This window comes from Carassius auratus, chromosome 10, assembly GCF_003368295.1.
Source record: "Carassius auratus strain Wakin chromosome 10, ASM336829v1, whole genome shotgun sequence".
NCBI classification, from domain to species: Eukaryota; Metazoa; Chordata; class Actinopteri; order Cypriniformes; family Cyprinidae; genus Carassius; species Carassius auratus.
Genome location: NC_039252.1, coordinates 739,188 through 811,276, shown reverse-complemented (window position 1 = coordinate 811,276; position 72,089 = coordinate 739,188). Strand labels below are relative to the sequence as shown.

Here is a 72,089-nt window from a genome sequence, read left to right as displayed (position 1 = left end):
CCACGTAAAGGGGAATAGCACTACCTAGAGAGTAGGCAAGGTGGATTTGCATAGGATCAGTGGGTGTCATTTTCATCATTTTGCACCAGGCTTAGGGGTATCAGGTATGGTGGAATTCTTCCCATGGCTAGACTGTCGATGGAAGAACTCACTTCCCGTAGCATGTCAGTCATTAATGCTGTGACCAGCTGCATTTGGGCAAAGTCATTCTGGAACACAGTGAACAGCTGTTTGATGGAGTTCATGGTCTGGTTCAAAAGCACGCTGTGTGTGTTGAGAATGACCACCGTTCCTTTCAAAGTCTTTCCAATGGTTTGCAAGGATGCACTCTGTGTAGTGAGTTGCTCTTTTAGCTGTGGAAGTTCAGTCTGAATTTCAGCCACATGCCGTCTCACAGTGGCTATATTTACTGCATTGACACTGGACATACCAATGTTGAACAGAGTTCCAACAGCAGCGGCGGCTCCGAGCAGTGCTCCCAGGAAACGTTTGGGGCGGCGGTTGTGTCCACCTAGTTCCGCCTGGGTAACAGTCATCTTCTCAAGTTGGTTGAGCATGTGCTTGACATCGGCCTCGGCGTGCTGGAGGGAGTCCTCTGTCCACCGGGCACCGGCCCAGCTGTACTGGGCTACTGCGCAGGGGTAGTGTGCTCTGTAGACGTTGCGGGGGTCGAGTCGAACGTATACTTTCTGGGTGTACGTCCGACAATTCGTGATCAGGAGTCCTGGTTGCTCTCTCAATACAATGCCCGAGGCAGGACCCGGTGTGATGATGTCTGATGACGGCTGGCCTCTGGTTGACTGGAGGCACAGGATGAGAATCCACAGCAGCATCCTCTTACAGGCCAGAGAGAGAGAGAGAGATGGGGAGGAAAAGGGAAAAGAGAGAGAGGGAACAGGTCAGTAAGGTTTGTCCCAGGTTGGATGGGACAGTCTTTTCGCTTCGATGGCGGCGGTTGGTGTTTAGCTTGCATTGGCCCCTCCCTGTCTTTTTCTGCTAGTGGCCACATGTCTCTTAATCTGGTTACGATTGACCCATTTGAGAACTGGTTCTCTCGATCCCTGGCTTAGCTGGATTTGGTACGCAACTGGGGAGAGTTTGTTCATAATCTCATGAGGTCCCGTCCAGTGTGGCAGGAATTTGTTTGACAGCCGCTGGGGGCCTGTCTGAGTTGGCGGGGTGAAGCGGTAATACAAGACCCTGTTGTCCACATTCAGTTCCTGGTGTGACGCTTTCCGGTCATAGTATGCTTTCTGGCCTTCAGCGCTTTTTTGCAGGTGTTGCTGGGCAAAAGCAAACGTTGTTTTCAAGTGTCTATGGAGCTCGTCAAGGTACTGGAATGTGGTGTAAGCGGTGACAAGGTTGGAGTCTCCTGGTTGATACAGCAAGTGTAGTGGCAGGGTCATCTGCCGCCCAGTCATGAGTTCAAAAGGGGACACCCGTGTTGATTCCTGTGGGGTGGCTCTGATGGCCATCAACACAAGGGGTAGTTTCACATCCCAGTCTTTCTGATTAGCAGACACATACTTTTTCAGCATGGCGACCACCGCTCGGTTCGATCTCTCTACCTGGCCGGATGCAATTGGATGGTGGCTGATGTGTAGTTTAGCTTGTACCCCTAGGCATTTCCAGATCTGTTGCATGATCTCGGCCGTGAAGTGGGTACCTCTGTCTGAGTTGACTCTCAGTGGCAATCCGAACCGGGAGAAGATATGGTTCATCAGGAGGTATGCAGTGGTTTGGGCAGTGTCATTGGGTGCTGGCAGACACTCTACCCAATTGGTAAACTGGCACACCACCGTGAGGAAGTACTTGTTGCCTCTTGTTGATCTGGGCAGGGACCCTACCCAGTCGATTTGGAGGTCTGACCACGGGAACGTGATCCCTCTGCGTTGCAGTGGGGCTCTGTGGTTTGGGTTTGCTGGTGTGAACTGGCAGCACACAAGTCATTCTCTGACGTACTCTGCCACATCTTGTTGCATGCTGGGCCAAAATGCCACCTGTCTCAGTGTGTCATACATGGCTCTGGCACCATGGTGTCCAGCACATGGTGTGTCGTGGGCGTACATTAGCATTACACCCTTTTGGCATCGTGGCAACACGAGCCGTGGCGATGTGCTGTCATCAGGTGCAAACCACAGAATGTCGCCCTGTACACGTAGCATGTGTCTGGTGTTATACAGGTGTCGGAGGCACGAGTCATCATTGAGCTCAGCTTCAGTGATAGGGTGGTTGGAGGGGTCAGAGAGGTGGTTAAGAATTGTCTTTATGGCAGTGTCAGAGGCTTGCATATCCGCAATGTCGTTGTTGGAAATCTGCGGAGTTAGCGATAGCGACTGTGAGGCGGGCACTGCCACAGGTGAAGGTCATTTGCTGCGGGTTAACACTGCAACATCGGGGCTGGGTGTGGGTTCTGAGGGTGACCACACCTCCCCGTGTAGTGTGCCTGTTTTGGCGAGGGCGTCGGTTTTATCATTTAAGTTTTTGTCCAGCCCTGGTAGCTTAGAGCAGGGGTTCTCAACCTTTTGCAACTCATGGCCCACCAATGACTGTTTAAAACCTGCCGAGGACCACCTTTGCAAATATGATGATGAACACAGAATAACAGAAAATTCAAAAAGTACCATGATGTACTATGCTGTTATTTATGCCACTGTAGCATCCTAGGCCAAGTCAGCTATATAGACTATTAAAACTGTCCTTGTGTAAAAAAGACTTGACATGTTTACTCAGTTATCATTTATTCCTGTAACAATGACAGGGCAAGTCAGACCAGTTACTGGGTCAGACACACAAGGGGAACATTCTCTCAAAGCATTAGCATAAATGTTCAACAAGGTTCATTCACTGCAATTTACATACTGTAAGTGTAATTTATCAAATACAATTGGCAACATGAATGTGTTTAAAACAATCTTGCATACTAAACAAACTTGAAGCATTACGTAAATGTTACATGTATTATATGTGTGTGTGTGTGTGTGTGTGTATATATACTTTTTTTTTTACAATTAATCTGGAGAAAAAATGGACAATTTACTTATACTCCTAACCCAAAAATGAGGAAGTCTAACAGGTGTGTCACATGTCAATAACAGTTTTCATCAACAATCACTCTAGGTCTAGGACCATTTATAAATCACAACACATTAACATACAGTATTTACATGAGTGGGTTTTTGGAGTAGTTCACATGAGAAAAACCATATATACTTAGATACCTTGCTACAAAATGCATATTCTGCATACTGTCAGTGAGACACTTGGACTTGCTTCTGGGAGATAATAAGATCAAGTCTTGGTGAAATGGGTGAGAGACTGACACAGAGAGTAGCATTCAAAGTAGCTTTCAGTTTGCTCCTTGCTTTTGATTTTGTGATAGTCACAGTTGAGAACCCTGACTCACATAAGTATGTGGTGGTGAAAGGCAATAGAAATTTGATTGCCCGCTTTGACAGAGAAGGATATTCACTTGCAGCCAGTAACCAAAATGAAGCAAGGTCAACCTGAGTGAGTTTGAGTTTTAGGCTACTGTCAGCTGATAGCTCCATTAGTTCATTTTCCAACACAGTGGAGAGAGCCATGTCTTCTGAAGCAGGATCCACAGAGAATGGGTCCAAAATCCAAAGGTTTCCATGTCGAGGGTCCTCTGGGAAGTAGTCAGCAAACTTTTGAGACAATTGAGACAAGTGCTGGTTTATAACACTTGAAATGTGCACATGAGAAGAGGCTTCCAAAGTTTCACTCAGATGTGGAAACATGTCAAATCGTCCCTCCTTGACTCTTCTATTCCAAAGAATGAGTTTTTTCTTGAATCCCTCAATTTTGTCTGAAACCAAAAACACTGTGCTGTTTCTGCCTTGCATTGATACATTCAGCTGATTTAACTGATCAAATATATCAGATAAGTAAGCCAGTTTTGCACAGGATTGATCATCAGTGTAATGCTCAGCAAGAGGGGAGCGTTGCTCTTCCAGAAATGTGTGCACTTCTTTTCTCAGTTCAAAAAGACGATTAAGCACACACCCTCTTGAAAGCCACCCTATTTCACTGTGGTACAAGAGCTGCAAATGATCAGCATCAAGTCGTTCACACAGAGCTGCAAAACACCTCGAGTTGAGTGCATTTTTCTTAATATAGTTTACAGTTTTCACAGCAATGTTCATGACCTCATGCAGTTCTGGTAACGTGCTTTGTTGCAAGACTTTCCCGGTGCAAGAAACAGTGCGTCCACTTTGCTTCTGGTGCTCGCTCTTGGATTTGTTTAACAACACCGTGATGTTTTCCGGTCATAGCTGCCGCGCCGTCTGTACAAATACCTGCGCAGTATTTCCAATCAAGACTTTTTTCAGTGAAGTACTCATTAACACAGTGCATGACATTATCTGCCGCTGTTCTCGTTGGAAGTTCTTTGCAAAATAGCAGATCTTCACAAAGATTACTGTCCATGCAGTATCGGACAAAAACTAACAGTAACACTGAGTTGCTTATGTCCGTCGACTCATCCAGCTGTATGATCGTGACTCGTTCCACGAGTTTGCGCTCAATGTCATCGCTCATATCAACAATTCGCCTAGCCACGGTGTCATCGGAAAGTGTTATTGACTGAATTTTGGTTGCAGCTGCATCACCCAGTAACTCTCGACACATATCCACAGCACTTGGCAAAATAATATCCTCAGCGATAGTAAAGGCTTTCTTACTACGAGCAACACGAGCGGCAACCATATAGCTAGCTTTCAATGTGACTTTTGATTGAGTTGATAACGATGTTATGACTTTTTGTTGAGCCTGAAGCCCATCTTTTTTCCTTAAAAAATATTCTTTTGGCTTCTCAACACAGCCCGGGTGTTTTGAGTTCAAATGTCTCTGCAGCTTTGATGGTTTTAGCGCCTCATTTGACAAAATTTCTCCACATTCAACACACTGCGCCTTCGGATTACTCTCAGTACCTGCCCTTATAAAACCAAATTTAATGTATTCAGCGTCGTACTTTCTCACCACACACTTCAAAGCCTTTGCTTGCACAGGTCTGTCTCCCACATCTGCTTTTCTTTTCAGAAAACGATCCATATTACAGTAACGTAACGTTACTCCATCTGATTGAAGGAACGTTCAATCTGGCGTTGTGACGTGATTGGTGTTGCAACATTTAAACATAAATTAGCTTTTAGATAATGCATCTTGACTTGACTCGTTTTTTTGATTAAATAAATTTATAAGAACAATTAGATAATTAGAAAATAACACGATTTGTTAATTTAAAAAAAAAATATATATATATATATATATATATATATATATATATATATATATATATATATATTTGTGGGTAGTCTACCACTGCCTACGCGGCCCACCAGATGGCGCCGGGCCGCGGCCCACCGCTTGAGAATCACTGGCTTAGAGTGTCCTTTTACCTTCTTCCAGTACACAGTCATATTGTGCATTTCGGTGATGTTATCACATTCTTGGAACAGGTGTTGGTGTTTGACTGGCTTGTTGTTTGCCGTTTTGAAACCATTCTGTTTCCAGTCTGGCATAGTTATAGTCTGTACAGATGAGGATTTCTCTGATGTCATGGGCTGATGCGATCTGCAGAGTTATGAGAATGGCTGCTATTTCTGCATATTGTGATGACTGGGGACCTAACTTGAAGTGTTGTGGGGAACACGGCTGGTCGTTGACCCACACCCTTACGAAAATTAACCATGGTTTTACTGCAAATAAAACCAAAAAACCATGGTTTCTGTAGTTAAACCATGGTAACCACAAATTAACCATGGTTTTGCTATATTAACCATAGTTTAACCATGGTATTTGTAGTAAATCTGTGGTTTTACAAATGCCAGTCAATACGCCAAAAAACCATGGGTTACTAAATAAACCATGGTTATTTTTCGTAAGGACAGCACTCCTGCACCTGCCTTAAGGATGCCATCGTGGTTGTAGGAGCATCCATCGACGTAGGCTGTGAGCATGCCCTGACACGCATTCTCTTCAAAGTACCTGTGACAGGTCGGTTGTTGCTGTTGGGGTTCTTGCACACCCATTTCTTCTGCAGATGTGTTATCAGAACAGTTTTGGCATGCGGCCAGGCCATTGCCCAGTGCAGACTTGTGATTCTGTGCATACCGTGCCTCAACATTGCGTCCTTGGAGAGCCATTAACCATGTGGCTATGCGTGAATTGGTTACCATGCCATCTCGGATTCGCTGGCTGTTGAGGAACATTACTGGCTGGTGGCAAGTCTCTATGATAACTTTCTGTGCCCCAATGTAATTGGAGAATCGCTGAATGGCCCATACAGTGCAGAGCAGTGCTTTTTCACAGTCTGAGAACTTACACTCTGGTGGAAGCAGTGTCTTGCTGGCATAGGCAACTACTTTCTTGTCTTGGTCATGCTGTTGGTACAGGCCAGCACTGAGACATTGGTTGGAAAACCCAGCCTCCAGGTAGAATTCCTTTTGTGGATCGGGGTAAGCAAGACACGGAGCTGTGCATAAATGTCTTTTTAGTTCTTTCATGGCGTGTTCTTGAGCCTCTGACCAGACGAAAGGGCAGTCCTTTTTTAGCAGAGCTGTCAGAGGTCTGGCAATGTCTGAGTAGTTTTCGATGAACTGTCGAGAGTAATTGCATACCCCTAGAAAACTCCGGTTTGACTGAGGCTCAATGCCTTGGGATCCGATGAGCAGGCCCACGTAGTTAACCTTACTACCTTATTACTTAACCGGCACCACTGTCCTTTGTGGAGGGCGATCTTGACTCCGGCAGTGGATAATTGGTTCAAAACATAGTCTATTTCTTTCAGGTGGTCGGCCACCGTTGTGCTCTTCATGAGAACATCGTCTACATAGATCAGGTTGCCTCTCATTCTAGCGTCTGGGCAGGCTTTGTTCAGAAAGATGTTGAATTCAGCTGGTGAGTTGGCGTAGCCGAACGGACACCTGTTGAAGGTGAACTGTCTGTTGCCAAATGTGAATGCCAACTTGTGTTGGTCTTACGGATGCACCGGACAGGTCCAGAATCCAGAGGAAAGGGAACTTTCCCAATGAGAAATGAATAATTGTTCATTGATGAGACATAAATAGGATGTACTAGACTCATAGGACCAATCGTTAGGTGGATGGGTGCTACGTTTCTGAGCTGGATGTCATTTTGGCTGTATGACTGCACATTCAGCTTGCAAGTGTGAAAATTTAGAGTTCGATTCTGTCTCTGAGCTTCAAATTTGAGCTTATCAAATAGTTGAGCTGAAATCAACGTGAGGTCTGAGCCTGTGTCCACAAGGGCTTCGAGTCTCATTTCCTTTTCTAAAGTGATGGTTAGGTAGAGTTTCCGAGCCACTCCCTTCTCGATCAGGTTCCCCAGAAGTTTTGGTGTTGGGGCTTGTGTGTTGATCGAAAAGCAGTTAGGGTATGTTTTGTGTGTTTCGTTGTGGGTACAGATAACCAAAACAGCACTTTCTGGCACCACAGTGTGTGGGATGATGCTTTCTTGGTCAGGAGGCGCAGACGTCAGCTGGACTGAGTGGGTGTTGCTATCGTTTGTTGATGCAATAGGTAGTTCAATAGTTCGTGGTTGAAAAACAGTGTTCTGTGTGCTTGGTTCAGTTGTGGAGACGTCGGGAGTGGTGCTGGTTTCAGGCATAAGGTTTAGTCATGCGGTGTCTGGTTTATCCTTCTTGTCCTCCTTGTGAGGTTTCTTTTGAAGGAACTCTCTTAGTATTCTCAGAAGTTCTGCAGCTTCAGATGTGGCTGCACTTTCCTTGTTAGATGTGGGCTCAGCCTTGAGTTTCCAAGCATCACGTCGAGAGTGTTCCCCCTCCCGCCTCCCTGGGCTTGGTGTTCTGGAGGCTGGAGGTTGGCCATTTCTGGGTCTCCGGCCGGCTTCCCAGGTGGCCCCCCCTTTTGGTTATGGGAGGGGCGAGGCCGGTCCCAGGATATTCCAGAGCGGTCGTTCTGGTGCTTCGGACGGGCACCACCACCGTGACCGCGCTGCCCTCTGCTGGCTTGGAACGGTCTTGACTCTCGGTTGCTGGGTGTATAACTGGGGTGCTGTTGGGCGCCCTCTAGGGTCAACTCTGAATAGGACTCAGAGACAGGACAAATAGTTGGGTGTTTTACAGTCTTTTCTGACACAGACTTTTGTTTGGTGTAGGCCTTATGTGCTAAATCACTTAACTGTTGTGTTGACATGCTACGCGGGCACGCTAACACTCCCAAATGGTGGCTGACAGTAGGATGGCGTCTTCCTCCATGCCTGGTTCATTCCTTGCTCTGAGTAGGCACGTCGCAATCAGTTGTAGAAATTTGGTGGGGTTTCAAGTCGACCTTGCTTGAGGTCCATTGCGGTTATTAGGCCTTGGTCTGATTCTGGATCAAAGAATTCACGCACCAAAGCTTTTCGCAGTTGCTGGTAGTCCGTTTTGACAGTCTCTGGTTGACGGTCTAAGAAACTGCGTACCTCACGACTGGACGTAATTCTGAGCAGGTACAATTTGTCCCAAGTGGTTACGTTGGTGACAGTTTGCAAGTGAAAGTCTATATCTTGTAAATAAGCATGAATGTCATGGCCTCCGGCAGGATCTGGGTTGAACGTAGGGATGTTTCTAGCCAGCTTGTCCAGTTCTTTTGGAGTTATGTGTCCGTGGCTGGTGACCCGGACTTTCTGGAAGGGTTTTCCTTCCCCCACTGCTGACAGGGGTTCGTGGAGGCTGGCTGGTGACATTTTGAAAAGCAGGCTTTCACCCCCTTTTTCAGCTCGAAGTTCTTGGCTGAAAGGCTGGGGTTCACTGGCCAGGGGAAACTCTGTGGAGTGTGTTTCCTCTTTCTGTTCACGTTGCAGGCTATAAGAATGTTTCAGTTCTCTGTGAACCATGTCAAGTTCATCTATTAGAAAGTCTTTACGCTGTGTAAGGTCGTGGATTTCAGCTCGGGCCATTTTCAGGTGATTTTCATAGGCCTTAACTTTAGCATCTCTTTCTTTCAGTTCGATTTCAACCCTTTCAAGGAGAGCGTCACCTTGTCGGAGCTTTGCCTCGAGTCTCTCTCGGGTTTCTCTCTCCAAATGTTCTCTTTGGTCTGTGTCCAGAAGAAGATTCTCCAGGGCATTTTGAAGTCTTTCCACTTCTTTCTGTAGCTCTGGATCTGTAGCGTTCTCTTTCTCGTGCTGGTCTTGGGTCTCGAGAAGTAGCTTATCTAGACGACTCTCGGTGTGGGCCTGATGCTGTAGGGCTTCCTCCACTCGAAGTCTCAGAGCTGCGGCATCCTGCTCCAAGTCGTGGTTGCTCTTTTCGCTGATCCGTGCCTGGGCGATGAGGAGGTGAGCTACGGTCCCTGTGATCCTGGCGAGTTCTTTATGCGGATCTTTATAACTCTCGGTCGGATCGTTTGCCATCAGCTGGTCCATCTCAGTGTCCAGTTGTCTCTGGCTGAAGTGCTGCAGGTCACTGGTGTCCTTTGGCAGGAAGGAGGTCGTCATCGTTTCCAGCCATGTCGCCAGCTGATCCCGAGGGACTGGATGCACGCGACATCCTGGCTCACTGCGGACGAGAGAAGCACAACACACACACAAAGAGGCCAATGCAAGTTTGACTCTTTGACACATTCTACACTCAAAGACCAGAATGTGAGTTAAAGAAAAAACAAGGACCTTCGTTTTACAACCCTCTTACAACATAACTCACCACCCTGGGCGCCGCCATGATGGCAACGTCCTGGCGTGGATGAGAGTTAAAACGCCTTGGAGACTATCCAGAGATGCGATATCGAACTTCAAAAGGGAAGACAAACACCCCCCCTTTTTGATCACACATTCCAGCGAAACAGACGCACCCACACTCAAAAGACACACACACATTCAAAAACAGGCACAAGCATTTTTGGCTAGCCCATGGACCTTTTTACTAAAACTACCTCTAAATGTATTTTAATGTCTCCCTTTTTGTGCTCAAATATATGTATGCGGCATAGTGGAATATATGAATGTTACTGTGTGTTTAATGCAAACTTTATATGCATTTAGTTAAGAATAACTCTGTATCTCTGTATACTTGGTTGGTAAAATCATAGTTCTTGGTGTCTGTATAATCGTAAAAACACGACTGTAGCGAATCTTGATAGCAAATTACAAAAAGATGCATTGTTTCAGAGGAACGATCTTGCTTAAGAAAAATGTTTAATTTTGTCATCGCCATAAATTAGACCAGTGGGCGGAGATCAGCAAACAAAGAAGATTTTTCCCGCCTCAATTTGTTTACACTTCATTGGCTCATACTGAAAAATAGGTGTAAACCTAGTGTGACGTGTGTCCTGAGCACTCGTCAGCATCGCCCTGGCAACACAGTGGAATCACCGGCACTAGCTCGTCACGGGCTGAGCGGCCGCACCTGCAGCTCGTTAAGCGGCGTCTACTTAAGCCGGGGAGGAAAGCAGTATGGAGAGGAATGTCTCCCGACGCAGACACAAACTCTTTCCTCTTCTGTTATAGAGAGCAGCGTGTGACCGTCAGCCCCAACCAGGAGAGCACAGCACGGGATCCACCACTCAAGGCACAGAGAGCACGAGGGAGTTGGAGCACTACGGAGAGCACCGTCTTCACTCAGAGCACAAAGTTTTTCAATAAATCCAACCTTCGGGGATTTTCTCTGTCTATCGGTTGTCGTGTAGTTCCTCACCGCGCCACACTGGTGGAGAATGCGGGCAGAAGTGTGAGGTGGACACCGACAACCGACCCCTGAGGAGATCGTTAAAGTCACCGTCACCCATTTTTTTTTTTTTATTTATTGGTTTGTTCTTTTCCCTCTGCTCTGTTTCCACAGGCGGCCGCTCCTCCCCCGGCATGGAAGAGCTGCTTAAACACCTCACCGAGGTGAGCATCCGCCAGCAGCAAATAATGGAGCACATGGCCTCACGTCAAGGAGACGCCGAACGCGAGCTCGCCGCCCTCCGCACCGACGCCCACCGCACGCTGCTGCCTGACCCCCGTGTCCAAGCCGTACAGCTGATGCCGCGAATTACGGCGCACGACGATGTGGAGATGTATATTCAAATGTTTGAGGCCACCGCGATCCGGGAGGCGTGGCCAGAGGACGAGTGGGCCAGACTTCTCGCGCCGCTGCTGACCGGGGAAGCGCAGCGGGCGTATTTCACCATGACGGCTGAGAGAAGCCGGGACTGGTGTTTTTGATGTCTTTGGTGCCTGTTGGTGTCGCTGTTGGACAGTGTTTTCTCTACTTCCTGTTGGCCTTCTGTAGCTAATCATAGCTCCGTGTAGCTGTTTTTATTTTATATTTTTTCTCTATAATCTTTCTTACTATCACTGTCTGTTTGTTTGTTTTTTAAATTGTAAAATATAACTTAATTCACACCATATTTCTGATATTACCGATCAATCTTATCAGGTTAACTTTGACCTTCACTCTTCCGTGACTGCAGTACACCTGCAAAGCGTTAGCACTCGTTAGTTTGTCATTAGCGTTTTCTTTTCTCCTCTCCTCTCCTCTCTCACGCTGCAGTTTTCCACAAGTTCATCAAACAACCGCAGTAAGAATATTTCATCAAGCACGGTGAGTAATGGCTTCTCCTACAATTGTTATTTGCACCTCTTGCCACATGTACAGTTTATCTATCTCTGTCGCTGATGAGGGATTCACATGTGATAAATGCAGGGAAATAGTTAGGCTGACAGAGAAGATTTCAGAATTAGAGACACGCATCCAAACTTTAATTGAGGACAGTAAGAAAGTTAGGGCTCTAGATATGGCTTTGGATGCGTCTAGCTCAGGGACTCCTGTACATTGTCCGGTTCCAGCAACAGAGCCCCTGCAGCAGGGCAACTGGGTGACGGTGAGGCAGCGTAGTCGTGGGTCAAAACACCGCTCTTCTGTTCCGATCAAAACATTAAACAGGTTCTCCCCACTCAGTGATGCACCCACTGAGAAACCTGATGAAAGTGCTCTAGTTATTGGCGATTCTATTGTACGGAACATGAATATAGAGACACCAGCCACCATAGTCAAATGTTTACCGGGAGCCAGAGCGCCTGACATCTTGGCAAATTTAAAAGTGCTGGCTAATGCTAAACGTAAATACAGTAAGATTGTTATTCATGCCGGCGCTAATGCTGTTCGACTTCGCCAGTCGGAGATCACTAAAAATAACTTTAAAGAGGTGTGTGAACTTGCAAGCACGATGTCAGACACTGTAATATGCTCTGGTCCCCTCCCTGCTTACCGTGGTGACGAGATGCATAGCAGATTGTCATCACTCAATGGCTGGATGTCTAAGTGGTGCCCACAGAATAACATAGGTTTCATAGACAATTGGACGAGCTTTTGGGGCAGACCTGACCTGTTTAAAAGAGATGGTCTTCATCCCTCCTGGGGTGGTGCCGCTCTTCTGTCTAGAAATATGGCACATAGTCTTAGTGTTTATACTTGACTAACTGGGGCCCAGGTCAGGAAGCAGACAGACTGGCTAAACCGACCGTCTGCTAGCTGCCTCCCGTCACAGAGGTCAGTTAATTCTCAGCACATAGAGACTCTTTCACCTAGATATCACACTATAGAGACTGTGTCTGTTCCCCGAACTAGAAAATACAAAAAACGTCCAAACCAAGTTAAGGTTAACAATTTAATTGAGGTTCAACAAATAAAAAACAAATGCAATATGGATAAACAAATGATAAAGATTGGCTTATTGAATATCAGATCCATTTCTACGAAAACACTCTTCGTAAATAATATGATAACTGATCATAATATAGATGTACTCTGTTTGACAGAAACTTGGCTAAAACCTGATGATTACATTATTTTAAATGAGTCCACCCCCCAAGATTATTGTTATAAACACGAGCCGCGTCTAAAAGGCAAAGGGGGAGGAGTTGCTTCAATTTATAACAACGTTTTCAGGATTTCTCAGAGGGCAGGCTTCAAGTATAACTCGTTTGAAGTAATGGTGCTTCATATAACATTATCCAGAGAAACCAATGTTAATGATAAATCCCCTGTTATGTTTGTACTGGCTACTGTATACAGGCCACCAGGGAACCATACAGACTTTATTAAAGAGTTCGGTGATTTTACATCCGAGTTAGTTCTGGCTGCAGATAAAGTCTTAATAGTTGGTGATTTTAATATTCATGTCGATAATGAAAAAGATGCATTGGGATCAGCATTTATAGACATTCTGAACTCTATTGGTGTTAGACAACATGTTTCAGGACCTACTCATTGTCGAAATCATACTCTAGATTTAATACTGTCACATGGAATTGATGTTGATAGTGTTGAAATTATTCAGCCAAGTGATGATATTTCAGATCATTATTTAGTTCTGTGTAAACTTCATATAGCCAAAATTGTAAATTCTACTTCTTGTTACAAGTATCGAAGAACCATCACTTCTACCACAAAAGACTGCTTTTTAAGTTATCTTCCTGATGTATCCGAATTCCTTAGCATATCCAAAACCTCAGAACAACTTGATGATGTAACAGAAACTATGGACTCTCTCTTTTCTAGCACTTTAAATACAGTTGCTCCTTTACGCTTAAGGAAGGTTAAGGAAAACAGTTTGACACCATGGTATAATGAGCATACTCGCACCCTAAAGAGAGCAGCCCGAAAAATGGAGCGCAGCTGGAGGAAAACAAAACTAGAGGTATTTCGTATTGCTTGGCGGGAAAGTAGCATATCCTATAGAAAAGCATTAAAAACTGCTAGATCTGATTACTTTTCTTCTCTTTTAGAAGAAAACAAACATAACCCCAGGTATTTATTCAATACAGTGGCTAAATTAACGAAAAATAAAGCCTCAACAAGTGTTGACATTTCCCAACACCACAACAGTAATGACTTTAATTATAATAATAATAATGTTTACTGCACTATAGACCCCCTGAGGAACAGTTCCACTCATTCTCTACTATAGGAGAGGAAGAATTGTATAAACTTGTTAAATCATCTAAACCAACAACATGTATGTTAGACCCTATACCATCTAAGCTCCTAAAAGAGGTGCTTCCAGAAGTCATAGATCCTCTTCTGACTATTATTAATTCCTCATTGTCATTAGGATATGTCCCCAAAACCTTCAAACTGGCTGTTATTAAGCCTCTCATAAAAAAGCCACAACTTGACCCCAGAGAACTAGTTAATTATAGACCAATCTCGAATCTCCCTTTTCTGTCCAAGATACTAGAAAAGGTGGTATCCTCACAATTATATTCCTTCTTAGAGAATAATGGTATATGTGAGGATTTCCAGTCAGGATTTAGACCGTATCATAGTACTGAGACTGATCTCCTTAGAGTTACAAATGATCTGCTCTTATCATCTGATCGTGGGTGTATCTCTCTATTAGTTTTATTGGATCTTAGTGCTGCGTTTGACACAATTGACCACAACATTCTTTTGCATAGACTTGAACACTTTGTTGGCATCAGTGGAAGTGCATTAGCATGGTTTAAATCGTACTTATATGACCGCCATCAGTTCGTAGCAGTGAATGAAGATGTATCATATCGATCACAAGTGCAGTATGGAGTACCTCAAGGCTCAGTACTAGGGCCGCTACTCTTCACGCTTTATATGTTACCCTTGGGAGATATCATCAGGAAATATGGTGTTAGCTTTCACTGTTATGCTGATGATACGCAGCTCTATATTTCCTCGCAGCCTGGTGAAACACACCAATTTGAAAAACTAATGGAATGCATAGTCAATATAAAAAATTGGATGACGAGTAATTTCTTACTGCTAAATTCAGAAAAAACAGAGGTGTTAATCATAGGGCCTAAAAACTCTGCTTGTAATAACCTAGAACACTGTCTAAGACTTGATGGTTGCTCTGTCAATTCTTCGTCATCAGTCAGGAACCTAGGTGTGCTACTTGATCGCAATCTTTCCTTAGAAAGCCACGTTTCTAGCATTTGTAAAACTGCATTTTTCCATCTCAAAAATATATCTAAATTACGGCCTATGCTCTCAATGTCTAATGCAGAAATGTTAATCCATGCATTTATGACTTCAAGGTTAGACTATTGTAATGCTTTATTGGGTGGTTGTTCTGCACGCTTGGTAAACAAACTACAGCTAGTCCAAAATGCAGCAGCAAGAGTTCTTACTAGAACCAGGAAGTATGACCATATGAGCCCGGTCCTGTCCACACTGCACTGGCTCCCTATCAAACATCGTATAGATTTTAAAATATTGCTTATTACTTATAAAGCCCTGAATGGTTTAGCACCTCAGTATTTGAATGAGCTCCTTTTACATTATACTCCTCTACGTCCGCTACGTTCTCAAAACTCAGGCAATTTGATAATACCTAGAATATCAAAATCAACTGCGGGCGGCAGATCCTTTTCCTATTTGGCGCCTAAACTCTGGAATAACCTACCTAACATTGTTCGGGAGGCAGACACACTCTTGCAGTTTAAATCTAGATTAAAGACCCATCTCTTTAACCTGGCATACACATAACATACTAATATGCTTTTAATATCCAAATCCGTTAAAGGATTTTTAGGCTGCATTAATTAGGTAAACCGGAACCGGAAACACTTCACATAACACCGTACTTTCTACATCATTAGAAGAATGGCATCTACGCTAATATTTGTCTGTTTCTCTCTTGTTCCGAGGTCACCGTGGCCACGAGATCCAGTCTGTGTCCAGATCAGAGGGTCACTGCAGTCACCCGGATCCAGTACGTATCCAGACCAGATGGTGGATCAACACCTAAAAAGGACCTCTACTGCCCTGAAAGACAGCGGAGACCAGGACAACTAGAGCCCCAGATACAGATCCCCTGTAAAGACCTTGTCTCAGAGGAGCACCAGGACAAGACCACAGGAAACAGATGATTCTTCTGCACAATCTGACTTTGCTGCAGCCTGGAATTGAACTACTGGTTTCGTCAGGTCAGAGGAGAACTGACCCCCAACTGAGCCTGGTTTCTCCCAAGGTTTTTTTCTCCATTCTGTCACCGATGGAGTTTCGGTTCCTTGCCGCTGTCGCCTCTGGCTTGCTTAGTTGGGGTCACTTCATCTACAGCGATATCATTGACTTGATTGCAAATAAAAACAGACACTATTTCAACTGAACAGAGATGACATCACTGAATTCAATGATGAACTGCCTTTAACTATCATTTTGCATTATTGAGACACTGTTTTCCAAATGAATGTTGTTCAGTGCTTTGACGCAATGTATTTTGTTTAAAGCACTATATGAAAAAAAAGAAAAAAAAAAGAAAAAAAGTCTATGGAGAGGTGAAAAAGGAAATCCTGAGCCGAGTAGGCCTCTCCCCAATCTGTGCGGCGCAGCAGTTCCATGACTGGGAATATCGAGCTCGACAGCCCGCTCGCGCCCAAGCGGCAGAACTAACCTGGTTGGCCCAACATTGGCTGTTGACAGGGGGTCCCTCCGCACACAAGGTAGCTGAGCGTGTGGTGATCGACCGACTCCTCCGCGCCTTCCCCCGCGCTTCCCGGCTCCCAGGATGAGCCGATGCCCACCGAGGCGCCGCGCTCCCCAGGACGGACGTGGCTAGCAGGCTGTTCAGTTTACGATCCGCCGCCGGAGGCACCGCAAGCCGAGGTGCACATCAATGGCCGGCCGTTCATCGCCCTCCTCGACTCGGGCAGCGGGGTAAGCCTGATACAACCAACTGTCCTTCCACCCCGAACAGGTTCCAGAGCCCGGCTGATGATAACGTGCGTGCACGGGGATACCAGACATGTACCGGCACGGCGAGTGACCATCACCGCGACACCTGGTTCCTGGCCCGTCGAAGTGGGAATCTTAAAGGGCCTACCAGTACACGTTCTCCTCGGCCGGGATTGGCCGGGGTTCGATCAGCTCCTCACCTCCAGCACACAGCCTGCTAGCCTGGCCGGGAACCGCCGACGCCGGAGATCAGCAAGGTGCCCTCGACGACGCCCCGCGCTGCTGACGTCGGACAGCCCTCGAGGAGGTGAGTCCCCCTCCCAAAACTCTAACCTGTTCTTTGATGTCTTCCAGCAGATAGCGGGAGGGGGAACGCTCACCAAAGAGCAGCGTGGGGACGAACGCCTCAAGCATTGCTGGTCTCAAGTGCGGGTGGCGGAAGGAGAGGATCTACAACCGGCTCCCCACCCCACCCCCCATTTCGTCATCCAAAACGGCCTGCTTTACTGTGTCGCGCAGCGAAGGGGGGAGGAAAAGACGTTGCTGGTGGTACCGCGAATAAAAATCCAGACGGTGTTGGAACTCGCCCATGCCCACCCATGGCTGGCCACCTTGGCGCTCAAAACACCGCGCAACGGATCCGGGATCGCTTCCACTGGCCAGGACTGGAGGCGGATGTCAAGCGGTACTGCCAAGCTTGCCCGACGTGCCAACGGACATCGCCACATACTCCTCCCCCCAGCCCGCTGATCCCGCTGCCTATCATAGAGGTGCCCTTCGAGCGCATCGGGATGGACCTGGTGGGGCCGCTGCCGAAGTCCGCCCGGGGGCATGAACACATCCTAGTTATCGTGGATTATGCCACCCGCTACCCAGAGGCCATTCCCCTCCGCAAGGCCACCGCAAAGAACATCGCACAGGAGCTCTTCCTACTGAGTAGTCGGGTTGGCCTACCAGCGGAGATCTTGACCGACCAGGGCACCCCTTTCATGTCCCGGATCATGGCTGACCTCTGAAAGCTCCTCAAAGTCCGGCAGATCCGAACCAGCGTGTACCATCCACAAACTGATGGGCTCGTGGAACGTTTTAACAAGACCCTTAAGCAGATGCTGTGACGAGTCGTGGCCGAGGACCAATGCGACTGGGACCAAATGATCCCGTATGTGCTGTTCGGGATCTGGGAGGTGCCCCAGGCTTCCACCGGCTTCTCGCCCTTCGAGCTCCTCTTCGGCCGCCAACCCCGAGGGCTTCTAGATGTCGCCCGGGAGGCCTGGGAGCAACAGCCTGCGGTATGTCGGACCACCCTCGAGCACATCAAGGCCATGAGAGAGCGGATCGACAGGGTCATGCCATTGGTCCGGGAGCACCTTTCCAAGGCCAGCAGCGCCTCTTCAATCGGGCCGCCCAACCACGGGAGTTCCAGCCGGGAGACTACGTCATGGTTCTGGTCCCCACCTCCGCCTGTAAATTCCTGGCACGCTGGCAGGGCCCATACACGGTCACCGAACGGGTAGGACCCGTCACCTATAAAGTGCGCCAACCAGGTCGCCGAAAAGAGGAGCAGCTCTATCATATAAATCTGTTGAAGCGCTGGGTGGGGATCGGACCCCAGCTCTCGGACCTCGCCACCACCTCTCCCGTAGTTGTAGACATGGATCCCAATCTCTCCGCGGCCCAGAAGACGGAACTGCAGCACCTGGTCGGTCAGTTCTTGGATGTGTTCTCCCCCCTGCCAGGGCGGACGACCGTCATCCAGCACAAGGTCTGAACACCACCAGGAATTATCGTCCGGCAGCGGCCCTATCGTGTCCCGGAGGCTCGGCGACACGCAATCGAGACAGAGGTACAGGAGATGTTGAAGTTGGGGGTAATTGAGCCCTCGCGGAGTCCCTGGTCCAGCCCCATCGTAATGGTCCTGAAGCCCGACGGCACTCTCCGGTTCTGCAATGACTTCCGCCGCCTAAATGAGGTCTCTGAATTCGATGGCTACCCCATGCCCCGGGTCGATGAGCTCCTGGATCGACTGGGAAGGGCCCGGTTCATATCGACTCTCGACCTCACCAAAGGTTATTGGCAAGTCCCTCTGTCTAAGGATGCCAAGCCCAAGACAGCCTTCTCAACCCCCAGTGGCCACTGGCAGTACCGGGTCCTTCCCTTCGGCCTGCACGGGGCCCCTGCCACCTTCCAGAGGCTCATGGATGTCCTGCTGAGGCCCCATATGGCCTACGCCGCGGCCTACATTGACGACGTGGTCATCCATTCCGAGACCTGGGGGGAGCATTTAGAGCGGCTCCGGAGGGTGCTGCTGGAACTCCGCCGGGCGGGGCTCACCGCCAACCCCCGGAAATGTCACCTGGCTCTCTCCGAAGCCAAGTACCTGGGCTTCTGCGTGGGTCGCGGCCTCATCCGCCACCAGGAAGAGAAGGTGACAGCTATCCTATCGGCACCGCTGCCCACTACCAAGACCCAGGTACGAGCCTTTTTGGGGTTGGCGGGATACTACCGTTGTTTTATCCCTAACTTCTCCTCCTTAGCCTCTTCCCTGACAGATCTGACCAGGAAGGGGCAACCCGAGAAGGTAGCCTGGAGTCCAGAAGCGGAAGAGGCATTCCAGCAGGTGAAGTCAGCCCTCACCACGGAGCCAGTCCTGCGAGCCCCCGATTTCAACTGCCCCTTCCTGGTGCAAACCGACGCCTCAGACACCGGGTTGGGAGCCGTTCTCTCCCAGGTCCAGGACGGCGAGGAACACCCGGTGATCTATATTAGCCAGAAGCTGACCCCGACCGAACAACGGTATGCCGCCGTGGAGAAGGAAGCGTTGGCTGTCAAGTGGGCAGTCCTGGAGCTTTGCTATTACCTCCTCGGCCGCCGGTTCACCCTGCTGACAGATCATGCGCCACTGCAGTGGATGGCCCGCGCAAAGGACACCAATCCCAGGGTGACCCGGTGGTTCCTTGCGCTCCAGGACTTCCACTTCACCGTACAACACCGGGCGGGGACAGCCAACGCCAACGCGGACGGCCTCTCCAGGATAGGGGCAGCTTTCGCAGGTCTGTCAGGCTCCACTCCCCACCCTCCCCATATCTCCCCATTGTTCCGCAGGTCGACGCTTGGGGGGGGGGGGTGACGTGTGTCCCGAGCATTCGTCAGCGTCGCCCTGGCAACACAGTGGAATCACCGGCACTAGCTCGTCACGGGCTGAGCGGCCGCACCTGCAGCTCGTTAAGCGGCGTCTACTTAAGCCGGGGAGGAAAGCAGTATGGAGAGGAATGTCTCCCGACGCAGACACTAACTCTTTCCTCCTCTGTTATAGAGAGCAGCGTGTGACCGTCAGCCCCAACCAGGAGAGCACAGCACGGGATCCACCACTCAAGGCACAGAGAGCACGAGGGAGTTGGAGCACTACGGAGAGCACCGTCTTCACTCAGAGCACAAAGTTTTTCAATAAATCCACCCTTCGGGGATTTTCTCTGTCTATCGGTTGTCGTGTAGTTCCTCACCTCGCCACACTAGGTTTACGTAAAAGCTCAGGGAAACGTGTATTCTGGGCATTCCGCCAGAGAGAAAAGAGGGTTCCCAGCTTTGTAACCGGACTTCAAGAAGTTCTCCGTTTATTCTTCTTTACTTTTCGTTTCATGTTAGTTTTTCTTTATTGTCTTCGGATATTTGACTTCGTTCAATTGTCTTCACGGACAATTTGAGCGCAGCTACACACAAGAGCCAGATCAAAGCAAGTACTTTCTTATATCGCAACTAAAATTGCTGTTTAAGGTTGTCTAGGCTATTCCATGTTTGTGAAATTATTCAATGACTTGGGGTCTCTTGCAAAGTTAACTGTTTGAAATTGTCACGCTGAGATTGGTTTTCACTTTCACTTTCTCTCTCTCTCTTTATCTCTCTCTCTCATTTATCTCATTATTATTCTTGTTCGTTTACCTTGTTTAAATTGTATTTTCGTTTTGCTATATACTCATATTTACTCCGTGTGAATTGTAGTTATGTACTCTTTAGTCTGTTTTTATTAAATCCTATAATTTGCTTGAATTGAATTGTTTTATATTTATATTTGTTAATTAATTAAAATATTAAACCAACAAACACAATACCCACATCTTCTGCCGGCTGCGTCAGATTGTGGGGGAAGTGAAACAGGTTTAAAATACAAGGAATTTTGACTACGCCACCCATGGGAATTTCACCCAGGGACATATAAATGACACCTACAAGATTGTGATTAGGACACCCAGGTTCGACTCTCTAAAAAACTGGTAGGCAGAAACATGGGTATCAAAAGTACAAAATTTGTATTAATACAAAATTGAATTTAAAGCAAAAAGACATATCACATTAAAATGCCTCCAATGTCAACGGCTGCCGTCAATCAAGCGGTGGCTACATAAGCCGCCACCACTTGTACACAAGTGAGTGATCACTCCAGAAGACTGGCTGCTAATGCTGTTCTCCGTGTTCCCTTGCAGAAAGCTTGTGACCGATCAGCACCCCCACGCACGGACACGGACCTGGGACACCACCACGACCAGCGCATCAGCACTCCCACTCCTGACCACGGAACTTTCTCACCCAAATAAATCCACCCTCCGGGACTTTACTTTGCACTCCTTGCTGTCATGTGATTCTTCACCCCGTGACACTGGTGGAGAATGCGGGCAGAAGCGTGAAGAGTCACCGACAGCCGCCCTCACTTAAAAAAAAAATATATATATATTATTTTGATTCCTCACCGCTGCTTCTTCTCTCCCTTTCCCCATGCAGGCGGGTGCTCCTCCCCTCATCATGGAAGATCTGATCAAACACCTCACCGAGGTCAGCATCCGCCAGCAACAAATTGCCGAACACCTCGCCAGCCGTCAAGGGGAGACGGAACGGGAGCTCGCCGCTCCTGCAGGCAGGCCAACACACCCCGCCACCTGATCCCTGTGTCCAGACAGCTGATACTCAAAATGACCGCCTGAGATGACGTAGAGATGTTCCTGCAGATGTTTGAGAACGTCACCAACGGAGAGCATTGGGAATGCCCGGGTTGGGCACGACTGCTCGCACCCCTCCTGACCGGCGAAGAACAGCGTGCCTACTTATCCCTCCCACCCGAGGCCAGTGAGAGCTACGAGGAACTGAAGCGGGAAATCATGGCTCGGTTGGGATTGTCACCGATTGCAGCGGCCCAACTGTTCATTGACTGGGAATACAACGCACGGTCCCCAGCCCGGGCCCAAGCGGCAGAACTCTCCCGGCTCGCACGGCGAGATTCTGACCGACCAGGGGACCCCCTTCATGTCCCAGCTGATGACAGACCTCTGTCGGCTCCCCAGCTCCAAGACGCAGGTACGGGCTTTCCTGGGGTTGGTTGGGTATTACCGTTGCTTCCGACCTAACTTCTTCTACATAGCAGCCCCCCTGACAGACTTGACCAGAAAGGGGAAAGAGATCTGTTTCATTCAGGACAGTTTGTGATAGTAAAGCAGTCCAGTTTTCTTTGCTCAAAGTCTCTCAAAAAATGTTCAACAGACGATGAACTTTTCTTGTTGATCTTATGCCCAGTTTCTGTGCAAACACAGTATTATTGTCCAGAATCTTAAAGCCACTTCCATTAGCTTTTGTTTTAATCAATGTGTTACCATCACATAAATCCAGATGTGCATCATTAATTGGAGGTTCTTCTAGAAACCAGTGATCTCCTGACTTGCACCAGACACCAAACTTTTTTCACAGTTTCATCAAAAAGAGAAATACACCTAAAATCTAATTTAGTGCAGTCCGTACAGAAAAGATTTTTCCCCAAGCCCCAACCATCAACCTTACTTAGAAGGCAAAAAGTTTATCCAGTCGAAGAAACATTTGATTTATATAAATATTTCTTAAAAAACTGTAACCTAAAGGCTGCTTTTCTGCTCTTAAGGTCTACAATGCCTTGACCACCTTCCTCCTTCTGAAGATATAATACAGCCCTAGGTACCTAGTGCAATTTACGTTTACTGAAACAAGAAACTGAGCTTTTTAAGCTCGCATGAAGATTTTTGGTCGAGTCCCCTGCTTCTTAAACTTGTGTCCTGAGACAAAAACACTCTCACAATGGTCTCAGCAACATCACACACTGTGTTCAGTTATTTCTCCTTAGCTAGAGACTCTCACATTTGTCTCTTTTAAAGCTTCAGTAGAGAGCACAACAAAATCACAAAACTGTGCTCAGATATTTATTCTTATCTAGAGACCCTGGATCTCTCACATTTGTCTCCCCAAAGTTTAGATTAGACATCTCAACAACATCACACACTTTGGAGAAATATCTGAGCACAGTGTGTGATGTTAAAATCTCTTCTAAATCTCTTATTTCTAAAAAATTAACAAAAATTACAACATAATTCAGCATTGTCTTCTCTTCCGTGTCTGTTGTGAGTGTGTTCATGACGCTGCTGATGTATGACGCTGCTGACTGGACTCGAGTACTACAGCTCTACTTTGCAGTGCCTTAAAAAGTTCATCCACTGTCAGAGGATGTACCAAACCAGCACAAGACTCCTCGGTCACCTGTGGAAGATCTAAAAGGAATAGATTTGTTGACTGGTCCTCCACACATTCAGAGGCACATATCTCTTTATAGAAACTAACAGCCCTTTTTTGAATATCAGAAACCCTAATCAGATGCATCCAATCCACAAACCCTAAACACTGAATACTTTTTTGTCCTTAAGAGTCTGAATTTGGCCTTGATCTCTATGGGTTCCACACAACACTTGGAGCTCCACGATATCCATTTCTAAATTTAGAATATTTTGAATAGTTTTTCTTGTGACATTAGAATTATACTTATTACATAGTTTTTGTATCTCTAACTTTCCAACATCCCACCACTGCTGTATTGAGGTAAAATTATGCTTTTGAACTCTCCGTCCCATCCAAAGAAAAGTAGACATTGTCCAAAAACAGCATCATCAAGTAAAGCATTATTAAAATGCCAATATGCAGTCTTATGCTTCACAGATTTAATAAACACACAAGCTTCTACCATTGAATGGTCAGAAAAAAACCAGGACAAATAGAGCAAGACTTAAAACACCGTAATTGTTGTTTAAAAAAAATAAAAAAGAAACACAATTGTCTTAGCAATAGCATTAATTAGCACAAGTTAAGTCAAGTCACCTTTATTTATATAGCGCTTTAAAAAAATACATTGCGTCAAAGCAACTGAATAACATTCATTAGGAAAACAGTCAATAATGCAAAATGATAGTTAAAGGCAGTTCATCATTGAATTCAGTGATGTCATCTCTGTTCAGTTAAATAGTGTCTGTGCAATAAGTCAATGATATCGCTGTAGATGAAGTGACCCCAACTAAGCAAGCCAGAGGCGACAGCGGCAAGGAACCGAAACTCCATCGGTGACAGAATGGAGAAAAAAACCTTGGGAGAAACCAGGCTCAGTTGGGGTCAGTTCTCCTCTGACCAGACGAAACCAGTAGTACAATTCCAGACTGCAGCAAAGTCAGATTGTGCAGAAGAATCATCTGTTTCCTGTGGTCTTGTCCTGGTGCTCCTCTGAGACAAGGTCTTTACAGGGGATCTGTATCTGGGCTCTAGTTGCCCTGGTCTCCGCTGTCTTTCAGGGATGTAGAGGTCCTTTCTAGGTGCTGATCCACCATCTGGTCTGGATACGTACTGGATCCGGGTGACTGCAGTGACCCTCTGATCTGGACACAGACTGGATCTGGTGGCTACGGTGACCTCGGAACAAGAGAGAAACAGACAAATATTAGCGTAGATGCCATTCTTCTAATGATGTAGAAAGTACATAGGGTGTTATGGGAAGTGTTTCCGGGTCCGGTTTACCTAATTAATGCAGCCTAAAAATCCTTTAACGGATTTGGATATTAAAAGCATACAGTATTGTTCAAAATAATAGCAGTACAATGTGACTAACCAGAATAATCAAGGTTTTTCGTATATTTTTTTATTGCTACGTGGCAAACAAGTTACCAGTAGGTTCAGTAGATTCTCAGAAAACAAATGAGACCCAGCATTCATGATATGCACGCTCTTAAGGCTGTGCAATTGGGCAATTAGTTGAATTAGTTGAAAGGGATGTGTTCAAAAAAATAGCAGTGTGGCATTCAATCACTGAAGTCATCAATTTTGTGAAGAAACAGGTGTGAATCAGGTGGCCCCTATTTAAGGATGAAGCCAACACTTGTTGAACATGCATTTGAAAGCTGAGGAAAATGGGTCGTTCAAGACATTGTTCAGAAGAACAGCGTACTTTGATTAAAAAGTTGATTAGAGAGGGGAAAACCTATAAAGAGGTGCAAAAATGATAGGCTGTTCAGCTAAAATGATCTCTAATGCCTTAAAATGGAGAGCAAAACCAGAGAGACGTGGAAGAAAACGGAAGACAATCATCAAAATGGATAGAAGAATAACCAGAATGGCAAAGGCTCAGCCAATGATCACCTCCAGGATGATCAAAGACAGTCTGGAGTTACCTGTAAGTACTGTGACAGTTAGAAGACGTCTGTGTGAAGCTAATCTATTTTCAAGAATCCCCCGCAAAGTCCCTCTGTTAAAAAAAAGGCATGTGCAGAAGAGGTTACAATTTGCCAAAGAACACATCAACTGGCCTAAAGAGAAATGGAGGAACATTTTGTGGACTGATGAGAGTAAAATTGTTCTTTTTGGGTCCAAGGGCCACAGGCAGTTTGTGAGACGACCCCCAAACTCTGAATTCAAGCCACAGTACACAGTGAAGACAGTGAAGCATGGAGGTGCAAGCATCATGATATGGGCATGTTTCTCCTACTATGGTGTTGGGCCTATTTATCGCATACCAGGGATCATGGATCAGTTTGCATATGTTAAAATACTTGAAGAGGTCATGTTGCCCTATGCTGAAGAGGACATGCCCTTGAAATGGTTGTTTCAACAAGACAATGACCCAAAACACACTAGTAAACGGGCAAAGTCTTGGTTCCAAACCAACAAAATTAATGTTATGGAGTGGCCAGCCCAATCTCCAGACCTTAATCCAATTGAGAACTTGTGGGGTGATATCAAAAATGCTGTTTCTGAAGCAAAACCAAGAAATGTGAATGAATTGTGGAATGTTGTTAAAGAATCATGGAGTGGAATAACAGCTGAGAGGTGCCACAAGTTGGTTGACTCCATGCCACACAGATGTCAAGCAGTTTTAAAAAACTGTGGTCATACAACTAAATATTAGTTTAGTGATTCACAGGATTGCTAAATCCCAGAAAAAAAAAATGTTTGTACAAAATAGTTTTGAGTTTGTACAGTCAAAGGTAGACACTGCTATTTTTTTGAACACACCCCTTTCAACTAATTGCCCAATTGCACAGCCTTAAGAGCGTGCATATCATGAATGCTGGGTCTTGTTTGTTTTCTGACAATCTACTGAACCTACTGGTAACTTGTTTGCCACGTAGCAATAAAAAATATACTAAAAACCTTGATTATTCTGGTTAGTCACATTGTACTGCTATTATTTTGAACAATACTGTATTAGTATGTTATGTGTATGCCAGGTTAAAGAGATGGGTCTTTAATCTAGATTTAAACTGCAAGAGTGTGTCTGCCTCCCGAACAATGTTAGGTAGGTTATTCCAGAGTTTAGGCGCCAAATAGGAAAAGGATCTGCCGCCCGCAGTTGATTTTGATATTCTAGGTATTATCAAATTGCCTGAGTTTTGAGAACGTAGCGGACGTAGAGGAGTATAATGTAAAAGGAGCTCATTCAAATACTGAGGTGCTAAACCATTCAGGGCTTTATAAGTAATAAGCAATATTTTAAAATCTATACGATGTTTGATAGGGAGCCAGTGCAGTGTGGACAGGACCGGGCTAATATGGTCATACTTCCTGGTTCTAGTAAGAACTCTTGCTGCTGCATTTTGGACTAGCTGTAGTTTGTTTACCAAGCGTGCAGAACAACCACCCAATAAAGCATTACAATAGTCTAACCTTGAGGACATAATTTAGATATATTTTTGAGATGGAAAAAAGCTGTTTTACAAATGCTAGAAAGGCTTTCTAAGAAAAAAATTACTATCAAATAGCACACCTAGGTTCTTAACTGTAAACTTTCTGAATAAAATTCTGACACAGCAAAGCCGCTTTTAGATCTTTAAGTGAACTTATAAATCCCTGTTACAATTGTTCACATTTTTCTGCTCTCTGCTCCTTTTTCTTCTCCCCTGCTCCCGCAGTCTCAACACAACAAAACAACTAACGCGGCCCCTTGTGAATGAACTGAATGAACAATGTCTGCTTTCAACCTAAAAGACATCACATGTGGAAATAATATAACATTACGTCACATTATAAATTGTGAACATCACAACCCTCCTTTTGTTACTTTTTTTTTTTTAAACCTGTCCACATTTTTTAAAGTCAGTGAGGTGTGCTGGGGGTGTTCTATTTACCCTGACTACGTTTTTGCGATCAGGTGACTGTGACCCAGTGGGGTCAGGGGCTAAGGGTTCTGGGGTTTGTTCAGGAAGAGTTTCAGTCCAGTTCATGGCATCTTGTCCCCCACTCTTGACTTTCAAAACCACACAACTAAGAGGAGTGTTTTGCATGTGCTGGTAGAGTCCTGAAGTGGATTGGGCACAAGAGCCTGACATGGGATGCAGCCAGCTATCATGGTTTCCACCTGTCTGTTAATGCCAGGGAACCAGACTTTCTCCCTGATCAGTTTCTTTGTTTTGACTAGCCCCTGGTGGCCTACGTGTGCAAGTGGTATTGCCCTGACTTGTAAAGATTGGGGGATAACGATCTTTGTGCCATGCAGTACAGTGTCATGGGTTGCGTTTACTCTCAGTTCTCAGTTATGGTATGATTTCATTACAGCATCATCAACTCCATCAGCAAAATCCTGTTTCTCAGACAGTGACCCCCATGAGCCTTCTTTGATGAATTGGATGAATTTGCAGTGGGGTGAGCTCTGAGTGGGGTCAGCTATGGTTGCATTCTGAATTTCTGTTAATGTCATTTCCTTAGGGACAGCGTTTGCAGTAAGGAAGCTCACGTATTCTTTCACTTGTTGTTCGGTGTTTGAAAACTCCTGAAGGACGTGAAACATGTGTGGGGTGTCATGACATGTAATCCATGTCCATGGGTTGTCCTTGCCAGACTTGTAACAGATCGTGTAGTGGTAAAGCTGAAGGCGTAGACTCCAGCGTCCTATACGAGCAGGCGGCTTGGATTTGGGGTAATTTAAAATCCGTTCCAAAGGTTTGTGGTCACTGACAAAGGTAAGTGGTGCCCCATAAAGATAGATGTGAAAATGCTCACAGTCCCACACAATAGTGAGAGCTACCGGTTTGTGAATATTTTTGATTGATGGGTGACATGGCTCTGCTTGCATAGCTTATCACTCTGGTTGGTTCAAATGGGCCATTTCTCTGTGCCAGGTTCCTCTAAACGTTGTAATTCAGTTTCAATTTACTTTCTGATATGGAAAGGTACTCTTCTGTGAGTTCTGTGACTGGAGGAACGTCTTTCTTTATGTGCAGCTTGACTTGAAAGTCTTTTAATTTTCCCATCCCACAAAAGAGATCCCCATACTCAGTGAGCAGATGAAATATTGGATTCATGTCCGTCTGGCTTGAGGTGGTCAGGCTGTGGTGGAGTGTGTTAGCAACTTTGATTAGTCCCAACTGACTGGCAGTGTCATAGCAAAGTAAACTGCCGTTACTGCCTTGAAGTACTTGGAAAGTAGCGTTTGTGAATCGTGATTTGGATTCCACCAGTGAGGTGAATATTCCCAGGGTACGCAGTAGGGTGTTTGAACCATACGGATAGATGGGAACTGTGCGTTTAGTGAGTGAGGGCTTGCGTCTCAGTCTATATATATATCACCTCAAACTCAGCTTTCACTGTAGATGTAGCTGAATAACATGCAGACAGACGTTTTACTGATGAAACATGAAGCAAAGAAACAATGACTGCAACAATATATGGTTGTATCTGTGCTCTTCAAGCCATCTTTGATATTCTTATAAGAATAAAGTTTAATATGCAATGCTAATCAATATAGCCTTTATCACGGTATAGAATAATATAAAGTGACATGATTTCTGCCTCATTCCGTTTAATGAAACCATGTCATATTACAATACCTAATACTTTCCTGTAATCTCTCCACTGCCCTTTCTAAATGATAAAGGATTAAAAAAATATATACAATAAACACATTGTCACCTTGATAGGATGTAAATGTTCGGTCAGTTTTTATCTGTTTATAAAGTAGTGATGGGTCATTAAAGAATGATTTGTTCATTGCATCAGTCACGGGACATACGAACGGAAAGACTCAGGATTTCCATTCATCAAATGATCTTTGGTTGCATTAGAATTATTTTCTTAAATCAGACTATAATCCATATCATGTAGGTAAACATGTTAGCAAAAAATTATAAAGACTAGTTCTTTGATGAAAAATATAAAAGGAGTCCATAAAATAATCCAGTCTTCAAGTCTCTACAGTAAAGTGCTGCACCTCTTTCTATTTATTTTGGCATTTTATTTTGAAATGTAAAATTGACAGCAAACACATAACTTCTTGTGCCAGATCAAGGAGGAAGGGTTCTCCAGATGAGTCTTCATTTCTCACAGAATTTCTTCACCATTTACTAAAGCAGTAACGGCAAGGAACTCCATAAGTGCATTTGCATTTATTTTTACATTTGGGGGTGTACTCTGGGTACAGGACAAAATTCAGAGCTCGGAGCCTTCCCCTCAGACAGCGCCACAAAAACACATAACCTTTGTCTATTATATGTAAGTGTGAAATTTAGTAATATGCCTGGATGAAAAGATGTTCAGAAAGTGGACAGAAACTGGCTTAGTCTTTCATGGTTTATTGGTAAGAAACATCAAGACTAGAAGCTATGGCTAAGTGCTATCAAAGGTTTGGGACTACTTTATGTGTTCATACAAACACAGATCAACATGGAAACAGTGTTTTGTCCATCATCAATGCTATCTCTCACAGTTAGCTAGGCAGCGATGCGGTTCATTCAAACTTGATCCCCTGGGCCAGTGGAAGATCTTTGCTGTAGTTGATCGTGCTGCAAGAAAAGAGCGTTTCATTGATGGTTAAATCTGTCAACAGGAGAGTTACTGGATCCATTTCATCACCACCTTTTTCCTGACAAGTCTTATATGATCCGGTTTGAAGTAGTTCCACTCAAAAAGACCAAATACAGACATTATTACCATGATGATATTTAACATGTCTGTAATTGCTGCGGATGGGAGGAGGATCTTCAGGAGTAATATGTGACCAGGGAGCACAAAACTAGTCTAAATAGAGATGTGAACACCATCTGATAGCCACTGTTGGGCAAGTTACTCTGAAAATGTAATCAAATGACTAATTACTCCTTTTAAAAGTAATCACGTAACTGTTATGATAACATTATTTCAAAAGTAATTAGTTACATTACTAGTAACGTTATTTTTTTTGTTATAACAGCATCAATATTCACACAACAGTTATTTTTAACTAAAGCAAGTGACTGTGTGCATGGTTCGGCAGAATACAAGCACATAGCGCTGCTTTTATAATCTCTAAAAGACATCTCAGTTCATCACAATCTCAGCTCTAACACAATAAATATATGCATAATGAATCTTTCATTAGGTCTACAATGTGTGTATAATGAGAGGTTTTTTTGAGCATGTGAAGTTCAGCAATGCATTGCTCACCGCTGTAAACGTGTGTCATAGCCTAAATAGAAACTCTGCATATACGCTTGAAGCTAATTATTTAGATTTGATATTAGTTCATGTTGCATTTGTGCGATAGATGAATAACCATTTATTGGGTTTAGATATTTCTATTTGCGGTAGTGCTGTGAATGATTTTGTTCTCATGAGTGTGTACCGTCTCGCACCAGGACTCCTGCATCTGATGCTGCTCTGGGTCTCACGAGAGAAGTCTCTAAACACGTCAGTGTGTGTGCTACATCCTTCACAGTCTCTAGATCATAACACACTGCGTTCTGTCAGGGAACGCGGCAGGAACGTATAGAGACCTCCGCTTGTAACCCAACACTGCTGAAAGCTGAATAAATCATCTCTCATTGGTGTCTGGTTTGTGAGGAGGACAATATCTGTCTGAGACACAACTATTATAAATCTGGAATCTGAGGGAGCAAAAACATCTAAATATTGAGAAAATCATCTTTAAAGTTGTTCAGATGAAGTTCTTTTTTTTTGTTTTAACTAATCGAAAATGTTATTTAGATATATTTTGTAAATCTACTGTAAATATCAAAATATCCTAATGATTTCTGGCATAAAAGAAAAATCAATAATTTTGACCTGTACAATTTGTTTTTTGGCTATTGCTACAAAATATACCCCAGCGACTTTAACATTTGTGACTCTGGACCACAAAAGCATTATGTTTTTTTTTTCTTTTAATGCTTGATGACTGAAGGGTGAGTAAAATAATGTCACCTCATTGTACCCAGTTTATGAACATGCTTCTGTTCAGTGCAAACCTTTTGCTGATGGATTACAGTGTACATGGAAGTTACTCCCATAATTTGCTCAAAGCGTCGTGGCGTGTAGGAAAGAGGTGGATAATAAACAGTGTTTTATTTCAAGCATGCAGGATTATTTCCTGAGGATCTGATGTAGACGGATACTCACCATGTGGATCTTCTCATGTACTGCTTCCATGAGTCACTGCCAGACTCACGTCCACCTCCGGTGTGTTTCTCACCTCCTGCACACACACACACACACACACCGTTACAGCACGCTAACACACAGATCAACTGGACCAGTGCTTTCAACCTGAGGGACGCGGTGGTATTGCAGGTGTTTGGTTGTGTGGGCCGCGAGCTGAGAAAGTTTGGGAACCACTGAACTGGACAATGAGGTTGATCAGCAGCGCTTTCAGACAGAAATACATTCCCTTTCCTTCACACTGCTCTCAGAACTGCTCTGTTTCTCCACTGACTTGAGACCCAAGTTTTTTTTTTTTTTAGGGACTTGGAGATTAATTTGCCAAATAATTCTAGTGATGATTTAAAGAATAAGTTTAGAAGCCAATATAAGAATTTATATTGAATAACCAGTAAAAGTGTCAGAATTGCAACACTGAAAAGTTAAAGGAACACTTCACTATTTTTGAAAATAGGCTGATTTTCCAACTCCCCTAGAGTTAAACATTTGAGTTCAGCAGATCTCTGGGTCTGGCGGGAGCACTTTAGCCTAGCTTAGCATAGATCATTGAATCTGATTAGACCATTAGCATCTTGCTCAAATTATTAAATATTTTTCCTATTTAAAACTTGACTCTTCTGTAGTGACATCCCGTACTAAAACTGACAGAAAATGAAAAGTTGTGACATTTCAGGCCGATATGGCTAGGAACTATACTCTTGTTCTGGCGTAATAATCCAGGCACAGTGATATAATGCAGCGCCTGCTACAACCACGGTATGGCAGCAAAGATCCTTGATTTTTACAAGTATCTTGCAGCCCTAATATGGTCCAATACAAATTTAATAAAGATCAAATGATTGCGGTGGAAGTTAAACAAAAAAAAAGTAAAAAAACACATGACAAAACTCAAATGCGTATCCTATGGCCAAACAAACATATTGATGAACTAATGTTAAATATGAAAATACTGTATTTAATACAGCTAGTTCATATATAGTCTGACACAACGGTCATATCACCGTCCTGTGACAGATCTGCCTCCTCTGAGCACAGAAGTTATCAGTCTAAACGATCTGCAGAATCAGTCAACGGGGAAAATCAATAGTAGATTTCTAATAACACTAATATTGGAGATAAAGGAACACATTAAATATAAAGGCTACTGAAAACAGGTAAGTTGATATATTATGAGTAAAGTTGAATTGAACTGCTGCATCAGTCATACATCGCTCCGGATCGTGCGCCTCATGATGAGACTGCCACAGAAACAAGAATGAGACGCGTCCTAACGTAACTGTGGCATTAAACTCAGTTAGTGAGGGCTCGTTTCATATAGTGCACATATATACTGTTCACATTACTTGTTAAAGTACCTTATACCTGCACACGATGTACGTCTGTTTGTGGATGGACTCTGTAACGGCCAAAACTATGTATTTTTCATCACATTACAGTGCGGAGTGCATGAAAATAAGACGGCAGAGCGAACTTATCATCCATAGTGTTTCTCACGTCCTTCTGCGTCATCACCACATAGTGTGTGTTAGAAGTGATCAGTCTTTAAGAGAAGGGCTACGCGAGAACCACTATGCATCGTATTATTTTGTCTTTACTTTATTTGTAACGCCAAGAAAGAGTTAATCTCTCATGTATGAGAAGATCACACTGCCGTGTATCAGCCATTAAATGTGTGGGACACCAACTCCTCGTTTTCTATCTCTTACATTTCATGGATTTAACCAGTTATCAGAGTCAAAGTGTTTCAACTTCTTCAGCGACAGACTCTAATCCTCTTGCGCTCACTGTGTGTGTGTGTGTGTGTGTGTGTGCATGTGAAATGTGGTGCTGAAGTGAAATAGCTGGGTAGTGTGATAGCCGTATTAAAAAGGGCCGCCTAACAAAAATAAAATTATATAATTAAATAATCTAATAAATAATATAAGAATTATAATCTAATACATTAATATGAGAATGAGCCTAATATCGTCTTGACTTGCGTGGATATCTCTGACTATCGTCGATACACGATACGATCATCTAACCCTAGTTTGTAGCCTTTTTCATCTAACCCTAGTTTGTAGCCTTTTTTATCAGGTCTAAAGCTCCATCTCACAAACAGAAGAACTCACTGCTCACCAAATACAGCTAAATCTAACAGTTATGACATGTCACATCAACCTGAGGTCACTGTGCTAACAATCTTCCCAAGAGCACTCAAAATACACCATCTGCATGCTATTAATTGGAATTAGCTAGAGAACAGCTAACCTGGGAGAAGGCTGTTCTTAGCTGCTTGTTCAGTCTTCATCAGAATAGCAGACAAATGGGATTTTGTTGGGACTCAAGGAATAAAAGAATAACTTGAACCCTTATTCTGGTCTATGTCTTTCCCTTTGTGGCAGTGTTTAAACTGCTAAGCGTGAATGATGAGTAGATACGCACCAAAGGCTCCTCCGATCTCTGCGCCGCTGGTGGGAATGTTGACGTTCACGATGCCACAGTCAGAGCCCTTGGGTCTACAGACAAACAACAGTTACACCCTCTTCAGTTCACCCAGACCAGCACAGTCCCTGACCCCTGCACACTCACCCTAACCAGCGAAACACTCGACCCATGTCTTTAGTGAAGATGCTGCTGGACAGACCCTGCTTCACTTCATTATTCCAGGCAAACGCTTCATCCTCCGTCTGAAACCAGTGGAGACATTATTACCAGCACAGTTATAATTATATCATGTAACAATAAGCAAAACCACAGCCCACCTTGAATTTAAGCACGTAAAGGATGGGCACGAAGGTCTCTGTGTGCACTATGGGAGCGTCGTGTGGCAGTCCAGTGATAATGGTCGGTTCCACATAGTTACCCGGGCGCTCCATTACCTGAATCACAAATCAGTACATCATCTCGGTTACGAAGCTTACCTTTCACAAACATGCTATGAATACAAGATACAAAACTGTGATGTTTCTCAAAGCAGCAGAATGAAAGAACAGTTTCCTGCAGGTAGAGCAGTGCACATGATGCTGTTTGATAGCAACCGGTTTCATTACAAAACTAACAATGGATTTAACATCTTTCAAATTAAAAAAGTGAACCAAAAAGTAACTTTTCAAATGCATAAAGTTCACCGATGAAACTGACTGCTTCAAGTAAAGTTATCTGACCTGATCTGATAATTAAGCAGGTGAAGCTTGTTAAAGTAACAACCTTTGAAACACGGCTCTGTTGCAGTAGTCCCAGCTAAGTGGATACTGTACTATACGTGGTGTCCAGTCATTCAGCTCTTCCTGGAGTAAGGAGCATGTCCACTTGAATGAACACCCTGGCCCCATCTCCTCTTGGTGTTCAGAAATGATAACAGCCCTTAACCGACTCAATATAGCACGTCTTGTTTTGTGATGTTCTGTCTATTCACAGGAGCAGACACATGCCAGCTGTGCTTGAACATCTTCCTGAGGCAGCAGACCAAACACTGTTTTCTGTCATACTAACAGCTGCATGAGTGTTTGGTAGATTGTGATATATTTCTATCAAAGTTATAGAAATTGTTCTTGTCATATTTTATCACCATCTTCTAAACTATAGAGAATTAAATTTTAATAAATTCAGTTAACCAGATAACATTATACACACTCTTGGTTTCTGTACCCAATATGTAAAAAAATGTACTAATAAAAATAACAGTATTGGTACTCTGTATCGTCAAGTACCAAAAATAAATGTATCGTATCGGGCGAGTACTGGAAAAAGTGGTATCGGTGCATCCCTACTAATAAGAAATGAAATACTTTTTGGAGAGAGTAATTTGTACAGTAATCTAATTACACTGTTGAAGATGTAATAAGTAACTATTAATTACTTTTTTAGATTAACTTACCCAACACTGCTCAAATGGTGCCAACATGTGCAACTGCTAATGCCTTGAGCAGATTTAGGATCAGTGCGTGAAGCAGTCTCATCAGGAGTTATATCAGGAGTATTAACAGATGACTGGCAGGGTGTAGAGCTCCCCCCTCTATGTGCTAACAATATGTGCTGTTTAGGTCCAGATTTTAGTTCCTCAATTAGTGAACCTTGGACCAACTGTCTCTGTCATGGAAAGCTAAATTCAGTACGAGGTGTGGTCCTTGTATTTGGGTACCCACTCATAGTAAAGACTCCCTAAAGGCGGCCCATGTGTGTGTTCGGTGTCCCTAGAGGGAACCCTGTGTCACACGCAGGGTCACGATTCCTGGTCATTGAGGAATGACTGAACACATGTAACCATGTTTCACAGAGAAGTAATAGCATGGTGCGATTCGTATCATTTTCCATCTGCGCAGAATGGCCTGCTTGTATGACAGTTAGCTGAAGTTAGAGAAGAGAGTTTATAAAGGTTTACATTTTGATAACATTATTTTTAAATGTCCACCCCCCGAGCCATGTGAGGCATGTATTATTCTGGATGGATGTGCTTTATTTGACTTCTTTTGCACTGTTGGAACAGAAACACCCATCCACTGCCATTATAAAGCTTGGAAGAGCCAGGGCCATTTTTAATATACAGGTGTAGGGCACTAAGTGTCAGAAGAAGCCCTGTTTCTAGTGTAATAATGACAACATGCTGCAGGTATTGAGAGAGAATGAAGCGTGTTACCTTTCCTCCACACACGAGAGTGCCGCCCTGCTGCTTGGCTTGCTCTACAGCTGAGAGATACTGCTGAACGGCCTGCTCGGTGTGCAGAGGGCCATAGAGAGTGCTCGCTGTTAACACACAACACATCGGGGCTCATTTACTATCTGCATACTAGAGACGGGCTTTTACCAGGAAAAAACTCAACTAAAAGATCATTCAATTATTTGTAATCATTCACACGGTCACCATTTAAGAGCAAGCCCATAATTATTCCACAAGCTTACATTATATACTGTTCAACTTACACATTTATAAGCACTGGGCCTCATACATGCTACACGAGCAACACAAAAAGCTATAGATTTATTTATTTTTAAGACAAACAACAAATAAAATGTCAATAAAGTAAAAACAAAATAAAATGTAAACAATTTTCTTTTTCTTATGATTTATGTGCAGATTTAGCAACTTTTAATGGGGACACAAGATGCTTTTTTAAAGATCAATATGTAAACAGTAAAAAAAAAAAAGTAATAAAAACATTATGTGCTTAAACTACCTAAAGCTAAGTTTTAATGCGCACACACACACACAGAGACACGTACGAGTGTAAGTTCCTGTGCACATATATACAAACGGTCCATGCAGGTATTAGTGATGGAGGCCCGTGATTATCTACTGAACTTACGGTCCCAGGGGTCACCGATGCGGATCTGCTTGTACGCTTTAGCGATCCTCTCCACAACATCGTCATGTACACTCTCATGCAGCATCTAACAGCAAGAGATCACATGACTAACACTCAGTCTGATCCCGGTGTGGTTAATCTAGGATCGCTCAGCACATGTGCTCACCAGTCGTCTGGTCGTAGTGCAGCGCTGGCCAGCCGTTCCCACAGAGGCGAAGACAGCAGACGGCACCACCAGATTCAGATCAGCGTCCTCGAACACTGGGGAAACACTCAGCCATCACTGCACACCTGGGCATCAGTTTCACTAGCCCTACAGTCTCAGACTCAATAACTCAAGACTAACACATCTGATCCACAGACCCTTCCAGTAAATAAGACACAAACCTATGATGGCATTATTTCCTCCCAACTCCAGCAGCTGACGACCTGTAAAACACCAAATAATCACCATTCTGAAATGTCATCAGTACCCAAACACTGATCTACGGTTCTAGAGCTGGACGCTGTGGCCAGAGACTGATCAGATGACAAAGATAATCACCGTTAATGACTAATCACATTTAAACAAAGGTTTCTGCTCCTGAGTGAACGTTATAGAAAGGTGCTACTGTGGTGATATGATCAGAACAAGACCTCACATCTGTGGTGGATAGAGGATCTGTGGACTGAAACTCCTAATTAAACGGCTGTCACACACTGTGTGTTATTCTTCTGCGTCAGTGTTGGGAACATCAGCGCTGTTAAAGAGCTAAGACAACGCGGTGTGTGTGGAGAGACGTCTCTTCTCACTGGATCTCATGACTTTCAGAGTGGGGCTAATCCTGCACTGGTGATGTTGTGCTTTAGGTGGCGCTGTGAGACAGAATTAAAGGGGTCATGTGATGCGATTTAAAGTTTTCCTTTCTCTGTGGAGTGTGACAAGCTCTTTGTGCATAAAGATCTGTAACGTTGCAAAGACTAAAGTCTCAAACCCAAAGAGATCTTCACCCACACCCCCTAAAACACCTCGTTAAACACGGCCACATGTTCAGATGTGTGCCGCACACTGATAAAGATCTGATGTGTACTCGGCACAGCACTTAGTCTTGTGTTGATGTTTTAGCTTCATGTGTAAGTTGTTCAGATAAAGCATCTGCTAAATGATTAGATGTGAATGTTAATATGAACTCACCGAAGCGTTCTTGTACCATCATGGCCACCTGTTTGCCCACCTGAGTGCTTCCTGTGAAGGACACCAGACCCACCCGCTCATCTCTGGCCATGGCCGTGCTGCGCACACACACACACACACACACACACACACACACACGTGTACAGGAGGCTGGTTCTGGATGTTCTAATGGTCTGGTGTGACTGAGGAAAGTGTGTTGGTGTCATACCCGATGTCAGCACCTCCACAGGTCATCGAACAGATCGCTCCAGGAAGATGATTGCGCTCCAGCACCTCAGCTACAATCCTACACACAAACATGAACCACAGCACAGCTAAAGACCTCTGAAACGATTACTAAAAGCCTGTTAAACAGCGGTCCAGTGATCCACACTGACTCGGAGACTAATACACTCACTGTGGACCAGCAACTGTTCGGCAGAAGAAACAAACTCCGGTTTTAAACCACTTTTGAGTGAGAAAATGATGGTACAAAAATAAATCAGTATGACAGATTTGACAAAGATGACAGTATTTAGATTTTTGGGGGTGAACTATTCCTTTAATGTTAATAAAACAACAAAAAGAAAATCCCTGAGAGCCTCAGACTTTGAATGCATCCTGTGTATAATTTAACTGAACTGTTGGCAGTAAAATAACCCTACCCTCGTGACGCTGTGCTCACCTGCTGATCATAACCGCTTTGGAAAACTGCACATTATTTGGATAATTGAAAAAAAAAAATGAAAAAAATATATCTGATTGTTTTACATAGACCTGGATAAAAATTAAATATTGATATTTAAAATTAATATATTTTCTGTCCAATTTTTATGGTTTTACTTTCAATAAAAGTGTCAGTTTTATTGGTTTGTATTTTGTGTTATGTTGTATCATTATGTGACACATTCTCTGCACGGCTGACTTCACACAGTCCAATCAATCGTTTCACTCTGAACTACATGTGAAACACAGTCGTGGGGGAACGGATCCAGGTCAGAAAGCTGTACCTGGTGACAGCGACGCTGGTGAGGGGTGTTGTAGGCGCTCCTTTCCTGTCGAGTAAAGAAACAGAGGTCAGGACCGCACACTGAACGCTGTGACCATCCTGCAGTGAGATAGCGGAGGGCTAACCAAAGACAGACGTTTCCACAGATGAGAGCGAGGGCGTTGTTCCAGCCGTACACAGCCACAGGGAAGTTAAAGGCAGTGATGATCCCCACCAAACCCACAGGATTCCACTGTTCGATGAGCGCATGACCCGGCCCTGGGAGCACAGACACCACACTCAGAGTCTGCTACACCTCAACACCACCCGTGCACCCACTACTCACTTTCTGAGGGGAGAATGGGTCCTCCGATCATACGGGACAGTCCTACAGCGTAGTCACACACGTCCACATACTCCTGCACCTCCCCGACACCCTCCACATAGATCTTGCCCATCTCCAGAGACACCTGCACACAGCACACGGTCACACCCTCACCCCTCACCAAACACAGCCGTCTCCATCAAACCTTACCAAGCGGCCCAGAGCCGTGATCTTCCCTCTCAAAGCCTCGCCGATCTGACGCACGATCTCACCTCTCTTGGGAGCAGGAACCTGCAGAACGAGGAGAAGGGTTCAGGAGGAACTACGGGGTTCAGCCACTGAAAGATCTCTTATTTTCTGGATCTCTTCAGCAGTGCTGCCTCTCTTCTTTTGGCTATGTTTACACACATCCCATAATCTGTGAGTAACTGGACTGAAAGCCTCGATGGAAACACCTTAATCGATCTGACTGAGCTCAATGACACTTCGACCTGAATGAAAGGGGTGGATTATTCCTTTTCTAAAACGATCAAGAACACAAGTAAACACTCGTTACAGATAAAGTAATGCAGTGATCATGTGTGTCTGTAGTAAGATAACTCCTGACAGTGTGAAAGCTTACGTCTGCCCACACTCTCCACGCTTCTTGTGCTTTCTGCACGGTCTCCTCATATTCTGCCAGGGTGGCCTGTGAAAGAGAGCATTCATTCAGAGACAGGCATGTCCTTCAGTGTGCTTCTGCTTCAGCATGTGGTGTGTGTAATTACCTGGCGCACTCGGGCGATGGGCTCATTGTTGGCTGGACAGTAGGAAGTGACCACCTGAACGACACAGAGCATTCAACACTTCCTGTTCACAGAGACAACTACAGACACACCGAACACAACTGAAGAACAAACATTTAAATGGATGTACACAGACTGTTTACTGAAGCTCAGAGGAAGCAGGACTGCATTTACACTGCAAAACTACAGCACGACAATGTTTCAAGATTAACATTTATTTAGGTGTAGTTGTCTGGTTGTGTTGTGTCTGTCATCTTCAGACGGGTTGTTGAGCCTCAAATAAACGTGACTTTGATACGGTCAATATATAACAGCAGAGCTCTGCAAGTGATTTTCAGTGCTCGGTGCGAAGCACTTTATTTGTTCTTCTGACAGTTGATGCATTCAGGAATCTTTAGATTACTTCCAACAGAACAGCACACATTTTATGGACAATCGTCTCGTAAACCCAGGTCATTCTGACTTTACTACGACAATCTGGTGCTTCTGAATCAGCTACTGGAAGTGTATTTTGTTATTAGTTTAAGTATTTGCTGTTGAGTATTTGTTTAAGTAAGATATTTGTATTGAATGTTCAAATGAGACGTTCATCGATCCGCTAACGTTACTCGGGATCGGTATCGGCTCCGATACTGGCATTTTATATGATCGGTTATCATCAGACGAGACCGATCCACATCTCTTATTGTGTGTGTACTATTCTGCGATTGTTGAGCTCAAACACAAAAACATTATAAAGCACCCAAATGTTTCTGTGCACTGTATTTGAAGTGTTCTGAAGCGGTTCCATAGTTCAGTGTGAGGTACAGATTCATACTGAAGTCATTCAATCTGCCGTGGTACAAGAGAGAATAACATCTCCTTTTGTAGATTTAAATAATGATTTAATAAGTTAATGAACCTGTCTGCACTGCCACGCGACTTTATTCATCCATACATTATATTTGTCAGCAACTTACGACTCCTTAAAATAAAGTGTAACCACTTGTTACTATCAGTATTTTGCAAAATACTGTAAATGTTTTACTAGTTAAGCTGATGTTTAATAGAAGTTATAAATAACAGACTGACTGTTTTCTGATCTGTGCAGAAGCAATAAGTGAGGAAGCAGGTTAACAAACTATAACTAGTAGTTATCTTTGACTAGAGCTGTAAATTCACTCGGAGTTAACACAAGCCTGTAATCTAACAGAAGTGACCCGAAGTTGTATTGATCGTGCAGTGACGAGCGCGTCGCGGTGCAGCTATATTTAGCGCGCGTCGCGTCGCGTCAGTGATCCTCTCACCTGTCCCTGGCCGCCCCAGGAGCCGTTATACACGCCGTGGTTATCGTCGCTGAGGCCCAGCTCTCTCAGCCAGGCGTACTGCGGCTGGTTCACGAGCAGCGTCGACATGTTGACCGCCGTGGATCCGACACGCGGACAGAGTTTAGTTCTGAGCGCGAGGAGCAGCGCCACTCTCTGCGTAAGCACGCGCTGCATGGCGAACAACTGACGCACAGCACGCAGGAGCGCCAGGCGCAGCCGTCCCCGGTCACGTGCTCACGGCGCTTCTGATTGGTCAGCCAGAGACTCACCCCTTCAAATACACACGTGTGTCTGTCACTGAAGCACAAAACATAAAAGAAACACGTATAATTCTGACCAATACAATGTATTGTTTTCTTTTAGTACAGATATACCAGTGCTGCTGATGAGTGCTTCTGTGCTGCAGGGACACGTGATCCGTGTATCAAGATCCTCGTTTAGCACAACTCATGAATATCAGGTTTAACAGAGACAGTTTTTTTCCTGAAAGGACTTTGGGTTTAATCATGTGTTAATAAACTTGAGTAAAGTGTACTTATCAAGCCCACCAAAACCTAACGTTAGGTGTTTCTCATAGATCTTGACATTGTTTACACAAAAAAAAGTTAAAATGTAAGATAATAATTAGAAAATGTATGAATTAGTTGAATATATAATTAAAATATAATTATAATTATTAATTATAAGCCCCCATCATGACTGATTAAGAATTAACATTAACATTTATTGATTTTAAAGAAGTAAAAGATCATTATATTTATTCAGTGAGAGCAAAGTTGTAGTTTTAAATCATTGAATGTGTGCTAGTGCTCACCAGCTGTACATTAACACTAACATCTCCTGTACACGTGTGTTACTGTCCTCATCTGTTACTGTGCTGAACACTTATTAATGTGTACTTGTGTAGTTCTCTCCGTCATGACTGAGTTCAGGTCAAAAGAAGCACACAAACAACTGCTATTAAACACTTTCACTCAGAAAAATGACCAAAGTCTGTAATTAGAGGGGTATATCATTGAGAAACATATAGTGGGCTTAAATGTGAATATAACTGAAATATATGTGAAGGAAAAGATGAAACAGCAGCGTGGAGATTACACTGAGAAGACACGAACAGCTGAATAAAGCCTCCGTCTCAGGAACACATCCCACAGGAGTTTAGATGTCACGCAGGACACTCTTAATAAGCAAGGAAGACATATTTGATTAACTTCATAAGGAGATGAGTCTGGAAGGAGGTATTTCATTAAAATTAGACCGCAAACGGCAATGGAACCTTTTGGATGTTGAAACACCATCAGAACACCAAAAACAATGAAGGAAAGTATTAAATAGTTAATATCTGAAATAAAGCAAAGTACAGAAAGATCCTTATAGAGAATGACAACAGCACTGGATAGAGACTAAATGTAGGCAATAATATACAAAAATATTTTTGCATACCCATTTGCTCATATAGCAAAAGAAAAACTGCAGGATAGTGTTTTCATGACTTTGAATAATAGCAAACAACCTGAGAGACTGATAACCATTTACTGCATTAGAAACACCCTCGCATTAACGAGAACAGGTCATTTATTTATTTAATGCAAAGGTGATAAAGTACAAAGAATACTATTTTAAATGTTCATATAAATAATAATAATAATAAATAAAAATATGAAAACTGTCATATTTAAGATTTACGATGCTGATGACCATTAACGCGTCATCACAGTCTTGTGAAACTGATCCATATGAAGAACAGAGGAAAAACATAAAGGAAGAATTAGGAAAAGTGGAATTAAGAAGGATCTGGTCACTCGTGGAATGTGATGTCAGTGAATACGTGTTTAACACCAACAGGATATGACGCATTAGCTCCCAGCAGGTGGCGGGAGTGTGCTGTCTAGTGAGCAAAGAAGAAGCAGAAGAAGAGAACGCGCCCAATGAGAGTGAGCGGAGCTGCAGTAAATATGTGCGCGTCACTTCCGGCTGTGAAAAATGGCGGGCGATGAAGATAGAATGGCGGAGCTGGAGGACGGAGAGCTGGATTCAGACCAGGAGCAGCGAGAGCCGGTATATATATCTCTCTCTGTGTGTGTGTGTGTTTCAGAAGATGACGGAGTTTCTCTGAACCTCGTTCTCTTCACTCACACGTTCCTGCTCTGTCTTGTTTTTGTAAAACACTTGTTTTGTCTCTGAAGTGACTGTCGGATTTCTTCATCTGGTAAAGATCTCTTCTCCGAGACAGAATACAGTAGTGATCTTATCAACAGCTCGTGTCAGTCTTCTGCTGTAGTGTGTCAGAGGGAGATGTGATCATCATCAGACATGAAGAAACACACACACACACACACACACACACACACACACACACACACACACACACACACACACACAGAGACAGACTCAATCCAGAAGAACTGTGTCTCAGAGACACTTCAACAAACCTCGTGAGAAACTCTGCTTTAAACACAGATGCTCACAACAAATGATGATTTCATTTAGCTCATATTATTTAATTGATAAAGAAATCTACGTATGACATCATTTTTGACTGCATTTTTACACCAGTGCCTAAGCGTTTAACAGCACTGTAGGTTTGCAGGAGTTTTGTTGAAGCGTCTGGGAGACACCGTTCTTCTGATTGAGTCTGTCTCAGTGTGTTCAGTTTCTTCATGTGACTCCAGACAGATGATGATGATCAGATCATGTGAATGGACAAGTGATGTTTGTGGATGTCAGTGATCAGTGTCTGCTGGTGTGTGCTGCAGGGCCGCGGTCCGTCTCTGAGCTCAGCCTCCGTCTCTGGGTACCGCAGTCTGAAGAGCCCGGGCTCCAGCGACAGTGACTCTGCGTCTGAAGACGAGGCCGTGGCCTGGAGACACAAGCGGCTCCGCAGCTCCAGCACTCCCTCCGCCTCCGGCTCCGGCTCCGGACGCAGGGTCAACAACGTCTGGGGCTCCGTGGTGCAGGAGCAGAGCCAGGAGTCTGTGGCCGCAGAGCTGGGCATCATGGGCATGGAGAGCAGCGTCAGCATGAGCAGTCGCCAGAGCGAGACCTACAACTACATCCTGGCCCGCAAGCTGATGGAGAAGGAGCGCGAGGAGCAGGAGCAGGGCCTGAGGAGCGCGCTGGATGGCCAGCTGGACGGATACATGCAGGAGAAGAGCTGTCCGAGTCTGAAGAGGAAGCGTCCTGCTAAAGAGAGGCTGGGCCCACGAGCCGAGATGGACCTGAGCGGCCGATACCCGCTGCTGGAGGACGACCCGGAGGAGAGAGTGGTGGAGGAGATCGCCCACAGGTCAGGAGACACACACCATAAACACAGAGAGTCACCGTATGCACACGCTCAGAGTCAGTCTGCTTCTAATGAAGGACCGAAGCAGACAGGGCAGCATCATGTGTAAAATTACTGATTAACATGGAGGATAAAAGCAGCTGGTTTTCATACATCAACAATATGCTATAACTTTTGAACATCAATATGTGCAAACCTAAATTCTACAGTAACTTAAGGGTACAATAGGAGATCTTGGAAGATGCTAACATTAGCCTGTTAGCACTGACAGAAGATGTTAACATTAGCCTGATAGCGCTGACAGAAGATGCTAACATTAGCCTGATAGCGCTGACAGAAGATGATAACATTAGCCTGATAGCGCTGACAGAAGATGTTAACATTAGCCTGATAGCGCTGACAGGAGATGCTAACATTAGCCTGATAGCACTGACAGGAGATGCTAACATTAACCTGATAGCACTGACAGGAGATGCTAACATTAACCTGATAGCACTGACAGAAGATGCTAACATTAGCCTGATAGCACTGACAGAAGATGCTAACATTAGCCTGATAGCACTGACAGAAGATGCTAACATTAGCCTGATAGCACTGACAGAAGATGCTAACATTAGCCTGATAGCACTGACAGAAGATGCTAACATTAGCCTGATAGCACTGACAGGATATGCTAACATTAGCCTGATAGCACTGACAGGATATGCTAACATTAGCCTGATAGCACTGACAGAAGATGCTAACATTAGCCTGATAGCACTGACAGGAGATGCTAACATTAGCCTGATAGCACTGACAGAAGATGCTAACATTAACCTGATAGCACTGACAGCAGATGCTAACATTAGCCTGATAGCACTGACAGAAGATGCAAACATTAGCCTGATAGCACTGACAGAAGATGCAAACATTAGCCTGATAGCACTGACAGGAGATGCTAACATTAGCCTGATAGCACTGACAGAAGATGCTAACATTAGCCTGATAGCACTGACAGAAGATGCTAACATTAGCCTGATAGCACTGACAGAAGATGCTAACATTAGCCTGATAGCACTGAAAGGATATGATAACATTAGCCTGATAGCACTGACAGGATATGCTAACATTAGCCTGATAGCACTGACAGAAGATGCTAACATTAGCCTGATAGCACTGACAGGAGATGCTAACATTAGCCTGATAGCACTGACAGAAGATTCTAACATTAGCCTGATAGCACTGACAGAAGATGCTAACATTAACCTGATAGCACTGACAGCAGATGCTAACATTAGCCTGATAGCACTGACAGAAGATGCAAACATTAGCCTGATAGCACAGACAGGAGATGCTAACATTAGCCTGATAGCACTGACAGAAGATGCTAACATTAGCCTGATAGCACTGACAGAAGATGCTAACATTAGCCTGATAGCACTGACAGCAGATGCTACTGACGGGAGCGTCCCATCCTCCCTGCAGTCTCTGTTCAAAGCCATGCCCCCTGAACACATTTATGTTCACAGACAACATTACTACGACAGACTGCATCAGTCCGTGTTCAGAAGGGAGCAGGGAACACACTGTAGGGCGGTTAGATTGGACATGCATTACTTGGCTTCCACAGAATATATAAAAACATGTAGACCACTTAACTGAACGATTGCTGTCAGGACGTGAGGAGACTTTAACCAGTATAACAGTGTTTCTGAAGACCATCACCTGCTGCAGCTTTCAGCTCGTTCTTGATCTTGGTGTCTGTTCTGTTTACTCTCTGTTGAAGACTCATGGAGCCGAAGAAGGATCTGATCGAGCGAGTGGTGAGAGTGATAGGAAAGAAGAAAGCCATCGAGCTGCTGGCGGAGACGGCAACCATTGAGCAGACCGGAGGACTCTACACTGTGGTATGACCATCTACCTCCCTGAACACACCTGTTCAGAGCTAAACACACCGATGTGAGACACGCTAACATGCACTCACTAGTTAATCATAGCATTTGATCATTATTCTGATAAATATGTTTGTAGACACAAATGGAGGGACAGTTTGTACTAGATGGAAATATAACGGCCATTAAAGTTTGCCATCAATACATTTCTTGATACTTGGACTACTGACCATATCCTGTGAGGTCTTGTGAAGTAAAATGATCACACTGTGTGACAAACTGAATATAATATATAACATTACCTGGAATTCATTGCCATTCCTTCTCATAAAACTATATATATATATATATTGTCAAAAATCAGCCAGTAGAATCGGCCATCGATCACGATCAGTGCATCCAGAGGAGCTGTTGATGTTGATTCTGATAGAAAGTGCAGGCTGAAGAATACTGACTGAGCATGAAGCCTTGAATATCAAACAATCACTGCACATCATTAAATAAGTTGATCTGTTATCAGTGTTTTCCAGTAATGAATCCAGTGCACAAGCATGTTTGTTTGATTTTCCTGTAGGATGGCAGCAGGAGACGGACACCTGGTGGAGTGTATCTGAATCTACTGAAGAACACACCCAGCATCTCAGACGGACAGGTGAAGGTGCGTCAACACTGACACGTCTCAATCTTCTAAAACACTTCAATAGCCGTGTTTCCACTATAGAGCTTAAACCGGGCGAGCACTAAGTGCCAAGAGTGTCAGCGCTGCGGATCATTTCAGAGAGATAACAGCTATAACACCAGTATTAAAGACGGTTTAAAATAAGTTGAGCTCAAAACTCACTCTTAGTCAGCAGCAAGTGTTTGAAATAATGTGATCCAATGTGGATTATTATCACTAAACAAGGCAGAAATGTTTATAAGCGATGTAAAAGACTATGCACGCGAAACATTAACGTTACTATAGTAAACATGGTAAATATGACCGCTTGGATAAATCAGACGTCAGCTTCTTATTCTCTATCACAATTGTGTATTTATTAAGTAACATTTTATCTGTCGTCTCGTTTCGTGAGTTTAGCTCCACGTTGCTTATCATCAAAATATAATAATGATTTTTGTTCGGGAGCTTTTATAAAAATAGAGATATTATCATTCATTGTTAATGTCACGGCTACTGTGGCTAATAAACAGAAACAGACTCGACTGAATAAGTAGGCTATTTTCATGAGCGTTAAAAATAAATAAAATTATAAATAAGTATTTATGTGTGATTAATTTTGAGTCCTGATAAATTAATTTGTTATGATCAATGTATCACTTATTCTACTATAGTTAAAACATTGATGCTTTTGAATTTGAATATTTACCAAAGCATGCAAACAAACGGCCGCTTTTATCATCTTCGTGTGTGATCGCGCATGTTCCTGAAGTTTTCTGATGACTTCTCTTTGTTGGTGAAATGATGAGGTTGCATGACGTTGTCCTGAAAGGCGTGTAAAGTAACCCTAACAGTGGAGATGCGGCTAATGGAAACTACAGCAGAGCTCATCTGCTTCATGCGATCGGTGGTGGGTGGGGTTAAGCACTCGTTGGGCGGAGCTTATCTGCTTCATGCGATCGGTGGTGGGTGGGGTTAAGCACTCATTGGGCGGAGCTTATCTGCTTCATGAGACAGTGGTGGGTGGGGTTAAGCACTCGTTGGGCGGAGCTTATCTGCTTCATGCGATCGGTGGTGGGTGGGGTTAAGCGCTCGTTGGGAGGAGCTTATCTGCTTCATGCGATCGGTGGTGGGTGGGGTTAAGCACTCATTGGGCGGAGCTTATCTGCTTCATGCGATCGGTGGTGGGTGGGGTTAAGCACTCATTGGGCGGAGCTTATCTGCTTCATGCGATCGGTGGTGGGTGGGGTTAAGCACTCATTAGGCGGAGCTTATCTGCTTCATGCGATCGGTGGTGGGTGGGGTTAAGCGCTCGTTGGGCGGAGCTTATCTGCTTCATGCGATCGGTGGTGGGTGGGGTTAAGCACTCGTTGGGCGGAGCTTATCTGCTTCATGAGACAGTGGTGGGTGGGGTTAAGCACTCGTTGGGCGGAGCTTATCTGCTTCATGAGACAGTGGTGGGTGGGGTTAAGCACTCGTTGGGCGGAGCTTATCTGCTTCATGCGATCGGTGGTGGGTGGGGTTAAGCGCTCGTTGGGTGGAGCTTATCTGCTTCATGCGATCGGTGGTGGGTGGGGTTAAGCGCTCGTTGGGCGGAGCTTATCTGCTTCATGAGATCGGTGGTGGGTGGGGTTAAGCACTCGTTGGGCGGAGCTTATCTGCTTCATTAAATCGGTGGTGGGTGGGGTTAAGCACTCGTTGGGCGGAGCTTATCTGCCTCATGCGATCGGTGGTGGGTGGGGTTAAGCGCTCGTTGGGAGGAGCTTATCTGCTTCATGCGATCGGTGGTGGGTGGGGTTAAGCACTCGTTGGGAGGAGCTTATCTGCTTCATGAGATAGTGGTGGGTGGGGTTAAGCACTCGTTGTCTGGTTTGACACGGTCTCGAAAGGCCTGCTGTCTGAAGCTGATGTTGGGGTTTATTTCCAGTGTTTATCTCCTCCTCACTACATACAGATTTCAGAAATGTTTGTTTGCGTGTTCTCTTGGTACAGGAGATATTTCATGAGGAGAACCAGAAAGAATACAACAACAAGAAGGCAGCTAAGAAGCGACGGAAGCGAGTAGTAGCAAAGCAGATGAAGCAGGCCATCAACACGCTCAACCTCCAGGAGGATGACGACGTGTCCCGAGAAACGTTTGCCAGTGACACTGAAGAGGCTCTGGGCTCACTGGAGGAGGCCCCCGAGGGCCCGTCGGAGTCTGCACTGGGCACAGAGGACAGCCCTGTCGTCTACAGCTCCACCGACCTCGAGGTTTTCTAACCAGCATGCCCCTTCTAGACCGACTGAACTAAAGATGAAAGACAGATAGCACTTCAAGTTCTCTGCTGGTTCCTGAAAGACTGTAAGCAGCAGCCAACTCTTGTACAGATCTTCTGCAGAAATTCTTGCCTGGTTAAAATGTTGTTGATAAATTGTGATATTTCTGTTTGATTTTTTGCAAGCTTTTGATACATTACTGCATTCACGGAAAATGTATTTCAGCAAGAAAATATACCTTTACTTATTTCAGAAGAATACAGCTTGTTTCAGTCATCGGAGATGCTCTAAACGTTTGTACAATAAAGAGTAGATGCTTAATGTGTAGAAGTCAAGCTCAGCTTTGGTGCGTGTCTCTCGAATAGGTCTGTGGTTTGCTTTTTTTACTTTGTTTTTGTGTTAATTGTATGGTGTAATCGAGCTGAATTGATTATTGAACTAAGTTTCACTACATGCTCAAATTAAAAAGCAGTCTCTTCAGTTTTGTGATTTAATGCTATCTTCTCTGATCAAGTTCACTCTTGCACATGGCTGAAAGATGTGTTTCATCTGTGACCTGGAAATAAACCCATCCATGAGCAGTGTTGGGGATAACACGAGTGACATTAACCAGTTACTGTCTGTCTTGTGAACATGATGGTTACTGTAGCTCTAGACTGAAGGTAAAATCTAGAATAGCAGCACAGCTTAAAGTTCATTACATTTCCTCCAGCTGAGAATGAAAGGGCTTTATGTTCCTGGTGTTTAACTCTGTGTTCATCTGATGAAGTATTTTGAGCTGGTACATTTCTTAAATTTAGCACTTCCAGTGGGACACTTTAACATTTCAGGATAATTCTCACCTTTAACATATGTATGCTAACACTAACAGTTATGCTTGGGTAAAAATTGTTCAAATTAAAAGATCGGCACCTGAAAAACAAAAAAATAAGTTTGAATCTCTACAAATCCTAGACTGAGAGAGTAAAGAAAACTCGGCTCATCATGAGAGGAAACCTAAAAGCTGTTCACAGCAGTTCAGTCAGTGTACTGTTTGAGTAAATGAATTACTCTGGGATATTGGTTTGTTTGAACTCAGAGGGAGTGTCAGACACATTAAACAAGTTAACAGCTTAAGTCATTTGTGGATTAATGCGTATTGGAGACGAGAACCATTTAAAACGATTCAGTTCGATTTGGTGAACTGTTTCAAGAAGATCTGGTTACATCGAATGATTCGTTCACGAACCGGATATCCAGACTGCTTTGTTTTTAACTGTCTTACAACAGACACGGAAGAGAAGATAATGCTGAATAATGTTGTAGTTTTTGCTATTTTTGGACCAAAATGTATTTTCGATGCTTCAGAATATTCTAACTGACCCTCTGATGTCACATGGACTACTTTGATGTAGACCGTACACTAGGGTGGCCATTCGTGCCATTTTCGCAGGACACGTCCTGGCCAGGATTTCTATATTGGCTAAAATATCCAGGTTTTGGCTTTGGTTTCCTGTTTACATACTTAATGGCTGCAATGATCACTTGACCAATAACCTGCAGACTTTGTACGAAAATCGACCAATCGTGGTGCGTGAGAAGGTGGTATCTACAGAGAACGGTCAAAGCGATGCAAATACCTGTACATTTTAGTGTCGGACTGGAAGCAGCACTGAGCTGACTGATCGCTGTATGACATCAAAGTAAAGAAGCCATTGGTCTGTGCAGCGCAAACAAAAGACAAAACCTGGATATTTTAGGCAATATAGAAATCCTGGCCAGGACGTGTCCTGCGAAAATGGCACGAATGGCCACCCTACCATACACACAGCTTCAATGGAGGGACTGAGAGCTCTCAGACTAAATCTAAAATATCTTAAACTGTGTTCAGAAGATGAACGGAGGTCTCACGGGTTTGGAACAACATTACGGTTGGTTATTAATGACATAATTTTAATTGGGTGAACTAACCCTTTAATGTGGTTTCATGCTACAATAATGCGCTCTCCACATTTGTCAGTAAAATAACATCATACATTCTGTTTTATGGATTATTTCAAGCAGGGAATAAAATTGAAGGAAGTTAGGCTTAAACTAATCCTATGATTGTTCACATTTTCACACAATTAATCGTTGCTGTTAGATGTGTTAAACGACTAGAGAACTGATCAATTTAGCTGGTTTAAAGGCAGATTTCTCGCTGATTACTTCTATTAGACAATAGAAATGCACGTTTCTCATGAATGAATGAGATTAAGCTTCTGAAATGTGTATGATTTCATGCTTAAATATATTTTTACAAATATATTCTTGTTTTTATTCTGTCTCCCAATGTTGTCTGTATATTATAAAAATATCCTTTAAATTATAGTCTGAGCTCAAGACCTCAAGAACTTGCCTGTTTGTGTGCTTGAGTGATGTTCTGCTTATATTAGTCCAATAAGTCGTTTTAATAGCAGTTATTAGTGGCGTTTTCTGCTGTAGTAATATTCCCCTTTTCTAACCTCATTAGTTTACTGACAATGTTTGTACCAAAATTTTTATTACATTTGCTCCATAAGCGTAGCTGTAGAAAATGTTTTCCAGAAGTCTGTGAGAGGTGTTTCTTGATGATATGTTCTGTCCAGGAAGAGAAGACGAATGGTCTTTTAACACTTCACCACAGCTTGTTGAAGCTGAATGTTTCACACACTGTGAACCGATTGTTTATTGACCAGAGCTGTGTACACCATATCAATGAATCGTGACACCCCTAGTAATGGTCAAGTCAAGTCACCTTATTTATATAGCGCTTTAAACAAAATACATTGCGTCAAAGCACTGAACAACATTCATTAGGAAAACAGTGTGTCAATAATGCAGAATGATAGTTAAAGGCAGTTCATCATTGAATTCAGTGATGTCATCTCTGTTCAGTTTAAATAGTGTCTGTGCATTTATTTGCAATCAAGTCAATGATATCGCTGTAGATGAAGTGACCCCAACTAAGCAAGCCAGAGGCGACAGCGGCAAGGAACCGAAACTCCATCGGTGACAGAATGGAGAAAAAAACCTTGGGAGAAACCAGGCTCAGTTGGGGGTCAGTTCTCCTCTGACCAGACGAAACCAGTAGTTCAATTCCAGGCTGCAGCAAAGTCAGATTGTGCAGAAGAATCATCTGTTTCCTGTGGTCTTGTCCTGGTGCTCCTCTGAGACAAGGTCTTTACAGGGGATCTGTATATGGGGCTCTAGTTGTCCTGGTCTCCGCTGTCTTTCAGGGCAGTAGAGGTCCTTTCTAGGTGCTGATCCACCATCTGGTCTGGATACGTACTGGATCCGGGTGACTGCAGTGACCCTCTGATCTGGACACAGACTGGATCTGGTGGCTACGGTGACCTCGGAACAAGAGAGAAACAGACAAATATTAGCGTAGATGCCATTCTTCTAATGATGTAGAAAGTACGGTGTTATGTGAAGTGTTTCCGGTTCCGGTTTACCTAATTAATGCAGCCTAAAAATCCTTTAACGGATTTGGATATTAAAAGCATATTAGTATGTTATGTGTATGCCAGGTTAAAGAGATGGGTCTTTAATCCTTAAGCGTAAAGGAGCAACTGTATTTAAAGTGCTAGAAAAGAGAGAGTCCATAGTTTCTGTTACATCATCAAGTTGTTCTGAGGTTTTGGATATGCTAAGGAATTCGGATACATCAGGAAGATAACTTAAAAAGCAGTCTTTTGTGGTAGAAGTGATGGTTCTTCGATACTTGTAACAAGAAGTAGAATTTACAATATCGGCTATATGAAGTTTACACAGAACTAAATAATGATCTGAGATATCATCACTTGGCTGAATAATTTCAACACTATCAACATCAATTCCATGAGACAGTATTAAATTTAGAGTATGATTTCGACAATGAGTAGGTCCTGAAACGTGTTGTCTAACACCAATAGAGTTCAGAATGTCTATAAATGCTGATCCCAATGCATCTTTTTCATTATCGACATGGATATTAAAATCACCAACTATTAAGACTTTATCTGCAGCCAGAACTAACTCGGATGTAAAATCACCGAACTCTTTAATAAAGTCTGTATGGTGCCCTGGTGGCCTGTATACAGTAGCCAGTACAAACATAACAGGGGATTTATCATTAAAGGGTGGGGGGGGGGGGTGAAATGCTATTTCATGCATACTGAGTTTTTTACACTGTTAAAGAGTTGGATTCCCATGCTAAACATGGACAAAGTTTCAAAAATTAAGTTGTACGTTTGAAGGAGTATTTCTGTTCCAAAAATACCTCTTCCGGTTTGTCACAAGTTTGGGAAAGTTTTTTCCGAGTATGGCTCTGTGTGACGTTAGATGGAGCAGAATTTCCATATATGGGTCCTGAGGCACTTCTGCCGGAAGAGCGCGCTCCCGTATAGCAGAGCACTGAGAGCACAACAGACTTCACTGATCAGAGCGAGAGCGTCGCCAAATGTCACAAAAGAAGTGTGTTTTTGGTTGCCAGGGCAAGACAACCCTGCACAGATTACCAAAAGAGAAACAGCATTAAGGGACCAGTGGATGGAGTTTATTTTTACAGAGCATCAACAGAGTTGTGCAAGTGTTTGTGTTTGTTCCCTGCATTTCAAAGATGCTTGTTTTACAAACAAGGCCCAGTTTGACGACGGATTTGCACATCGTTTATTTCTTAAGGATAATGCAATCCCAACGAAAAAGGGTCACGATCGTGTGTTGGAACCGCAGGCAGTGAGTAAAACTGCTTCAAATATCTCTGTGTTGTTAACTTAGCTATCGGCGCGTAAGCACATCAAGTAAACAACATGCGATGTTGTCATCAAACTGCACTTTCCACATGTACAGGTTAAAAAAAAAAAAAAAAGACGACAAAGTGGAACTTAGTCATTTTCCAAAACCGCTAAGCAAATATATACAGTTTCAGTACATACCACATAGAGACGTTGTTGCTGATGCTGCTCTTGTTAAATTTCAGCCTCTGGATCTGATTCTGGATCATAAATATAAGCTGAATCTGACTGTTAGCAATGGTTTGTTTTGGTTGGTTTTGTCCTCACGGTAATGTCACAGCTTCCAAACGCTCTCAACGCAAAAGCTTACTGGCGCTCGTGATTCTTTAGCTCCGCCCACACGTCACTCCTCCAGTCGGTCGTGTTTTTCCGGGAAAAATCGGTACAGACTATCTTTCTCTTATAAATATAATAAAACTAAAGACTTTTTGGAGTTATGAAGGATGCAGTACTACTCTATAGGTACTCAAGATTAACAGGATATTGAGTGAAAACGAGCATTTCACCCCCCCTTTAACATTGTTTTCTCTGGATAATGTTATATGAATCACCATTACTTCAAACGAGTTATACTTGAAGCCTGCCCTCTGAGAAATCCTGAAAACGTTGTTATAAATTGAAGCAACTCCTCCCCCTTTGCCTTTTAGACGCGGCTCGTGTTTATAACAATAATCTTGGGGGGTGGACTCATTTAAAATAATGTATTCATCAGGTTTTAGCCAAGTTTCTGTCAAACAGAGCACATCTATATTATGATCAGTGATCATATTATTTACAAAAAGTGTTTTCGTAGAAAGGGATCTGATATTCAATAAGCCAATCTTTATCATTTGTTTATCCATATTGCATTTGTCTTTTATTTGTTGAACCTCAATTAAATTGTTAACCTTAACTTGGTTTGGACGTTTTTTGTATTTTCTAGTTCGTGGAACAGACACAGTCTCTATAGTGTGATATCTAGGTGAAAGAGTCTCTATGTGCTGAGAATTAACTGACCTCTGTGACGGGAGGCAGCTAGCAGACGGTCGGTTTAGCCAGTCTGTCTGCTTCCTGACCTGGGCCCCAGTTAGTCAAGTATAAACACTAAGACTATGTGCCATATTTCTAGACAGAAGAGCAGCACCACCCCAGGAGGGATGAAGACCATCTCTTTTAAACAGATCAGGTCTGCCCCAAAAGCTCGTCCAATTGTCTATGAAACCTATGTTATTCTGTGGGCACCACTTAGACATCCAGCCATTGAGTGATGACAATCTGCTATGCATCTCGTCCCCACGGTAAGCAGGCAGGGGACCAGAGCATATTACAGTGACTGACATCGTGCTTGCAAGGTCACACACCTCTTTAATGTTATTTTTTGTGATTTCCGACTTGTTGAAGTCAAACATCATTAGCGCCGGCATGAATAACAATCTTACTGTATTTACGTTTAGCATTAGCCAGCACTTTTAAATTTGCCAAGATGTCAGGCGCTCTGGCCCCCGGTAAACATTTGCCTATGGTGGCTGGTGTCTCTATATTCACGTTCCGTACAATAGAATCGCCAATAACTAGAGCACTTTCATCAGGTTTCTCAGTGGGTGCATGTTACGACCCGCTCGTTTTAAAGCTGCAACTTTGATGAATGAGAACAAATTAATCTGCCATAAGCGCAGCATCAGAAAATTTAGTAACCTTGTGTTCATTAAGATACATGGCAACAGTACTTGGAACACACCTTTTAAACTCTTCAAAAGAATGAGTTCAAATTGTAACTCAATTTTTCATGTTACAATTTCTTTATTTCAAAATGATTCTCTAACTCCTTCTATTTTATAGCACAAACATCTCGTTCAGTGTGAAGTTTTTTGCATCAAGACACAACTGTTTCTCTTGTAAAGACATCTTGCTAAACTTAGCATTTTGATCGACATCAAAAAGAGTGGAAGATGACTCCTCAGGGTTAATAATTTGAGCTCTTACCTCTAAAACACCTCGTTCTGAAACTGAGCTCTTCACAACTTTCATTAGCGTTTCCTTGAGCTTCTTATCACTGCTTGTTACATCCACATCAAATTGTTCAGTAATCTGCAGAAGTTCATCCTTTGTTCACCTCTCCAATAAAATTTCCGAAGGTTACTGATGACGGCATAATGGTTAAAAGAGAACAGAGCAATCAAACATGAACACCTGTGCATCCAGAGCGTTAAAACTACAAATCCCATCAGCCACATCACCAGGGATCACTACCCCAAACACGCTCCAAATATAAAACCTCACCGTTACAAGATAGATTACCTTCTAACTTGGTAGGCACTTCAAACACAGGATTCGAAAAGAACAACAACAAAGTGTGAGACTTCAGTTCCTAGCTACTAACAAAACTAACTAAACCTACCTAATCCTCAAATGAGTACTGGACTCGGAGCGGCGTTTAAACTCTAAACTCGAAGACAATTGGCCTTTCAAGCCAAAAGCCTGAAGCGTACCCCCAACAGAGTCTTAAAACCTCCATCCAGAATAACCTTCAAGAATAAGAAAGGAAAAATAACAAACTAAAATAACAAACAGTGCCTCGATGGAGGAATTATAAATCCATCTGAGAGCACTCTAACTACCTGAAGTCTACTCATTTATAAAAGGTGAACACACAAAAAACTATACATTTATTTATATATGTAGCATCCCAGACGAGCCCCAATTTTATGTTACGACCTGCTCGTTTTAAAGCCACAACATAAAAGAAGGATATCGATGCAACTACTTTTATTGTATTAAGCTAATAAAACAGCAGTTAATAATAATAATAATAAACATAAGTCTAGGGTAATAATAGAAAACAAGGAAAATAAATCTAATTAACTACATGATATAAGAAATGCAAAGGGGAACATAATCAACAAGCTCTTACATGTTGAAACCCAGAGCCACTCCAGAGAAACAATCCCACAGAGTGCCTCCCTTAGTCAATAGGTAACACACTTATATAATGGGACTAATGAGCAATTAACAGAAGGCCAATCAGGAACTGTCACACTCCATCGAATAGTATCTGAAGACTGAGGGTCGTCACATCTCCCACTCCAAAAGGAGGTTGTCTAAAAAACCGCAAAAGAAAAACTAAAAAAAAAAAAATGATAATATAAAAAAATACACAAAAACCACCATTTAAATATAATGTCATTTACAACAAATTTTAATACTCATCTTCACAATCCCCACTTCATTTCTCTTAATAAGACTCCTGGACCCTAGGACATCATACAGAAAACTAGAGAGAGAGGGAGAGAGAAAAAGAAAAAGAAAAACAAGAGAGAGAAGATATACTCTACACTACAGAGCTCTCTTACAGCCGCGAAAGAGCATCAGCAATTAAGTTGTCTTTGCCGCGTTGTCTTTCAATCTGTAGGTGGAAAGGCTGTAAAATAAGGCTCCACCTCATAATTCTTTGATTCTTGCCACGCATTCGATCCAAGAAAGTTAGTGGATTGTGGTCGGTATAAACCACAGATTGAATTTAAATAGACCTCAAAATGTTGAATGGCCAAGACCAGGGCTAAAGCCTCTTTTTCCACGGTAGAATACACTTGCTGACCATGACGATTACATTTTCTTGGAAAATAGCTGACTGGATGTTCAATTCCCTTAGCGTCCTCTTGCAAAAGAACAGCCCCAGCACCATAAGCACTACTGCGACTAAGAAAGATCTTTCAAAATTAGGTGCCATCAACATAGGAGCATTGACCAAGAGAGACTTTGTGTTATCAAAAGCACATTGACATTGTTGTGACCATTCAAAAGGTCTCTTTGGCCTCAACAAATCTGTTAAAGGTGCTACTACATCCGCAATGTACAAAACCCTCTATAGTAGCCCACCATCCCAAGAAACCGTCATATTTCACATCGAGTGGTGGGAGTGGGAAAACTACAGACAGCTTCAACTTTGGCATTGATAGATTTTACACACCCTCCCCCAACCACCTTACCCAAGTACGTCACTGTAGCCTTGACAAATTTGCATTTGGCAAGATTTACAGTCAAGTTTGCTTTAGCCAAACGCTCAAAAAGTTCTTTAATTTGTGCAAGGTGTTCAGACCAAAAAGAGCTATACAGGACAACATCATCCAAATAAGCTTCACATCCTGCCAACCCAGACAACACTCGATTAACTAAATGTTGAAATGTAGCGGGAGCATTTCGCACTCCGAAAGGCATAACTGTATACTGGAGAAAACTGTCAGGGCTAATGAAAGCAGATAGTTCTTTAGCACTGCACTTGCCAATAACATTTCAGGAGGTCAAATTTACTGACAAACTGTGCAGAACCTACACTATCTACACAGTCGTCAATTCTGGGTAGAGGGAAACAATCAGGCTCTGTTAAGGTGTTAAGTTTTCTGTAATCAGTACAAAACCGATATGAATTGTCAGGTTTACGCACTAAAATGCAGGGAGAGCTCCATGAACTAAAACTGGGTTCTGCTAAATTATAAGCAAGTAAATAATTCACCTCTTTCTGAAACAACTTCCGTTTTACAGGGTTTACTCTATATGGATGTTTTTTATAGGTTGAGCCATACCAACATCAATGTCATGCTCAATGACATGCGTTTGGGTGGGAACATCAGAAAAGATAGAGGGGAATGAATTCACCAACTTAATTAAATAGGTCTTCTCTGGTTCATTCAAATGAGACAGATGATAAGTTAAATTGGCAAGAACCTCAGAGTTATTAAGGTGCCCTTCTATTACTCCTCGAGAAGGACCATTCTTCTCTTCTAGAACATCAGCCATCTCTACAGATGTTTCAGAGACACCTAGATCTATGACGTCAGTAGCCACAAGATTAACAGGCAGAGACGACACAGGAGTCATGTAAGGTTTCAATAAATTAACATGACAAACCTGTACTTTCTTCCGACGATCAGGTGTATTTAAAAGATAGTTGTTATTAGGATAACACTTTGCTATTGTATAAGGTCCAGTAAACCTAGCTTGGAATGGACTACTTAAAACAGCTTACAAAGCAAGCACTTGATCGTCTACTTGGAAACTTCTCGCTTGAACCTTAAGATCAAACAACCTCTTAATTTTTTTCCTGAGACTTACCTAATTTTCATAGAGCAATAGCTCTGGCTTCGTAGAGTCGATAACGAAAACTACTCACGTAGTCCAAGACATTCTCAGGGGGATCAGATGTTTTACATTCATCGGCCAAAACAGCAATAGGGCCTCTGACCGTGTGTCCGAATAGCAATGCATTAGGACTAAAACCAGTGCTCTCTTGCACAACCTCACAAATAGCTAACAGCATCCAGGGAAGTCCATCCTCCCAGTCAAAATCAAGTTCAACACAATACAATCTCAAATGGGACTTAAGAGTCTGATGGAACCTTTCCAACCCTCCTTGACTCTGGGGGTGGTAAGCACTTGAGATATTAGGATAGGGTTAGGGTTAGGGTTAGGATAGGGTTTAGGGTTAGGATAACGTGGATAACGTGTAGACTGACACATTATAGTAAGCAAGTAACCATGCCCAGCCTTAGATCATGGTAAAGGACCAACACAATTGATGGTCAAATGTTCAAATGGAGTAGTAAGTACAGCAATGGGCTGTAAGGGAGCCAAATGGAACCTTTTGGTTTGGTTTTCCAGTCATTTCACAGATGTGGCAAGATCGTATATAGTTAACCACATCTCTCTTAATTCTAGGCCAATAAAATGTCCTCATAACTCTACCATATGTCTTCCGTACCCCCATATGACCAGCAAGGCCCTGATGTGATAACTGTAAGATGGCTTTACGAAAAGTAAGAGGAACTACAATTTGGATCCTAAGATCAAGAGAACTTTCAGAACTTATAGGCTGCTGTCTACAAAGCAATCCATCTTGAAGAAAATATAAGGAAGACATGGTTTTATTTCCTCTACCAGCAGCTAAGGAGAACAAGTCTTGAAGGGTTTCATCCGCATTCTGGGCTTTGATTAATTCATCTCGAGTCACTATACTACACTATAAAAGTGGAGACAAAGAACAAGTGTTTACATGGTCATCAAAAATAAATGGTCTTTCAGACATGGAAGCAGACTTGTCAGTCTGATTATCAACACATGGTACTTTCTGCACAGGAATCTCATCTTCGGTTATTGTATACACAGTATCAGGTTCTGTTTGAGAGTTAATAGATGAAATAAAAGCATCACTAAGAACATTTTCCATTTAATCTGACATCCTTCTCTTAGCCATCGCTCGAGTTATTACACAAGCCGGAAATAAGTTAGGACAGTCAGAAGATCCATTCAATTTCTCTCCACTGGGAACTACTATAGGTGGAACTCCAACATCTGACTTTTCCCAAACATTAGCTCCAGCCAAGTCATTGCCGAGTATGAAAGTGACACCAGGGATAGGAAGCAAACCACAAACTCCTACAAATACATTACCTGATAAAAGCTTGGAATTAAGGTGGATGTGGTGTAAAGGAACTTCCATGGAGCCCATTTCAAGCCCTCTGACCAACAAGTGAGATCCAGTAGCAGTACGTTCAGACAACGGCAAAAGTCCTTCCAACAAAAATGACTGCCCTGCCCCAGTATCTCGAAGGATACGAACAGGTACCGTTTCCTCACAGTCAGGCAAAGAAACACTCCCATCTGTAAGAAATGCCCAAAATCACAGTTTTTGACATTCTCCACCTTAGTGAGATTCATCTGCTCACTCTGCTTGTCAGGTCTAAAATTCAAACTTGTAGAAATTAAGACAACAGGTTTAAGAGCCTTGTCTTTCTTTTTAAGAACAGCACAGTCTGAAATCTTATGTCCTGGCTTCCTACAATAAAAGCAAACCATTTCTCCTTTTGTACATGTGAATGAATCATTATCTGCAGAAGCTGACACAACACTTTGACGTGCAACCATCTTTTTATTCTTAACTGAAACACTAAACTTTGACCTGCTTAACTCATTTAAAAGAGTAGAACTTTGATGAATGAGAACAAATTAATCTGCCATAAGCGCAGCATCAGAAAATTTAGTAACCTTGTGTTCATTAAGATACATGGCAACAGTACTTGGAACACACCTTTTAAACTCTTCAAAAGAATGAGTTCAAATTGTAACTCAATTTTTCATGTTACAATTTCTTTATTTCAAAATGATTCTCTAACTCCTTCTATTTTATAGCACAAACATCTCGTTCAGTGTGAAGTTTTTTGCATCAAGACACAACTGTTTCTCTTGTAAAGACATCTTGCTAAACTTAGCATTTTGATCGACATCAAAAAGAGTGGAAGATGACTCCTCAGGGTTAATAATTTGAGCTCTTACCTCTAAAACACCTCGTTCTGAAACTGAGCTCTTCACAACTTTCATTAGCGTTTCCTTGAGCTTCTTATCACTGCTTGTTACATCCACATCAAATTGTTGAGTAATCTGCAGAAGTTCATCCTTTGTTCACCTCTCCAATAAAATTTCCGAAGGTTACTGATGACGGCATAATGGTTAAAAGAGAACAGAGCAATCAAACATGAACACCTGTGCATCCAGAGCGTTAAAACTACAAATCCCATCAGCCACATCACCAGGGATCACTACCCCAAACACGCTCCAAATATAAAACCTCACCGTTACAAGATAAATAAAGACTTACCACAAGTCAATTATCAAATTACCTTCTAACTTGGTAGGCACTTCAAACACAGGATTCGAAAAGAACAACAACAAAGTGTGAGACTTCAGTTCCTAGCTACTAACAAAACTAACTAAACCTACCTAATCCTCAAATGAGTACTGGACTCGGAGCGGCGTTTAAACTCTGAACTCGAAGACAATTGGCCTTTCAAGTCAAATGCCTGAAGCGTACCCCCAACAGAGTCTTAAAACCTCCATCCAGAATAACCTTCAAGAATAAGAAAGGAAAAATAACAAACTAAAATAACAAACAGTGCCTCGATGGAGGAATTATAAATCCATCTGAGAGCACTCTAACTACCTGAAGTCTACTCATTTATAAAAGGTGAACACACAAAAAACTATACATTTATTTATATATGTAGCATCCCAGACGAGCCCCAATTTTATGTTACGACCTGCTCGTTTTAAAGCCACAACATAAAAGAAGGATATCGATGCAACTACTTTTATTGTATTAAGCTAATAAAACAGCAGTTAATGATAATAATAATAAACATAAGTCTAGGGTAATAATAGAAAACAAGGAAAATAAATCTAATTAACTACATGATATAAGAAATGCAAAGGGGAACATAATCAACAAGCTCTTACATGTTGAAACCCAGAGCCACTCCAGAGAAACAATCCCACAGAGTGCCTCCCTTAGTCAATAGGTAACACACTTATATAATGGGACTAATGAGCAATTAACAGAAGACCAATCAGGAACTGTCACACTCCATCCAATAGGATCTGAAGACTCAGGGTCGTCACAGTGCATCACTGAGTGGGGAGAACCTGTTTAATGTTTTGATCGGAACAGAAGAGCGGTGTTTTGACCCACGACTACGCTGCCTCACCGTCACCCAGTTGCCCTGCTGCAGGGGCTCTGCTGGAACCGGACAATGTACAGGAATCCCTGAGCTAGACGCATCCAAAGCCATATCTAGAGCCCTAACATTCTTACTGTCCTCAATTAAAGTTTGGATGTGTGTCTCTAATTCTGAAATCTTCTCTGTCAGCCTAACTGTTTCCCTGCATTTATCACATGTGAATCCCTCATCAGCGACAGATATAGATAAACTGTACATGTGGCAAGAGGTGCAAATAACAATAGCAGGAGAAGCCATTACTCACCGTGCTTGATGAAATATTCTTATTGCGGTTGTTTGATGAACTTGTGAAAAACTGCAGCGAAAGAGAGGAGAGGAGAAAAGAAAACAGCTATAGGTTCAAATGAAAATGCTAATGACAAGCTAACGAGTGTTAACGCAATGCAGGTGTAGTGCACTCACGGATATAAAATAAAAGTGAACGATCAAAATTAATCTGATAAGATTGATGGATAATCTCAGAAATATGGTGTGAATTAAGTTATATTTTATCACTTTAAAAAACAGAGAGTGATAGTATGATAAAGGTTATAGAGAAGAAGAAAAAAACAGCTACACGGAGCTACAAACAGCTACAGCAAGGCCAGCAGGAAGCAGAGAAAACACTGTCCAACAGCGACACCCACAGTCAGGGAGTCTGCTGGAATATAACAAAATTAGGAGATTGTTATGTACAGTAATGACCATCGAATGATTATTTATTTGAAACTATGGATGTTGTTATCAATGAGCAATGTTTGATATGCATATTTTTAGTTTTTCAGTTTGTTTATTAAAATGATTCAAATGTCAATAGCAGGAAAAATAAACATGTGGGAGGAGTGTGTGTGTAAATCAAAGACCTGAAATTAGGAGATGGTGCCTCGAAGCACCAAAGTGGATCCTGACCATTTCTAATAAAGGGTTCCTCCAGGAACTGTTAAAGTTCCTCAGAGAATCACCCCTTTTAGAATGAGAAGCTCTACAGAGGGTTCCGCCGAAACTGAAGAACCCCAAAAAGGTTCCTTCCAGGAACCTTACATTTTTACAGTACTCTATATATATTATATATGCACATACACACACACACTCACACACACACTATATATATACAATTATATTTATGTATAAATTACTACTTAAATACTTAAGTATTTGTATGTTTTTAATGTTTTCATGAAGTCATTCTATGTTGAATCTGCAAATTCTCAAAACAGAGGATAAGCCACATGTTTAAATAGCTCAACACTGCACATATTACAAAAAATTCAGCATCATTCAGCAATTTCATCTATTTTAAAAATGACCCTCTTCAGTCTTTCAGTTGTTTTTTTGTTGTTTCCCGCCTCTGAACTCCAGATGGCGTCACTTCCCCTCCTCGAGAACCAGAGCAGTTGTTTATCGTCTCTCGGCTCAAGGTGATTTGAAACGCGTTTTGTTCACTTGCTCGCTGACTGATTCTCTCATCGGAAACAACAAAGTTCAGATGTAAGATACTGATTTAACAGTGTAAACAGCTTCAGTAGTTTAATGGGAGGTTTTGAGAGGGACTGAACTATGACTAGACTGAATGAAAATGTTTTTTGATCATTTATGTTCTTTGCTCTTTGTAAAACGAAAGTGTTATAATTACAATATTGTTATTTCACATTAATCACCAAGTCATTCGTATTAAAATATTTTATGGCATTACACCTGGTACTTAAAAAGTCGGGTGTAGTTAAATTACACTATTAGTGCATTTTGCTATTGTTTAAATAACATAAAGGTGCAAATTTGTGAATCGAGATATTTCCTGATATAGTTTACACGTTTGGAAATATTTTTCGAATAAAAATAAGTAAAGAAACTATATCAGGTATACACACGTGCTATCGTTCCACACTTTAGGAGCATTAACCCTCGGCTCATGTCAAGCTGATCTCTGATCAGTTTCCCGAGTAAAACACTCCTGGACGGCGCTGGAAGCACCGCTCAAGATGCTCCTATTGGCTGCTTTCCTCTGATGTCACGACACCGTCGCGTTTGTGTCGCGTCGCGTCTCGCGTGGAGCGCATCAGTGGATTCTCTGCGCGCTCCTGAGAAACTGTTCCACCGAGAGACACGCTCCTGGAGCGGAGGACAGAGCGCAGACTTTGAGTAAGAAGTGGTAAGTCACTTTGCGCTATAAAAACTAGAGCCCGACCGATATGGATTTTTGGGGGCCGATGCCGATATTAACTCGAAAAGAGCCGATTTATAAGCCGATATTTTGATTTTGAAAATAAACTGGATATTAGACCCATTTCCTATAAGCTGCACTTACATAACATTCAATGGCAAAATATCTGCCTGTTCTATGTATGTGGGCTGTATAAACCATTTTCCAGAAGGGATTTATGTAAAAAAAAGCCTTAGATTACGGTCTCAATCACTAAACAATTGCACATCAAAAGTATATATTTTTTAACGATCAAAAAACAGTCTGATTTTAAACATTTAACACTTTTACTTTCTTCCAGTTGAAGCTGATTTTAACAGTCTGTGTGTGTACTGTAAATAAATTATAATACTAAAGTTAAAGTTAAAGTATTTGCAGGAGTTGTCCCACACTTTTGCTGCTACATCATTCACCTTTTTCAGCCATCTGTAGGGCAGAAAGAGAGACATAGAAAGAATAAGCATGTGTATTAATAATATCACCATGTATCATTACTCATGTCATCATTAGAATTATAATAATAATAAACAGGGATCTCCTACATAGGCAAAAATGAGAAATATATATATATATTTTTTTATTTGTCAAGCAATAGGTATTAACCTCCTTATATTTAACAATATTATTTCAACATTTTCCTGTTATGTCTGTAAAGCTGCTTTGAAACAATATGTAAGAAAAAAAAAAGAAAAGAAAAAAGCGCTTGTTCAGCTCACATTTATTTACATGTCCCCTCTGATTTAATCATTTCTGACGCACCTACTGTAGTTACTGTAACTACACTATATTTGCTCTCACAGACACATTCACAACGGACCCGTATATCTTCTCCTCTTCTCTTTGTGCAGTCTGAATCAAAATGGTTAACGTTAGTGCCATGAACACACCGCTGTCAATTTTGAGAAGAACCACCTTCAAACAAGTTAATAGCAAGCATTTAAGGGGCCTGCTAAAAAGGAAGCTATATTAGCGTTAGAGTAACGTAACCAGCCTGAATTCACCAAATTGTTCCCTGGGCCTGAGGGTAGCCTCTTCTTCCTTGCTTCTCTCTTAATTCTCATCAGCAGGACTAGCGCTATCGCTCGCTTCTTACAACGGGACAGATACATGTTTGCTGCTGACCGAAAAGAGGAACAACAGACTATGAAAGAGCTCCCGCTAAAAGTTTTTAAAACTCCGCCTACGCCATAGCGCAGAGCAGGGAAAATCGCGTTGTATCTGAAGGGCAACGCTAAACCCAGCGGCCAAGCGCTGTGCATACCGCGTCCTGTGTGAAAGGCCCATTACGCGGTCATTATGTGGGAAACACACCGCAATAGAATAAGCACTAAACGCTAACTTTATAGTTCGACCTCTTATTAACGTTCGCGCTCTTCCACTGATAAACATGGTATTAGCTTTGTGGCTAATCTAATATAGCAATGCATTAGCGGCTGTAAGTGATGTTACAGAATATTTAGAAGTGATAATGATAGGACCGTTAACTAGAACTACCACACCGTTTTTATATACAGTGTATGAACTAAATCTACAATCATTTCACATGACGAACGACAGACTCACCTGGGTGGCTTGGCTGATCGCTTTCTTCTTTGTGGATTTCTGGCGCTGTTGCAACTCTGGAGCTGCAGACCGCCCTCTGGTGGGCAAACTATGCAACACTCATAACATGAGTGAAGAATATGAGACTGTTTCTCATGTTTCATCGGCCGTTATAAACGCCGATGCCGATTTAAATGCAATTAGCTCATATCGGCCGATAATATCGGCCGGCCGATATATCGGTCGGGCTCTAATAAAAACTGCATTAGGAAAATCATTTTGACACAATATTAGTATTCTGTACATAATGTTGCGCAGATCGACTAAAGCGACACCTTAGGTCCTAATTTAATAAGGTCAAATGTCGAATTTTTCTTTTTACATGTTTACAAGTTTTCGGTTATTTATGTGTTTTATCATTTTAGCCTGAAGTCGAGTGGTCTGATGCTCCATCTGCTTGTAATAAAAACAGCATTATTCCTATCATAATTAAAGGGTTTGTCACAGACCAGTGTTTCTGAGAGACGAAAATAAGTAGCTGAGAAAGTGTGACATCTGGCCTTCCTCTCATGATCATCTGATGATCTCCAGAAACACTGAGGCATGAAGTCTCTGAGATGTTCACCTGCTGTAAAACCTCGTTAGGGTTTAGTGGATGACACTAACAGACTCCATGTCTTCATGCCTCAGAAGTCATGCTAGTTTTTGAGTAGACTTGGGTTTTTGTGAACTGGTCAGATAAAAAGTGTCTAAAAGAAAGGTTTCCAACTCCAGTGTGGTCGCCTCTGTTACTCTCACTCAAAGACACACAGTAGTGCCACGCCATATGTGCACTGTACAGACTTCATAGGGCACTAGCATCTCACCTGTCCAGGGGCCAACACCAAGTTCTTTGCCTCCTCATCATGAATGAAACTGTGTAATGCACAGCTAGCCGTGGATTATGCCTTATATGAAACACACTGAATGATGAATCAAGAACAAAGTACTTCAAGTATCACTGTAGTACTGACAGAAATGAACATTTTCACAAATAATTGCAAAGAATTGGCAAATGAACCCTAGTGTAAAAGTAATATATTTAAAGCACAGTTATTTCATACTAAATGAAGTTCATTTCTGTTTCAATTCATATTTACTGACATGTTCTTCGAGACTTAATGATATAAAAATTATAATTAAACTTTACTTGGTGTACTACTTGTGCACAATGCACATTTTTCAATATTAAGCCTAAAATGTGTTTTAATGTCAATATTGATGAGGATTGTATGATCTCTGTATGGTATTGGTCTTTAAATGTGAAATATTTAAAGTGTATTTAAAGTAAACATGAAATAGTTACACTTTAGCACAATCAAATATACTAAGTACATCTTCAGTTGGACTTCATGCCTCTAAGAATCTTTGCTTTATTAACAAACAGATTTTTCTTTTCTTTTCTTTGTTGATTTTGTTGTTAGCAGCCGCTCATGTGTTTTACAGTCAAAGTGTACTGTATGAATTCATTGTTCCTCTCTCAGATTAAGAGTGTAATGTTATATTTCTCCCAGGAGTGTTGGAGGGCTCTTTGGTAGTAGACACAACAGTGTTTCCCCACACGTCTGGCATGTGTCTGGAGCATCAAACACTAACCACGGCTCTGATGAACACCTGTTCCCCTCAACTGTGCTGTTTCCTGGAGCCTCTCTAACCTCCCTGACACTCACTCTCAGACGAGGCTCTGGTTACTGCGGGTGAATGCTCTGAGAGTTTTGTATCATCGCTTCGCACATTATGCTCCAGCAGTGTTCAATTGAATTCAGTTTCACTTGTATAGTGCAGTCTAGAGTTCAGGAATGCATGAACTTGCTTTTCTGCATCAGAAACAGGTAACATGTTTCATAGCATGGCAATGTTTCTAAGATTGAAATATGGTTTTAAAATGACAAGTTGCTGTCTAACATAACACCCAGATTTTTTACTGTAATAATAATAATAAGTTTATTTTATATAGCGCCTTTCTCAGGCGCCTTTCTTTCCCAAGGTCGCTTTACATAGAAATAGAATAACAGACATAATAACAGAATAAACAGATTAACATTACATAGGAAACATAAGAATTAGTGATACAAACAGTAATACAGCAAAACATACAGTAGATGGATTATGAATTGTATGAGGAGAAGTGATCATTAAACAGAAATGTCTTGAGATGCGTTTTGAAGAAAGGAAGAGATGAACAGTCACGAAGAGGTTGTGGGAGGGAGTTCCAGAGTTTTGGGGCCAGGGCACTGAAAGACCTACTACCCACGGTGGAAAGTCTAGTGCGGGGAATAACAAGAAGGTTTTTGTTGGAGGATCTGAGTGAACGGGAGGGGGTGTATGTAATCAGGAGGTCACAGATGTATGGAGGAGCGAGGTTATGGAGAGCTTTGAAGGTGAGTAGTAGTACTTTGTATTTAATCCGGGACGGGACTGGTAGCCAGTGGAGTTGATGGAGAATGGGGGTGATGTGAGCAGATTGTTTTGTATGTGTAAGGAGCCTGGCTGCTGAGTTTTGAATGTATTGCAATCTTTGAAGGGATTTGGTGGGTAGACCAAGGAAAAGTGAGTTACAATAATCTAAGCGGGACATGATGAAGGAGTTAACCAAAGTCTCTGCATCACTAATAGAAAGGAAAGGTCGGAGGCGGGCAATGTTACGGAGGTGAAAGAAGGCAGTTTTAGTGAGTGATTTGATATGATGATCAAAACTGAGAGTGGAGTCGAATGTAATGCCAAGGTTTTTGACAACCGGGGTGGGGTGAACGGGTGAATCATCAATATTAAGAGTAAAAGTGTACGGTTTGGAGAGCATGCTTTTGGGGCCAATCAGCAGAATTTCAGTTTTTTCTGTGTTGAGTTTGAGAAAATTGTTTTCCATCCATGTTTTTAAGTCAGAAAGGCAGTCAGTGAGCGAGTGTGTGTGTGTGTGTGTGTGTGTGTGTGGGGGGGGGGGGGTCAGAGGAGGAAGTAGTGGTAAGATAGAGTTGAATGTCATCAGCATAGCAGTGGAAATTTAGACCGTGGCTGCGAATAATCTGACAAAGAGGGAGGATGTATATGAGAAAGAGGAGTGGCCCGAGAACCGAACCCTGAGGGACACCACGAGTGACTGGGGACATAGAAGACTTATGTGAGCCAAGTGCGACAAACTGCTTTCTGTTTGTGAGGTAAGATTGAAACCAATTTAGGGCTGTGCCTGAAACACTAATGGTAGACAGACGGGAGATTAAGACATTGTGATTTATTGTATCAAAAGCAGCACTAAGATCGAGAAGGATGAGAATGTTGAGTGAGCCAGAGTCCACAGACAGAAGGAGGAAGTTAGAGTACAGTAGAGGAAGTTAGAGTACATCCGTCTAGTTGCAAACTATAATCTATGAAATTCTGTGTTTTTATTTTATGTTTTACTGTCTTATCCGAATTTAATGGCAGAAAATTATTGGCCATCCAATCTTTTACATTTTTAACGCACTCTGTTAGCTTACATAATTTAGAAGTTTAATCTGGTCTTGTTGAGATATATGAGTATAGTATCATCAGTATAACAGTAGAAACTAATCCCATATTTATCTAATAATATTACCAAGGGGCAACATGTATAGTGAAAATAGCAGAGGACCTAGGACAGATCCTTGTGGCACTCCATATTTTACTGATGATAAATGAGATGACACCCCATTTCAATAAACAAATGGTAGCGATTGGACAGGTAGGACCTAAACTATCTTAGAGCCTGCCCTTGAATATCTGTATAGTTTTGTAACCAATCTATGAGTATGTCATGATCTATGGTGTCGAACGCAGCACTAAGATCAAGTAAAACCAGCAATGAGATGCAGCCTTGATATGACGCAAGGAGCAGGTCATTTGTAATTTTAACAAGTGCAGTTTCTGTGCTATGGTGGGGCCTGAAATCTGACTGAAATCTTTCATACAGATAAGTTTTTTTGCAGGAAGGAATTCAATTGAACAGACACAACATTTTCTAAAATGTTAAACATAAATGGAAGATTTGAAATTGGCCAATCATTTGCCAGTTCACTAGGATCTAGTTATGGTTTCTTAGTAAGAGGCTTAATAACCGCTAGCTTGAATGGTTTTGGGACGTGACCTAAAGATAACGACGAGTTTATGATATTGAGAAGCAGTTCTTCTGCTACAGGTATCAAATCTTTCAGTACCGTATTTTCCGGACTATAAGTCACACGTTTTTTAATAGTTTGGCAGGTCCTGCGACTTATAGTCAGGTGCGACTTATTTATCAAAATTAATTTGACATGAACCAAGAGAAATGAACTAAAAATGAATCAAGAGAAAACATTACGGCCTACAGCCGTGAGAGGGCGCTCTATGCTGCTCATAGCTCCTGTAGCCTACACTGAACACACAGAGCGCCCTCTCGCAGCTGTAGAGGGTAATGTTTTCTTTGGTTCTAAATAAATGCGACTTATAGTCCAGTGCGACTTATATATGTTTTTTCCTCATCATGACGTATTTGTGGACTGATGCAACTTATACTCAGGTGCGACTTATAGTCCGTACAGTAATTTAGTGGGTACAGGAGCTAATAAACATGTTGTTGGTTTTAGATGAAGTGGTTAAGTTTATTTAGCTCTTCCTTTCCTGCAGTTTGTAAAGCACTGCAATTTATCTTTGGGTGCGATGGATTAAAATTACGTATTAAATGCTGTAGAATCAACATTTGTTATTGTATTTCTGATGTTATCTATTTATCAGTGAATAAATTCTTAAAGCCATTACTATGAAACGTTGATGGAATATTAGAATCAGGTGGCGTCTGGTTATTTGTTTATGTAGCCCCTGTGCTTGGATTGTTTTGGTTATTTTCAATAAGTTCATGGATATGCTCTGCCCTGGAATTTTCTAGAGCTTGTCTATAGCTGGACATACTGTTTTTCCACACAATTCTAAAAACTTCCAGGTTTGTTTTTCTCCATTTGTGCTCAAGACTATGAGTTGTAGGCATATCTACAAGATGGCGGCATGTCTACACGCAGCGGCTTCTCTCGCTCTCAACAAAATAGTTTGTTTTCCTTGTGAATCGCAGTGTTTTTTTTACATCTTCATCGTGGACGTCGGTAGAACCACATTTTTAGAGTTAAACTCCATGCACGCGGAAGAGCTGCAGGACCTCAGTCTGCTCCGGAGGCCTACACCATCAAAGACCCCCACTACTGCATCTCGCCCACAGCGGAGGCACCACAAGTGGTGTGAGAGGAAGCAGAAGAGGGGTAAGTGCGGAGGTATCCGGGCTAGGCTAACTGTTAACCCACACAAGCCAGTTATCCCCATCATCATACTGGCTCTTTGGACAATAAACTGGACCACATCCAATTACTACATTCAACTCAGAGGGCTGTAAGAGACTGCTGTGTTTTTGTGGTCACGGAAACATGGCTCAGCAACAGCGTACCAGACTGTGCTGTTCAGCTCGATCAGCTAATATGCTATCGAGCGGACAGAGTTCTTGTTGTTGGAGGAAAAACCCAGTCACAAAGACCATTACTGTCCGGGCCAACCAGAAGCCGAGGATGACAGGGGAGGTGTGCAGACTCCTGAAGACATGGAACGCTGCCTTCAGAGCTGGAGATGAGGTGGGCCTGAGGACAGCTATGGCCAACTTATCCCACGGCATCAGAGAGGTTAAGAGACAGCACACCATGAGTATAGCTCATCAATTCAG

The 72,089-nt window shown here is 42.9% G+C and overlaps 2 protein-coding genes across 2 annotated transcripts; one reads left to right on the top strand and one right to left on the bottom strand.

Annotated features, from left to right (window-relative positions):
- Positions 1-29,549: 29,549 nt before the first annotated feature.
- aldh7a1 (aldehyde dehydrogenase 7 family, member A1) lies at positions 29,550-41,467 on the bottom strand. The gene is made up of 18 exons (XM_026273061.1): positions 41,228-41,467; positions 39,924-39,977; positions 39,779-39,844; positions 39,367-39,447; positions 39,178-39,301; positions 38,978-39,110; positions 38,854-38,898; positions 38,073-38,150; positions 37,865-37,962; positions 37,078-37,119; positions 36,857-36,951; positions 36,691-36,775; positions 36,024-36,130; positions 34,150-34,266; positions 33,977-34,074; positions 33,830-33,903; positions 31,367-31,442; positions 29,550-29,775 (listed from the first exon to the last, which is right to left on the bottom strand). Exons 1-18 carry the CDS (start codon positions 41,420-41,422, stop codon positions 29,721-29,723), a joined length of 1,623 nt encoding a protein of 540 aa, XP_026128846.1. The 5' UTR covers positions 41,423-41,467; the 3' UTR covers positions 29,550-29,720.
- A 1,698-nt stretch (positions 41,468-43,165) lies between these two features.
- On the top strand, positions 43,166-49,799 carry phax (phosphorylated adaptor for RNA export). Its single transcript, XM_026273060.1, has 5 exons — positions 43,166-43,306; positions 44,005-44,534; positions 46,297-46,417; positions 46,977-47,060; positions 49,053-49,799. The coding sequence occupies exons 1-5, from the start codon at positions 43,232-43,234 to the stop codon at positions 49,320-49,322; spliced, it is 1,080 nt and encodes a 359-aa protein (XP_026128845.1). The 5' UTR covers positions 43,166-43,231; the 3' UTR covers positions 49,323-49,799.
- The last annotated feature ends 22,290 nt before the right edge of the window (positions 49,800-72,089 follow it).

Bases quoted from the DNA above. Each gene is read 5' to 3' on its own strand.
- aldh7a1 (XM_026273061.1), bottom strand. From the start codon at position 41,422: ATGCAGCGCGTGCTTACGCAGAGAGTGGCGCTGCTCCTCGCGCTCAGA. The intron at 38,151-38,853 runs GTACAGCTTTCT...GTTTGTGTGTAG, and splicing joins ACCAGCGTCGCTGTCACCAG to GATTGTAGCTGAGGTGCTGG. The intron at 37,963-38,072 runs GTATGACACCAA...GTGTGTGCGCAG, and splicing joins TGTGGAGGTGCTGACATCGG to CACGGCCATGGCCAGAGATG.
- phax (XM_026273060.1), top strand. From the start codon at position 43,232: ATGGCGGGCGATGAAGATAGAATGGCGGAGCTGGAGGACGGAGAGCTG. The intron at 44,535-46,296 runs GTCAGGAGACAC...TCTCTGTTGAAG, and splicing joins GTGGAGGAGATCGCCCACAG to ACTCATGGAGCCGAAGAAGG. The intron at 47,061-49,052 runs GTGCGTCAACAC...CTCTTGGTACAG, and splicing joins TCTCAGACGGACAGGTGAAG to GAGATATTTCATGAGGAGAA.